This window comes from Bacillus rossius, chromosome 1, assembly GCF_032445375.1.
Source record: "Bacillus rossius redtenbacheri isolate Brsri chromosome 1, Brsri_v3, whole genome shotgun sequence".
Taxonomy (NCBI): Eukaryota; Metazoa; Arthropoda; class Insecta; order Phasmatodea; family Bacillidae; genus Bacillus; species Bacillus rossius.
Window position 1 is genome coordinate 6,686,246 of NC_086330.1, and position 72,089 is coordinate 6,758,334.

The 72,089-nt window shown below is 40.8% G+C and overlaps 1 protein-coding gene across 1 annotated transcript; it reads left to right on the top strand.

Moving 5' to 3' along the window:
- The first annotated feature begins 20,582 nt into the window (after positions 1-20,582).
- Positions 20,583-58,738, top strand: LOC134531608 (acetylcholine receptor subunit alpha-like 1). The gene is made up of 8 exons (XM_063367358.1): positions 20,583-20,771; positions 32,269-32,313; positions 35,801-35,910; positions 38,209-38,389; positions 41,493-41,777; positions 48,887-49,126; positions 55,181-55,579; positions 58,535-58,738. Exons 1-8 carry the CDS (start codon positions 20,583-20,585, stop codon positions 58,736-58,738), a joined length of 1,653 nt encoding a protein of 550 aa, XP_063223428.1.
- The last annotated feature ends 13,351 nt before the right edge of the window (positions 58,739-72,089 follow it).

Below are 72,089 nucleotides of genomic sequence, written 5' to 3' on the forward strand. Positions count from 1 at the left end.
TACATACATACATGTGCTTACCAATGGCTAGAGACCCGGAAATTTCGCGATTTCATTTAGTCGCAAGCTAGAATGCAAACCTTCACACTCTCACACTGTGTTTGTGATTGGCCCACAGTTATTTGGACACGCCCGTCTACGACCGTGAGCCAATGATGCCCAGCTAGGAGAGAAGTAAGCGAATCAGGTCGTGCCAAATAACAAGGATAAAAATCTTCTCACTAATAAATCTACAAATGGGAAAGTAAACATGGGTCGAGCACACCTATAACTTTGAAATCTATCCTCAGGCCAGAAGAATCCGCGAAATTTCCGGGTCTCTAGCAATGGCGTATGTCCAAAAGCCTACATCAAATCATGCACTCCCATTGCACAAATCTTTCAAAGATAAAACACTTTCGAAAAATGAAGTCAATTAAATCTGTCCCCACAATGCAAACACCGTAGGCGCCTAACCCAGATCATTCGCTGAAAATTAAAACACCCGGTTGCATGTGATCATGCAGACGTGGCAACCTTCGAGGAGAAAGTGATCGTTAGAGACCCATGAATTTCGCGGATTCAATGACCTCCAGGATAGACTCCAATATCCTCTACACACTCGGGCAAATGCCACCTGTTCATTGGCTGTTGACTTGTGAGCCGTCTCGACTGGGCAGCCTGTGATTCGACACTTCCACGAGTGAGGGTCTCTAATTGGCCCTCATTACTCCAGATTAACAGTGGACCAATGACAGAAGCAGCACTACGGTATAATTATTTGAATTTTAGCATAACACGAAATGAATCCGCGAAATTCACGGGTCTCTAGTGATCGTTACCACGGAATCGATTGTTCGCAGCTCGAATCGATCAGAATTCTTACGTTTCGATTATTATCAGGACAGGTAATTATTTGCATGCTTAAAGTACCTACATGGGTGTATGTTCTGGGGGCCAGGGGCCCCCTGAAAAAAAAAGCTCCTTTTTTGTGAATGTCAGCTTGCGCTTGAAAAATCCCAACTGTGAGGAACTAAATCCTGTCAGGTACACTTCGGTCCGCTGCAGGAAAGCGTCCTGGCTTTGGTAGGTTACTGCTCAGAGGGATATTCGCACGAACACGAGTTTACTGACAATATCTGCAACCTGCAGTGTGGGCCCATCGTGTCATTAATTAGAGACCTGGAAAATTCTCGGATTCATTTCGTGAAATGCTACACTTCAAATAATTATACCTTAGTGCTGCTTCTGCCGTTTGTTCACTGTTAATCTGGAGTAATGAGGGCCAATTAGAGACCCTCACTCATAGAAGTGTCGAATCACAGGCCGCCCAGTCGAGACGACTCACAAGTCAACAGCCAATGAACAGGTGGCATTTGCCCGAGTGTGTAGAGTATAGTGGAGTCTATCCTGGAGGTCATTGAACCCGCGAATTTTTCCGGTCTATAGTCATTATTTTAAGTTACAAGCTTGTCAAGAATATCCTTCACTTTGAAGCAGTGGCGCATTGCTAGGGACCGGAAAAAATCGAGGGTTCAATGACCTGCAGGATGAACTCCATAGTTCTTCGTACACTCGAACAAATGTCACCCACTCATTGGCTGCTGTCTTGTGAGACGTCCCAACGTAGCAGCCTGTTATTCGATACAGCTTTGGTTGGGTGTTTCTCATTGGCCCAGAGTCATCCAGGTGAGTTGTGAGCCAATAGCAGAGGAAGCACTGAGGTATAACTATTTGTATTTTAGTCTATCGTGTAATGAACTTACGAATTTTTCCGGTCCATACGCATTGCTAATCCTTAGGGCCATGAACATTTCGCGAAAAGATCCCGATAGTAGATGGAAGTTAAAACACTGTAGCATCGTCTGTGTTTCGTGATTGGGTGAGTTACTTTGAGGTGCATGTCGATTGTTACAACAACCAATCACACTAATTCAGTGTGGAAGCAAACTCGTCCTTAGTGGTTCGTGCAAACAAGGCAACGACTTCTCTCGCAGACGGCCGCCAATCACAATGAAGAAACCGCTGGTGTGGGTATACCTTGTTGCAGTCTAATAGGCGTTCAGATTTTTTCGTGAAATTTTCCTGTTCCTACTAATCCATGACGATAAAGTCCAAGCAGCTCTCACGGCAGTCCGCCCCCGGTGAGGGGGGGGGTTGCTACCCAAAAAGTGTGTTCTCCTGCCACGGACGCCCACCATAGCGCTGTCCAACCGCTCCCTCAATGAACAGCATCCACACCGACGACTGTAAATAATGTACACATTCAATATAGTGCTTTTTTGCTATTATAATGCATGTAATATCTAGAGACCGGAAAAATTCGCGTTTTTAAATCCCTAAAGGATAGACTCCATGGTCCTCAATGCACTCGTGCAAATTACATCTGCTGATTGGTTTACCGACTCGTAACACCTGTTGACTGGAATGATCGTGATTCGCTAATTCTTCTGTTAAAAATTTTTCATTGGCCCTGAGTCCTTCAGATAAATTGTGGCCCAATCACTGAAGCAAAATAATGTCAAAAGTATTTGTACTCTATCCTATCGCGAAATGAATCCGCGAATTTTATAGGTCTCTAGTAATATCGAATAAACTTCTACCTAGTGCTTTCTACAATTAGTGTCCAAGCCAACAAAAACATTGAGCCCCGGGCTCCAATTAATGCAAAAGGATTTTTTTTTATTTTCCTTCAAGATTATCCTGTAAAACATGTAAATAATGTAAACGTATGTATATGTGAGAATAGTTAAAATGATTACTAAACATGTTATGAACTTTGGTAAAAGAGCACTGAGTGCTGGAGTACCAACTACTATTGTACAATCCTTGTAAAAAAATGCATAAATAGACTTTTGAATTTGAATATGATTTGCGGCGGGGGGCGTGGTGCAGTTGTCGCCATGGAACGGAACAAAGTCTCACGCCGCACGGTGCAGCTGCGCGGAGTAACGGAATGCGCGGAAACACTTTCCACGAGCTGCGACGTTTTAATTGCTAATTTAAACTTTCTGCTCGGTTAATGAGACGGCTGGTTGCAATCAGTGTGACGGCGCTGGAATCGAGAGGAGACAGATAAACATCTCCCCCTCCCTTACCATCATACTCCCTGCCCATAGCCTTTCAGAACGAACACAGAGTCGAACAACATGGTTGTCTATGTAAAAATGTTTTTAACTTAACGAATTTCAGTCTTAATAATTAATTATATTTTATTATTAATAATTAGAGACCGGAAAAATTTACGGGTTCAACTACCTCCAGGATAGACTCCACTATACTCTAAACACTCGGGCAAATGTCAACTGTTCATTGGCTGTTGACTTGTGAGTCGTCTCGACTGGGCCGCCTGTGATTCGACACTTCTATGAGTGAGGGTCTCTAATTGGCCCTCATTACTCCAGATTAACAGTGAACCAACGGCAAAAGCAGCACTAAGGTATGATTATTTGAAGTGTAGCATTTCACGAAATGAATCTGCGAATTTTTCAGGTCTATATTCATAATACAACTGCGCATGGTCCAAATCTTAACTCAAACAGAGAGCACTGAGTTGATCATGAATGACTGTGCCTAGTATTTTTTTTACTTTTATAATTATTGTCATTAAATAAACCGCGTCTTTTTTTTCCAAAGGAAAGCCACTTTACTAATAACATTATCAGCATTCACATTTTAGTAATCCTTAAAATCTGACCAGGGCAAGGTTCACATTTACAAAACATATTCTCAAATTAAATTAATTGTGGAAAAACTGGTACCTAACTTGTAGATAGCAAGTAAACATCCTAGGCATGTGAAATAAACTTTGATTGGTGTTTCGCTCACCAGCTTACATGCCCTTTTTTGACGTTTTAACGTTTTATAAATCGATGAAAACCGGCTGCACGCACGAAAAAATGTCACGTTCCACCTGAGCCGATCGTGCGAGAACCGGCCAACTACCGTGCGAGAAAATATTCTATAATATCAAACAGGTTAAGGCGGGCTTTTTAACTAATTGTACGTGATTATATTTAAACAAATTATTTAAATTAAATTTGCAAAAACTGTAAATAATATTTGAAAATTAAATGTATGCAATTTTTTCATCAATGTTTTCTTTTGACGTTATCACGTAAAATTATCGTCCGTAGACCGACTTTACAGACCAACCCCCCCCCCCCCTTTTTTTAAATTTGCAGACGTATGTTTGGTTCTCATCTCGGTAATGGGTGTTGCTTACGTTGTTTGTTAGCAGCCCTCACTCATCTTTCTAGGAATAATATTGGACTTAAACATAAAATAATTGACACATATTTTGTTAAACCTGCAGGAAAAAAAATACACATTAACATGTTGAAAATCTTGGTCAGTTAAGCATGTTCCTTTTTGTTTTCATATTTTCACTTCATAACTTTAGCTACACACGGAGGTGAGATAGGAATTGTGCAAACACTTCGACCGAACATAAATTAAAGAGGATATGCTCCAACGTTTTGAATGAAGGCTGGCCGGCTACACCAGGGCAAACAAGATACCTACCAAGAAAACCTTTAAAAGCCGAATACCATTTTCAGGTTCTCATACATATTTATCAATACGCAAACAAAACTTTATTCTCGCCTTGAAAGCGAGCGAATTTATAAAACCATTAAAATTAGTATTTCCATTATCTAGGCCTCTTAAGTGTACTTTAGCTATAGAAAACAAAATTTCCCTGAAAAATACATTAAAAAATTTCGAGCTCATTATAATTTTTGACGCGATAAAAGTTTTGAAAGGGTTTAGAACTTTGCCATTTTTTTCCATAGTCCACCTCATTGACATGCATCTTAAGCATATGAGATTAACTTTTACGTATAGAGATACCCGAGAGTAAGCATATATGTTATAAGGAAAATAATAACGCAAACATTATATTCCACCACAGCATTTCTGATGAACTTCGATGCATGAAAATGTAGTTTTGGTAATCATTTATCTCAAAAGGATACTTAGAGGAAAAAAAAACGTATAGCAGTAAATTATTGAAATTACTTTCATTTTTATACTCATACTTTTTTTAGAAGCGTTTATGGGAGTGAAATTAAAACTTTCCGCTACTTTCGCACATGCGTGAACAGAATTTATACTTCTTTAGGGCATAAATCTCTTAAATATTACGGATTGGCGAGATTAATTCATATATATTGCTCTCTTGAACATCATAGGACATACACAGCCTTTATGTATTAAAAAATAAATCTTTATAATAGTTAAACTATCATTTGATACTTTTGTTATTATTTTTAATTATAAGAATAGATAATGGTAACTTAAAATATATGTTACTAGCTGCAGTACCCAGCGTTGCCCGGGCTGAACACAGGGTGAAGGGGAACTGTTTAGAGATCAGATGTAGTTAGTAATTGTCTTCTTAATTAGAATGTCAAGTGTGCAAAATAATTTATATCACTTTCAGATCCCGACAGACGTTGTTCTGCCAGTTTATAGTTATTTACCTTGTCTGTATGTAATCTAGACTCTATAAAGCAATATAGAAAAAAAACTGAAAAATAAGGGATTACTAATATTGAAAAGATTCCATTATCTAGCTAATGCTCGGCATGCATTGCAATGCCTCATTCAGTTTTGTTTTGTAATATGTTTTAAGTAGTTACACATATACAAATAATCTATCCATGTCTCTAAATAAATATTTATCTGTATCTACATCTATAGTCCTATATATCTATGTATCTCTCTATCTTTATTTATCTCTTTATATCTACATATATACCTCACACTATCTCTATGTATTCTATATGAGGGTACTGATTGCTTCGTGGTTAATATCACACGGGTGTTTTTTTGCTTGTATGGGAAAATTAAGAATGATAAGGCATCTAGTGCGTGGCAACAATGTTAATAGGCAATAGGAAATAAACTTCTAGCGCCTGCGGCATTGTCAACACACACTTCGTACGTGTACTGCATGTTGTATCTAACCCCCTCCAACGCATTTGATTCTAAATTGGACTTTTAGTAAGGATCCCTAATGTTATTGATAATATAATATAGCCTATAGCCTTCCTCGATAAATGTACTATCCAACACTGAAAGAAATTTTCAAATCGGACCAGTGGTTCCTGAGATCAGCGCGTTCAAACAAACAAACAAACAAACAAACTCTTCAGCTTTATAATATTAGTATAGATAATGCTGGCATTCAAATTAAGTTAATCCTGTAGTTCACATTAAAAACAAGAGATAAGGCAGCATTCATCACACTGTAGTGACTCAATAAATTAATTAGCTTTATTAATTCAATGCCATGTTGAATTAAATATATTCGTGATAAATATTTTGTGTTAAATCTTAAATGTTAAATCTGCTCAATAAAGTTAAAGTTTGTTTGTAACAAGTATTTACAGACGCATTTAAGTCGTTTAGTGAAAAAATATACAAACATATGCATAATGTCAAAGTATGTAAGTATTTTTAATGTTTCATTTTAAAAATTTAGTAATGTCATAGAATTATGGTTTCTAATGCGTGTACATCACCCTATTATTTATATTCAATGTCACCAATAAACCTGCCAATTTGCATAGTGCACAGTAAATAGTAATGTTAAAACGTACCCGCAAAGAATAATTCAAATTTTCAGGGTTGAACCCCCCCCCCCCCCCCCCCCCAGTGATGAAATCATGCATCTATAAACGTCTTGGAGCCAGACACGATGGTTTAAGGGTAGAAGTGTCTCCTTAGTCTTTTAAACTTTGCTTTGAGTCGCGCCTGAAGACTTATTATTGCTAGAGACCGGAAAAATTCGCAAATTCACTTCGCGATAGGCTAAAATACAAATAGTTATACCTCAGTGCTGCCGCTGCTATTGGCTCACAACTCACCTGGATGACGCTGGGTCAATGAGAAACACCCAACCAAAGCTTTATCGAATCACAGGCTGCTACGTTGGGACGTCTCAAAAACACAGCAGCCAATGAGTGGGTGACATTTGACCGAGTGTACGCAGAATTATGGAGCTCATCCTGCAGGTCATTGAACCCGCGAAATTTCCGATCCCTACTTATTGCACTCCACCTTCCACGGGCGAGGAATTTTCTGTTGTTTAACTGAAAACCTTTATCTAATCTTTTAAGGTTGATCCTATCTTGCAGTCGTCTGGAACATGTTCTGTGAGCGCTGGGCCTGGCTGGCTGTTGTCCACACGGGCAGTTTTTTCTTCTTCAAGTTTTACTAAAGATTCCTTTAGAAACCACTCGCAAAGAAATAGTTTGGAAAGTATCAAGAAAAGGTAAAGAAAATTTGTACAACGTATTTCTATGGTTACAATTTCATATGGTATTCAATATGATTTTGGGGAAACAAATATTTCTGAATATTTATTGACGCACTTAAGAAAATTGAAGGATTATTTTAAAATTTTCACTTGCGTTTAGTACAGGCATTTACAATTTAAATTATGGAAAAATTAAACAATAAAGTCTAATTATTGAATGTTCAATAGTCATGTTTATTAATGTGCGTAGTTGACACTGGAACGCTATTCTGGGAAATGTTAAAAAAAAAAAAAAAAACTTTAACTAGTGTTGGTACTTTGACAACAAAAAGCATAAATTCCCGGGTAATAACATTTTTTTTTGTGGCGATACAGTTGCTTTCACGTAAATGTGTAAATTTACAAATATATGTAATTTTACGGGATTATTTCAGTTCCAGTTTCAAAAAAAATAGCACTGCAACCATCCCCCCCTTGTGTGACGCAGAGTGCGCCTCGCCGCCATGCCCGTGTGAACACTACTGTGGTGCTGGTGACGGTAGTGACAGTTAGTGACGATAGTGACGTAATTACGGTAGTGACAGTAGTGACGGTAGTGACGTCATTACGGTAGTGACAGTGTTGACAGTAGTGACGGTATTGACGGTAGTGACTGTAGTAACAGTAGTGACAGTAGTGACGGTGGTGACGGTAGTGACGTAATTACGGTAGTGACGTAATTACGGTAGTGACAGTAGTGGCAGTAGTGACGGTGGTGACGGTAGTGATGTAATTACGGTAGTGACAGTAGTGACAGTAGTGACGGTGGTGACAGTAGTGACGTAATTACGGTAGTGACAGTAGTTACTGTAGTGACGTAATTACGGTAGTGACAGTAGTGGCAGTAGTGACGGTGGTAACAGTAGTGACGTTATTACGGTAGTGACAGTAGTGACTGTAGCGACGTAATTACGGTAGTGACAAGAGTGACTGTAGCGACGTAATTACGGTAGTGACAGTAATGACAGTAGTGACGGTATTGACGGTGGTGACTGTAGTGACAGTAGTGACAGTAGTGACTGTGGTGACGGTAGTGACAGTAGTGCAAGTAGTGACTGTAGCGACGTAATTACGGTAGTGATAGTAGTGACAGTAGTGACGGTAGTGACTTTAGTGACGGTATTGACGGTAGTGATGGTGCGGGTGTTGCCTGCAGCCGCCCGCGCTGGGTTAATGAGGCTGGTCGCCATGGCGACGACTGCTCCTCGCTGGAGCTGCTAGCTCGCCCCTCGCTGCTGGCGTCATGACGACCCTGCCCCCTGCCCCTGCTCCTGCCCCTGCCTCAGACAAGCTGCGGCGTGGTCCAGGTCTCTTCTTTGACCTCGCCATACCCACCCTGTCCCACACTGTCCCACACTGTCCCACACTGTGGACGTGCTGCTTGATAACCTCTGACGGTGATTAGCAAGTGTGAATCAGAGTATCCGTCGTTGAACACAGTCACATTTATAAAATACATATGTTATTAAAAACCGGTTTCTTATTTGTTATAAATTCGGTTAAAATAAAAATAAATTTAGAAAAACATGATCTAGCAAAATAACTTCTCAGGATATCAATAATTATTAATTAACAATAAATAATTATTACTAGCTTCTGAATTACTCACACCATAGAGAGAAAACCTGTACGTGTTACTGTTTCTTCAAACAATTATGTCATTTGAACAGAACGAAAGTATGAAATTCATAACAGGTTCCGCTTTCTATGCGTGAAATGAAATGACTGCATCAACAGCTCTCTCTACGCTGCTGGTTGAACAAGTAGGAACGTGAGCGCGCTGGTAGAAAATATAAATTTCATAAAATTCAAGGCACTCACGGCTAACTTTATAGGATACCTATATCTATTTTCTGGAACGAGCGCATGTGCACACGCTCGTTCTTATTCTTCCGTTCAACTATCTCTCTCGGTTCTTTTTTTTTTTTTGGCGGGGTACGAATCATCGCACAAAGAGGAGAACGAAAACATGCTCAGTAACGTATATAGCATAGTGCTCTCTTTATATTTATTTGGCCAGTTACCTATTCCCTGTCTTTTTTCGCGTTTCACAACAATGGTTCACGAAAACTTTGCATTAAAATTCCTTCTTTAACTTTTACTCTCATCTCACCTAAAGATATTTCACTTCACAAATTACGTCAATAATACTGGGCAATATTTATGTTGACGTGTCCTCAGCTAGCATACGTTATTATTAGAGACCGGAAAAATTCGCGGATAAATTTCGTGATAGGCTGAAATCCAAACACGTGTACAATTCTGCTTGTTTTGCTATTGGCTCGCAGTTTAACTGGAACTCTCTAGGCCAATGAGAGACTATCGACCAAAGAATCATCGAATCACAAGCTACCTAGTGGAGACGCCTCACAAGTTAGCACCCAATGAACACACGTGTTTGCTTGAAAAATTCAGAGGATAATGGAGGCTATCCTAGAGGTAATTGAATCCGCGAATTTTTCCGGTCTCTAGTTATTATCTTATTTGACTCCAGATTCTTATTTTTTCCCCTTAGTAACTACATCGGCAGGTGAAGTAGTGTAGTTGTTAGCCAGATCTGGTGTCACGCTTGTCTCGTCCTTCTCTTCACCTCACCCCGCCGCGAGGTGTGACAGGCAAGAGGCCGCCATGTTGGGGACAAGTTGTTTCGGGCCGAAGCCCGGCCTGGCCTCCCCACCTCCTCCTGGGACTGAACCCGTGAGGGTACACCAGGAGCACTACTTTGTCTGTTCGTCCAGATGTCAACCGGTGGTTTGCTGGCGTCTGGACGATTGGCCTCAGTTGTACCATGTGCCAATTTTAGAATGCTATGTACCATTCTTTCGCCTCAACCAGAAACAACTTATCCATTCTGTTTGAGCCGCCGTGCCTGCAGCCAGAACATAGCTTTGTCAGATTATAAGATTTTATTTAGTCCATTTTGCATCCATGCATAAAGTGTACACGACGGCCGATGTTAAAACCACTACGGTCATTCCTTGTGGGATCTCTTGCATGCCATTGCTCCGGGAAAGGTTTCCTGTACCCGGGGCAACGAACATGCAAGGGCACTGATCCCACAGCCTTTCTGGGTGTTTTCCATCTCTGCCTTCTGCGACTTGTCCTTTGCCTTTCCTTTTCCTGTCTGCTGATTCTTCAGCCCCTTTCCTTCTCCTGCTTACTTGTTCCTTGCCTTGCGTTCTTGTTCCACCTTCTGTTGTCATTCCGATAAAATTATGTCCTTTGATGAAATTTTGTCCATTTATTGAATCTGTTATTTTCTAAATATTTCCATTTGTATGTGCTTCCGAAAAAAATATCACAAGGCTTCTGCCCGAAACAACTTGCCAAGTTGGGGACAGCCATCTGCGTGGCCCGGGGGGGGGGGGCGCCGAGTGGCTGGCCTGAGGGTCGTTGGGCGACAACAATGCACCCCCCCCCCCCTTTGCCGGCGACCGAAGAGACCGGGGCAGCTACGCCCAGGTCTCGCTGTGAGCCGCCAGGGACTGCGAGGGCTCGCTTCTCTCAGACACACTGCGTCCGTCTTGAACACACCCCGCTTCCAATTTATTTTGTATCGAAAAAATTAAATTTGATATGTCGATAAGGACCATAGCAATACTGGTATGTAATGGGAACATCGACCTTACGTGCGCGAGCCGGAGCTATGCTGGCGCTCTCTAGGAACGAACAGCAGAAACAAAGGATGTCGGTATCCAAGATGGCGACCTCAAGCAAAAAAAAATCAAGATGGTTGCTGTGACGTTATTAAATATGGCGGACTCCAGATGAGAAAAAAAACTAGCGGACGACAGTCAGAATCGAAAAATTATGGCTGTGATGTCAAATCCAAGTTGGTGGACGTGACGTCATAACTGAATTCTTTATTTATGAATTCATTATTTAAAGAGGGAAGAAAAACCAACGAAAATAATTGCCAACAGCTCAAATTCCAGACACAATGAAAATTTCCGCTGCGTTCGCAGTTGGACCAGAAGTCGTCTGCTTCCAAAGACAGCTGTTACCAAGCCTAGTAACTGTGTGGGTTTCCCTAATCATCGGAGTGATATAGTATACGCTACGTACCAGCACAAGTTTATTCATCAGAATACAGAGGCTATAGTAGGCTACATCACACAATTCATAAAATGAAATTCTTGCTTCACAATTTTCTTATCGTTTCTGCCTTTTTTCCATTTGCTGGTGCACCTATGCTGGCGATACTGTAAAAAAGAATGCAGCATTAACGTATTTGTTATGCTATAACAATTTATCGAAAAATTATATCCCTGCACTTTACTTTATTGTTGTGCAGCAGAATCATCGGCAGGCTTATTTTCAAAACAATGTTCTAACAGCTTGTCATTTTGAGCACACTCAAACTCTGACATAGAAAGTATTTTAACGTAGGCTGTGGGATTTCTTAGTCCAAAAATTCTGAGGGCAATCATTGCTCACTAACTTTTCATCAACACATGAAATTGGAGACAATATACATACTCCGGATATCCGTCGCTCCAGTTTTGCTTGGAAAGCCGCCATTCTGCGCTCGACTTTCTAAAACCCGCCCCAACGGAACTCTTCACAGCACTGTCTGTCTGTCTGTGCCTGAGGACGGGAACACATCTCAGTGTTGTCTCAGGACAACAGGATCTGTGTTAATCTGTGCTGTCGTCGTTGTGTTGTCCCGAATACCTGTTTAATCACAAAACTGTGTTTTCGTTGTGTTTTCCGGGTGGGACGATAGAATTGTATCCCCTCGGAAAGGGTACTTTTTATGCTTTTGGTGGCGGTAGCGTAGCTGGGTAGAAACTGGAAAGGTAACCCTTTCCGATTGCTTAAAATGTTTCGGGTTTAATGCAAATATGCACTGGAAAGGTATCACATGATTTCATGGCATTTTTAATGTAGCTATACAAAGCGAACCAACTATCCACAATATTTTAAAGTATTTTTTTTAATATTGCATGATTCAAAACTACTTCAAATGAAATGTAAAATAAAAATACTTTCTTAATTCTTAAGTTATGACTTTGATTGGACTACGAAAGAGAAAAATTTTGAAAGGGTGCCTTTCCAGTTTATTTTCTGCTGTTTCATTGCACAGAAAATCCTGAAAGGTACCCTTTCCGAGGGGATACTTTTCCAGTGCATATTTGCATTGAAACCAAAACATTTTAAGAAATCAGAAAGGGTATCTTTCCAGTTTATACCCTGGTATACTACCGCCACCAAAAATATGAAAGGTATCCCTTTCCAAGGGGATACAATTTAACAACCCCGTCCGGGTTATTGTTTCTAATATCATCGTTGCGTTTCTCTGGGGACGCACCACAACGCCGAAATACCACAACGCCTTAATGCCAAATTGACCACAACGCCAGGCTAGGTTAAGTTATGTTAGGTTTTATTACGCTAGGTTAGGTTACGTTAGGTAATGTTAGGTTTGATTGTGGTATTTCAGCGTTAAGGTACATGTAAGAAACACACACAAATTCATTCAGTTATTATTTCGGCGTTGTGGTACACAGCAGTTTTCTAACTGTCGGCGTTGTGGTCAATTTTGACATTCGGCGTTATGGTATTTCGGCGTTGTGGTAACGACCCGGTTTCTCAGTCTGTCGCTGCGTTGTCCAAGGTAATTTTCTGCCTTTTTTTTACTGTTTTGTTTGCAACAGCTCACTGTGTTCATCCGTGCTGTGATATTTTTTTCTGACATATTCCATCCACGGACTTATATGTCATGGCTATGTTTTTTTTTTTTTTTTTTTTTTTTTTTACTTTTTGACATGGGTTGATTTTGGCTTGTTTTCTTTTAGCTTGCATATTCATATTGTATTGTCCGTTATTGAGATTTCTCACGGCATAGCTACAGTGCAGCCAGCAATGGCGTGTGTGTTTCTAAAACAAATCTCAAATCAGCCTTCCCCTATTCAAGAACCATTGTGAACCATTCCGGCAAACCCAGCGCCTGTGAGCTCCCGTGACGCAACTTGCCGAGCACCAGCGTAAAGCGGCGCGGCATACAGTCCAAGGAGGGGAAATAAAACCCGCCCAGTGTAGAAACGCAACTGGCCGCCGTAGAGAGCAGCTCTGCTGGTGGGCTCGCCAGGGCGTTACTGTCGGTCGTAACTCCGCTGTTTACAAAGCGAATTGCAGGAGGGGAGGGAAGGAGTGGTGGTCGGGACAAATTTCCCTCGCCATGTATCCTCCCCCCCCCCCCTCATTTTCACAGTCCTGCTGGCGATCGAGCGGGGAGAGGAGTGGAGGCAAGGTCGCCATATTGGCTCGCCGTCTCACGCAGACACAGACGGGCCGCAAGCCCTAAGCGTCCAACCCCTGCATGGTTTATTTTTTCAGCCCCGCCGCCCAACTCTTCTTACCTGAACCTTTTTTCCCCTCTTGACCAGTAGTTTTCTTGCTTGCTTTAATGCATGTTTATTTGAACCCCGCATGACCCGGCCCCAGGATTTTCCCTATTTCTGTGCAGGTTTTTACCCTGGTCACTTTAGTTAGCTTTTGGGATGGACTTTCAAAGGGGTGTCAGCCATGGCTGGTCAATAAACCCCAATTAGCACATGATGCACGCGCCCTTGTCCTGCGTGGTTAATATCCCGCATGGTAGAGTGTATAGGCTTCGGCCTGAGACACACTTAGGTCCTCCCCTAACCTGGACCCTTCCCCATACACACTTAAAATAACTAAGGCTAGGAAAAAAAATTGGTTGTCTGTAAAGTCGGTTTACGGACGATAGTTTAACGTGACAACGTCATTACAAAACATTGACGAAATGATTGCATACTTTTATGAATAAAATTGAATAATTTTTATTGAAATATCACTATTTTGTATGGATACAAAGAAGGAGTGAAATGAAATCTACAATTTAATTGATAAATTTACTTTTATTTGCACTCATTAATTCAAATATGTTTATTACTTTAACGAAAAGATTATTTTAACTATAACTTTTATACATGTTTGCTATTTAACTTCTTCCAATCTGTGTTATTCTGTTAAGGATAATTTGTTATGACGTTGTCACGTTAAACTATCATCCGTAAACCAACTTTACAGACAACCAATTTTTACATGGTCCCGCTACCAGTAGTCTTTGTACAAACTACAAACAACCCATGTCTAATAGTTTATGTGGCTTACTTCATGAGTGTTGCAGTGACGCAGTGATAACTGTCACTACTACAGCTTCACCATGACAGGATGGAGGTTGAGAGCACAACCAATGAGGGGAGGTAGCTACACACACACACACACACACACAAATCCTATTCTTAATAAGCGTTTATTTTAACTTTTATCCTCTTGATATAAACCCCGAGGGGTATGCAAGAAGGAATTTTCTTTTCCAAATTTTGATTTTGTATAACATTATTAGTAGAGACCGGAAAAATTCGCGAATTCAATTCGCGATAGGCTAAAATACAAATAGTTATACCCCAGTGCTGCCTCTGCCTTTGGCTCACAACTCACCTGGATGTCACTGGGCCAATGAGAAACACCCAACCTAAGTCTTTATCGAATCACAGGTTGTTACGTTGGGACGTCTTACAAGACAGCAGCCAATGAGAGGGTCACATTTCACCGAGTGTATGTAGAACTATGGAGTTCATCCTACATTGAACCCGCGATTTTTTCCGGTCCCTAATTATTAGCCACTACATTCTCTTTAATGATTTTATTTTGTTTAAGGACATAATTCCTTTATATATATATATATACATTTATATAATTATTTATATAGGTTATATGATTATATATGATTAAATGCGTTTTTATATATATTACATTTCAGCAACTTATGTTTGCTCATGTAAACATCGGTTAATTTAAATCCATTTTAAAGCCGGTCTGCATATAATCCATTCAAACAACGCATTTATATTTATATAGCTATACAGGGGGTGGGGGAAGATAAGAGATAACAAGGATGATAAGGATGCGCCTCAAGAGTCTAGAGTTGGTCGACTTGAGTCGTCTAATCGCCGAGTGCCCGGCTTGAATCAAGGATAAAGATTACATTCCATGACTGTGTTTGTTTCTGTGTGCGTGACAGTCACCGTGACATTGGTATAAAATAATTACGTTTTTTGAACGAAATTTTTGATAGTGTACAAGAGTACGCGTGGTTTGAACGAAGAAGTACGGATTGTGTAGAGTTCTTTAAAAAAAAAAAAAAAAAAAAAACATGATTTTTATTACTATATTTTTTTTTTTTTGCTTTTCAAATTCGGTTCGATATTCAAAATATTCCTTCACGATACGTAAATATATGCCCGTTCGTATTTTCGTTGGCTCAGATGAGCCCAGCTCTGTAATCAGCAAGTAGTCACAGGGGGTCATTTCCCCCGCCTGAGTATGTCACTCAGACTGTATGTAGGCGCCTTACCACTCGCTGTCATATCGGCAAACACGAGTTTTTACTCTGAAAAAAAAAGGCTTCTTCTATTTTTTTATTATCATTTATCATAATCTTCGCGTTCCCAGGCGCCGCACGGGGCGTGCGCATGACAATTCCCTTATCTCGCTTCCTCTCCGCACAAACACACACACACACACACACACGCCATTCAGCCGCCCCACTGGTTATCCGGTGAAGGGGGGAGTGAGTATCTGAGGGGGGGGAGGGGGTAGATATTTCTACTTTCTCCTCGTTTCGCTCCCTGCAATTTCCCTCGCCAACCCAACGACTCTCATATCTCTCCCTTTTTCCCCCGCGTTTCTGCTGCTGTCTCTCCCCTCCAACCCTCTATCACCCCTTCTACGACGACTCCAGAAGGGTCTCTCAGACGCCGTGTTCCGCTGGTGTCTGCAGGCCTCGTCGGCGCACCCCTGAAGCTGAGGTCCCTTCCCACTCTTACCCTCTCATTGTTTTCCGAACACAACAACCAACTTCACTTCTTCGATTGCCTCCGTACAAACTGTTTCACGCTTCTGAGGGACTGCAGAGAGTTCATGTTTCACACCGGGTTTTGACAGCAAAATTTTTGCATCTTTTAAATGGCACGTACTTTAAATCGGCTTTCGGAATCATCTGGAAAGCTGATGACTAAGAGTGAAATGCGAACTTGCTATAAACCGGGAGAGGAAGTAAAAAAAAAATGAGTGCGTTTACCTATGACAACGCGTTAGAAGTTATACTTACTTGGCGTAATAAAAAAAAAACACTTTAATTTTGCATGCAAATAATTAATAGAAATGAAATAATAAAACGAATGGAGTGATGTTATAAATAAGGTTGTTAAAGTATAAATTCTGTCAGATTAAATTTTTTTAATTAAAAACTCAGTATGCAATATTAATATAAAAACACGTAAAAAATTAATTAATTTAGTAAAATAATCTAGATGAATTTTAATAAAAATGAAAATTCATTAATATGCAGAATGTTTAATCAAATAGGTCAATTTTTGTTATTTATTAAATAATAATGTAATAACATATAATTCAAATAAATTATACATACGGAAAAATATCCTCACTTATATGAATACACTTGAACAGGTTTTTAAAAACAATTTATATAATTTTTTTTTAAATAAAAATGTTATTAATCATATGGACCATTATTCAGTATCAGTCACTGAAGTATATGATTGAAAAGCAGATAGATACTTAATTTTTATTTGTATGTAATCTTTTTTTTTTCATTATGTCAAAAATTTCGTTGCGTGGTGTACGCTCATCTTAAAAATGCACTCGTCACATTGGTCATGAAGTGTCGCAAGAAGTGTAACTTGTGAAAGGTGTGTGTGTGCTAACTCCGTGTGGCTCCAGGCAGACGTGGGAACTCGCCGTGACTCGAGTGTGAGTGGTGTGGTTCCTGAGGCGGACGCACCACAACGCCGAAATACACTAACGCCGAAAAATGTCATTACAGGACTGCCACAAAGGTTAGGTTAGGTTAGACTAGGTTAGGTTAGACTAGGTTAGGTTAGAATAGGTCAGGTTAGGCTAGGATAGGCTAGGTTAGGTTAGGTTAGGTTAGGTAAGGTTAGGTTTGATTGTGGTATTTCGGCGTTAAGGTACATTTAAGAAACACACACAAATTCATTCAGTTGTTATTTCGGCGTTGTGGTACACAGCAGTTTTCTAGCTGTCGGCGTTGTGGTCAGTTTTGACATTCGGCGTTATGGTATTTCGGCGTTGTGGTAACGACCTGTTCCCGAGGCAGGCGGTTGGCATGGGCTTCTGCTCGCTCGCCTGTTCTGTGCCCTGTGTGTGTGTGCGTGTGTGTGTGAGCGGCGAGTGTGCTGCGCTGGGGTGGCATCGACCCGCGCCCCCCCTGCGTCCAGGGCTGTCCGCTCTCCGGAGACAACAGCGCAGACCTGGTGCGGCAATGCTTCACAGGAGACTGCTCAACACATCCTAGTGGCATCCGTTTACCAAGTCATTGAACAACTCGCAGTGTAGAGATTTTGGTTTATTTGAATTTATAGAGGGTCATATTAGTAAATACATAGAATCAAACTATTCAAATTAGAAGTATTTAATTGTTTTGTATCTGTATTTCAATTCGGTGTATTTTATTAGGTAAAAATTATTTTGTTTAATCAATATATAGCTTGTATACAGTTTAATGTTGAAGATATTAAGAAAGGAATTGTTCTTATAAATATGTTAATAATATATTAATGTTATTATGAAATTTTATTTATTAAAAAACCTAAGTGAAAGGTACTTATTGACTTATTTATAATCTTAAGAAACTGATTTTACCACTATGAAAAATTTCTTCAAAAAATAAGTTAATTGGTTTCTAATTTCCAATCTGCAAGTTCTTAAGTTTTTTCTTTTGAGTTTAAAGTCAATTTTTTATTGCCTCACATGGAGTGACAAAACAAAATGACAAGCGACAACACATGTAAATAAAACATACCGGACATAGCAGGACTCAAACCTAGGGATCAATTGAGATATTGACAGGCGAATGGCCATCGTAATTGCAGCGGGTAGCATTAAAACACAAAGAAATCGTTTTAGATTCATAACACACATGTAGTTAGACTATAGATTGTTATAAGTCGGTACAACTTAAATCACTCTCCTGCCAGTCATAGCGTTAGTTCGAGTGTCCTGACATTTGACTGAGTCGTGGATTGGATCGAAGTTCGGGCAAAGTGTATTCATGATTGGTTGGTTTTAAATTTGTTTGTCTAAACTCTTTGGCATGAAGCTGGGAAATTTATATCCGCTAAATAAATTACTCTCCATTTTGAAAACCTATTCATCTTGGAATCATTTTTATTGATGTTTAAAGGTTATTTAATGTACGTTGTGCATAATAGTGCTTGTGAATTCTGGGTTACAGCTACTCAGAAATACTCCTGAAGGCAGGGCCTCATTTGGTGTGAAATGGTGACGCCTGGAAAGTAGGTCGCGTGTCATACATGGCAGCTGAGCGGGTGGCGGCGAAGCAGGCGGGAAGAACCTGTTCAATTCTCACAGTTCCCACCTGTACACTCACGTTACAAGAACATACAGCATTGCAGGAGCATCCAGTTTCGCTTACAGTCGGCTGCGGGCTTGATCAGTCAGTAAAATCATGAGTAGACTATACCTTAATGCTGGTCGGTCCGCAGTCCGTGGAATTTTCAGTGTAAATTCGTAAAATGTACTTTTCCAATAGCAAAGATTCGAATGGTATCGATTGGAGTCAAGTATGCAGGCCAGTTACCTGATTGTAATTAACATGCAGAAAACTAATTATGAATCTACTTTATAAACATTAAAGAGGAAAACATAGTGAATATTTTTGTTGCTGGACGAATGCGAGTAAATTCATTCAAACTATCTTGGAGATATGTAGACATATGTGCAGTCAGACTATTATATGTGGAGCATATTAACCTGTTTTAATGAGTATTAAAATCAATACACGAATTGTTAAAACATTTATCATTAAGTACCTTCAAGAAAAAAAAACCAGATGGATTTTTCATGCATTTACTCCGCTCATGTCTTCGTGCATCATGGGAAAATGCGAACGACATATCACAGTAGCCTCAAGTATGTCTAGTCGACGAAGACGAACCTTGCAGAACCGACACGTATGCTGATGTTGCTCAGTTTTACCAATTCCCGGTGTACTCTTAATCAATCAATCAATCGCTGTTGTAGCGAAACCTTTACTTTCTGCCGCGCAGCAGGGCCTTTCCATGTCTTCGGGTTTCTTTTCAACTTATAATTTCTTGCAAATTGCTTGCAACATGGTTTACAGCGAAAATGTTTCCAAAGTAGATTCTTACACATTCTCTCTTCTTGTATCGTCGAGCATTAATGTTGTTTGAGAAAATATCACAGTAAAGGCATCGATGCTCGCTAGTTGTTGACGAATCACCAAACATTGAAGTCTCTATCGTCAGCGAAAACTCATTCATCGAGGTATCATCAGCAGCCAGCACTGCAGTCATTAAGCTCTCTTCTTCTGGTGGCACCACGACTGTAGAAGACTCCTCTAGTGTTGTCTTTGACTTTGCCAACGAGATCTGTGCCACCATCGTCGACGGTGACGTCAGGGTTCCCGTAGACCGTAGACGATGTTACAACTTTCATCGAGTTCGCCGTTTAATATAAAAAATGTCATCGTCTTCACAAGAACAGGTAATTACGCAACTTATGCACCAGATAAAACAAGCTAAGTGAACCTTACACACACTCGAAACCCAAGGCTCGGACAGGCCAATTTATACTAGTAAGACTATTTTTTAAAAAAGCTTTGTCTCTCTCTGTTAGTCTGTTTGTAGGATTGAAAACGCTAATCTCCAAAACTACCAAACGGATTTTCATGGGATTTTCACAAGATGGTTGTAGCTGAGAGTGTGGTCTCTCCTCGTGCAAGTAGTGGTAGATGGTTGTAGCTGAGTGTGTGTGTGTGTAATCTCTTGATGCAAGTAGTGGCAGATAAGTGTAGCTGAGAGCGTGTGAGTTATTTCTTCATGCAAGTAGTGGCAGATAAGTGTAGCTGAGAGCGTGTGAGTTATTTCTTCGTGCAAGTAGTGGCAGATGCGTGCAGCTGAGAGCGTGTGTGTTCTCTCTTCATGCAAGTAGTGGTAGATGGTTGTAGCTGAGTGTGTGTGTGTGTAATCTCTTGATGCAAGTAGTGGCAGATAAGTGTAGCTGAGAGCGTGTGAGTTATTTCTTCATGCAAGTAGTGGCAGATAAGTGTAGCTGAGAGCGTGTGAGTTATTTCTTCGTGCAAGTAATGGCAGATGCGTGCAGCTGAGAGCGTGTGTGTTCTCTCTTCATGCAAGCAGTGGCAGATGCGCGGTGTGTTCTGCTGCAGCGGCGGAGACGGCCTAAGATGGGGAGCGCGCTGCTGCTGGCCGCGAGCTGCTTGGCGGTGATTGGCGGAGCCGCGGCCAACCCGGACGCCAAGCGCCTGTACGAGGACCTGCTGAGCAACTACAACCGCCTGATCCGCCCCGTGGGCAACAACTCGGACCGCCTCACCGTCAAGATGGGGCTCAAGCTGGCGCAGCTCATCGACGTGGTGAGTCGCTTCCCGCCGTTTTGGCCTTGGTGGAGACCGCGCGGCCAGAAACACAACTTCCCATAACTCGCCTAGAGCAATTTAGTTCAGGTTATTATCTATAACTAGGGATCGGAAAATTTCGCGGGTTCTATGACCTGTAGGATTAACTCCATAGTTCTATGTACACTCGGTCAAATGTCACCCGTTCATTGGCTGCTGTCTTGTGAGACGTCCCAACGTAGCAGCCTGTGATTCGATACAGCTTTGGTCGGGTGTTTCTCATTGGCCCTGAGTCATCAAGGTGAGTTGTGAGCCAATAGCAGAGGCAGCACTGAGGTATAACTATTTGTATTTTAGCCAATCGCGAAATGAACCCGCGAATTTTTCCGGTCTCTATCTATAACTGTATTACCATCTGAAGTTTCGTGATGAAGTATGATTCAGTAAAACTCTGCATATTTGTACTCTGCAATTTTATTACTATTAGCCAAAGACTAGCCTATAATTTGTTTTAAAACATTTCCATTTTTGGCTCGACAACTTGGGTAAATAGAGGGGTTGGTTTTTTTGAGCTCTTAAAAGTTTTTTGGTATTCCATATTTTTAATTGTATTTACCCAGAGTGTGTCGATGACGCAACCTTCTTCCATGTTGGACTGAAGGCGGGTTACAGTGCTCACCACAATTCTTTCAGAATCACTTGCGTGTGTTCTGTGGGATAGGTTTTGGCACACAGACTGTGTGTGCGCTGAGATGTAGTGTGATGCTAGAATAAATTCACGTTTTCGTGTCATCGGCGCTGAAAGGTATCTCCTCTACCAGTTATATAAGTTAACTGTATGACTTGGAGCCATGACTGTGAGCATTGGAGGCTCGTACTTCCATTATCGTTAAGGCGAATCTGCGACATTTATTTAATACACAGAATAAAAAAACATTACTGTACTTTTACAACAGAATCCTTTGGGAACATGGTGTCATATTTTTAAATACTACTGTAAATCAGCCTTATTCTAGTTTAAGGATCGTTGGTAGAATTATATTACACAGCATCTGACCTTTAAAACATGTTTAGAACTATAACTCTTGTTAAACTTTTTTTATGTTTATTATCTTATCTTTCGGTGTACGCAATTTGTTGGGAGAAATTTCGGGAATTGAACGGAAGTTGGACGAACGGAAATGTGTAACCACGGCGCCGAAAAAGGTCAATATGGCGGACCCACGTGTAGCAACATGAACCCGTATATAGTCACGTTCGTGAACATTATGGAGAATAAAAAACGTATTGGTGTGCCAAATGAAACTTGATGATAGTGAAACTACCCTTGAATATATTTGGTAAACTAAAATAGTCATAGTGAAAAGTATTCACAAGTATTAAAATAATTAAGAAAACTGACGTTTCAAAGATTAAAACACAGTCTACTTTCAAAGTTAAACAAATCTCGGTAGCGTGGCCGGTGGGCAATTTTTGACGTGGTTGAAACTTCTTCACTGGAAAACTATTTTTTAATAACATTATAATATAATAATGTTAAATCATTTCAATTAAGTTAAGGTTTGCTTGTAGGAAGTATTTACAGGCTGATTTCAGACGTTTAAGCAAAAACAATTTACAAAAATATACTTAGTGTTGTAATTTGTGTTATAAAATGATTCAGTGTGATTTTTTAGTAATGCCATGAAAGTATAACTTCTTTCGAGTGCGAAAACGTGTTGTTTTTTACTGTTCAATTAATTTAATGCGCAGTATTTCATTAAAATTTCTTATTGAAATCAATCACAAAGCCGGGATGTTTGAGTATTTTCGCTTTTCGCTTTTATCAAAGCCGTTTCATCATATAATTTAACCTTTCTCTCTGCAAATCGAATGATTCTATAGTCCACGGAGTTGCTCCAGCATCGAATTCTAGCGGCGGGTGCGGAAATTACGTGTTATTGGCGTCCAGTAGTTTAGTTAAAAAATTGGTTGTATGTTAAGTCGGTTTACGGACGATAGTTTAACGTGACGTCATAACAAAACATTGATAAATAGATTTCATTCTTTTATGAATAAAATTGAATCATTTTTATTGAATTATCACTATTTTGTGTAGATACAAAGAAGGAGTGAAATGAAATCTACAATTTAATTGATAAATTTACTTTTATTTGCATTCATTAATTCAAATATGTTTATTTCTTTAACGAAGAGATTATTTTAACTATAACTTTTATACATGTTTGCTAATTAACTTCTTCCAACCTGTGTTATTCTGTTAAGGATAGGACGATGATAGGAAAAGTAGGAAACGAATGGGAGTGTTTCAAGTTTAATGTGCCTCGAAAAAGTCAAATCGATGGTTGTTCCAATCTAGTGGAAGAGAGATAGATGCGGCGCTAGCGTACAATGAGCTTAACGGGACACAGCGTAACGGGACAATGTGCATTACGGGACACTTTTTCGTGCGTGCAGCCGGCGTTCATAGATTTATTAGACATTGTCACGTCAAAATACAATTTCCGTACATGGATTTATCACGTTCACATTGTTTAAAAGATTTCTACGTTAAATTTCGTGTCAGAGTTTCGTTTAAATGAGTTTGCTCGTTGCCGAGGTAGATGTTCACACATCACTGGCGAGTGCTGGGAGAGTCGCTCACATTTGTATTTGCACGGCCGCCATGCTTATGTCTTCTGTCTATATTGTACCTTAAATTTTTTGACGTGACAACGTCTAATAAATCGATGAACGCCGGCTGCACGCACGAAAAAGTTTCCCGTAACGCACATTGTCCCGTTACGCTGTGTCCCGTTACGCTGTGTCCCGTTACGCTCATTGTACGCTTGCGCCGCATCTATCTCTCTTCCGCTCGATTGGAACAACCATCGATTTGACTTTTTGAGGCACATTAAACTTGAAACACTCCCATTCGTTTCCTACTTTTCCTATCATCGTCCTATCCTTAACAGAATAACACAGATTGGAAGAAGTTAAATAGCAAACATGTATAAAAGTTATAGTTGAAATAATCTGTTCGTTAAAGTAATAAACATATTTGAATTAATGAGTGCAAATAAAAGTAAATTTATCAATTAAATTGTAGATTTCATTTCACTCCTTTGTATCCATACAAAATAGTGATAATTCAATAAAAATGATTCAATTTTATTCATAAAAGAATGCAATCTATTTATCAATGTTTTGTTATGACGTCACGTTAAACTATCGTCCGTAAACCGACTTTACAGACAACCAATTTTTTTTGTACCGATCACTGGCTGTTGACCCAATTGAATTTTAAAGTGTATACGCCCGTATTTTTTGGCTTTGTTCATAATTGATCTATGTTTTGTAATTTGGTTCATTAGTTTGCACACAGAGCATCGTTACAAGCACCCTCTTTTCTATTGTTCCATACTAGGACGAAACTCATTGGAGAAATCTTTTGAAAAATTAGTCTATTGTCTATCTATGACGATTTAACAGTGTGACAGGGCTTTCACCGAACATTTAAGTCTAACATCCGACAGCTCCAACATTACAGTTGGAAACCTGGCGTTGTTAGATCAGACCTATCGATGGCAGATGGTATGTCCATTATGAAGAAACTACCAACATTATGACACAAAAAATATATTATTTTCTCTCAGAAAATCTTTCTATTCATAGTTATGGAGATAAATAAACCTCAAATTATTTTAATTTCTTCATGCCTGACACTATCTAATTTAAAAAATTCACCTACAAAATATTTCTGCAGTCACACCTTTGCCGCTACGTTACTTTCAGTCTCACGTGTGTCGCTAGTGTAGGGCAGCCTTTTTTTCACAGACGAGAGAGCCAAAACCCGAAGTTCCCCGAAGTTCATGGTTTTTTTCCGTATTTTTAATGTAGCTATCCTAACCAAATCAACCGTCCACAATGTTTTAAATTATTTATAATGTAGCTAACCTAACCTAATTGACCATTAGTATACTTTTTATCAACACCTCCATATTTATTTACAATCAACAAAAAAAACACCCGAAGACGCACGATCGGGCGTTTGGCTCTCTCGTCTGTGAAAAGAAGGCTGCCCGTTAGTGTAGAACTGTCCGGATTAATAAGTCTCCGGTGTGTTTGGTCTTGCCTGACCTGTTTTGGGTCGTAAAGAAAATTGTGCATTTTAACCGTTTTCAAACTCATTTCCGAGCTGTGGGGGCCTTGAAGTGGCAAAAAAAAACAACAGAAAATTCACAAACAGCCGAGTGGGGAGAGAGAAAAAAAGTGGTTCGTTCTGTTCCGCGCGAGCGGTTCCGCTCACTCCCGGTCGGACGGCTGTTCCGGCCCGTGGACGCGTGACGCGGACGGGGGAACGGAATGGAACTAAACGTAGACAGGGAACGCGGGGGAATGGTAGAAGGAATCGCCCAGGCGCGGGAGACACACACACAAGTGTGTGACTCGAGGCAAATGGCGCGGAAAAACTGCAGATATGGAGGAGGGAAATATTTTTTTTCTCTCTCTTTCTTTTCTCAGAGTCTTTCATCGCCTTTTTTTTTTTACGAACCTGGAGGCATGGAAATTTCCCTCGAGAATTTTTTTACGATAGGTTCCCTCCTTATCATACTTCAGCCACTTATCATTGTAACACTGCTGGCGGCTGCCACAATATCGCAACTGCCTGTTTCGAACCAAATTTTTCAGAAGACGTTTCCTCGATTTCCCGCGGCTGCAGGAAATGTAGTGTTTCTGTAATGGTTGTTATTAGGTTAAGGATGGCAGTTAGTGTTTAGGTTGTCTACCAGAAGGCATTTCTTCGTGAAGATAGGTTGCGTCATAAAAAAAATACTCTGAAAGTCGACAGTAAAGCGTTTTCTAATAATTTAATTCCAACCCCGGATACGGCGCAGCAAATGCTGCAGTAAATCGATTTAAAATCGAGAATACTATTTTTTTCTCGGTAATCGAAGTATATATCACGGCCCTCCCTTTTTTGTCTTAAACTATATATTTTTTCGTACTATATATATATATAGCTATATATATAGCTATATATATAGCTATATATATATATATATATATATATATATATATATATATATATATATATATAGTGCACCAGAATGTCTCCTGCTGATATTGTTGAAAGATAACTTTCCTATTACATAAAACCAGAGTACTAACTGATGTCTCGAATGACCAGAGCCGAATAAATAGATATCAAGGTTTAATTTGCAAACGTATTACAGAAGTAACCATTACGTTTTCATGTTTTGAGTCCGTGATACGATTAATTTAAGCGATTAATGCTCTAATGCGATTCTGACCACCAATATAGCATGAGTCACACTGAGTTAGCAGTGTGCATTTTAAATGGAATTTTCTCTCTTTTTTTCCAATGCGCAATATCTCTTATTAGCTCTGTCCTTGTTTCAGTGTGCTTTTTCGCCGAACCAAATATACCCAAATAGCACAAAAGTTTTAGACACAGCTTTATAAAGTAATATAACGTTTTTTAATGTGCTTTTTAAAATGTTACATGTAAAGGTGAATTTGTACTGAGCAATTAGTAAATAAATTTCCTTGTTGTATTTCATCATCAATCGATAATATTCAGTTCTTAATCCTAAGGAATCTTAAATGAAAGACGCCATTTTAGTTTCAAACATTTTCGTCATTAATATTGTTTATATAATTTAATATTAAATATGACCCTGTTTGACCATGTGGAATGCCTTGTTATTAATATTGACCGATTGCTACAATTAGTGTCTCCTGTGAAATAATAATTGGCGTTTAAAATATATTTTTTTTAAGTTGAGAATGTATTCAATTGTAATGGCCTTAGAAAATTGACAAACCGTAAAATTATAAATTATTGTAACTACCTCGCTTCTAGCCAAGCAAAAGAGGAGGGTTGTCTAGACCTAAGTAGTTGCTTAAGGAAAAAGACTAGGTTGCAAGATAAGTTAGAATTAAGGCAACATTTTATTCCACTCAAAAATAAACTTCGGTAAACCAAAGGCGAATCATAGCACAAGGTTATTTAAACTAATTAGAAAATGAAGAAAATCCATGGACTCTGTACACTTCAATTTATTACTTAACACAAAATAATTTAATATAGTAAAGCGGATCTTTACATAATTGCAGAAGCTGTATTACTGGAAAACATCTTTGACTAAGCCAGCATGTATTCCAACACAATATCATCACAGCCACTTACTGTATTATATTATAATTCACATTATATTATAACAATTATTTTGAGAGTAGGCCTGCCAAAGAAAAATTTTATGCCACAACGCAAGTACACTTGTATTTGGTAGTCAATTCAATTATCCAATTAGCATTAGGTTAGCAATATATTAGAATATCATTACAATAGCACATGTATATAAACTCTTGACTACGTATAAGCAAATGTTTTAAGATCTCACGTGTAAATGACCTAATTATTTATAAATATCGATCTCATCATCCAATACAAATAATGCCAATGCAGAATTAATATTTTCTCTACGTCACACTGGCACATTAAAAAAATATATCATATACTTCTTAATATCATTTTTAATTCTATATAAATTTTTTTATTAAAATACTATAATATCAAGCAGCGCAAATTTCCACATACTAAAGGTTAAAGTGAAACAGGTTACTATTTAATTGTGTAGTGTGTGTATATATGTATATATATATATATATATATATATTAATCAACACTCTTTCTAATTGTTTAAGAAGTTTATGTGCCGTTTATCATAATTTATCATAAGTTTATCATAATAAATATGGTATCTCGAATCCTTAAAAAAACTCTCAAAATATTAAGGTGTGAACTTTATTGATGTCCAAGTATCACAGTTTTTTTTCCAAATATCTTAAAACACACCAGCATCACCAAAAATTTAACTTGATCAGTTATGAAATCTCACAATTAGGTACCTTTTATATGGGCTTTAAAAATTTATCACAATCTGTCTAAAGTCTTTGATTACGTTCGCTCACACAATTTTCTCCAAAAGCCCTGAATAATAGTACTTATTGTTACGAATGGGGAGAACTGTTTTCGAGAGGACAGCTGAGTTATTTTATACAGTTTCCATTTGCTACTTACATTTACATTACTAATTAAATCACCACGCTATCTGTCACGTGCACACACACTAATCCTATTCTTAATAGGCAATTTTTGAAACTTTTATCCTCTAGATATAAACCCCGAGGGGTATAAAAGAAGGAAATTTATTTTAAAAATGGAATTCTGCATAACATTATTAGCCACTACATTCTCTTTGATTATTTTATATTGGTTTAAGGGCAAAATTCCTTTATATATTTTTTATAATTATTTATATAGATTATATGATTATGTATGATTAAATGCGATCATGTATATGTATATATACATTTCAGCAACATATATTTGCTTATGTAAATTTCAGTTAATCAAATCCGTTTTAAAGCCGGTCCTCATATAATCCATATTAAACAACATATTCATACTTTCTCCGGTGGTTCGATTACCATGTGTAGGAAGAACCACCAAGAAACCTATGCATGATCTTATGTTTATCTTTATGTAGGATCTTTTCATCTTTCTGCAGGAATTTGGTACTTCCTTATATCCTAAACAGATTCATATTCTTTAATTACAGGAACTTGTGACCGATTCAACTCTTCCCCTTAAATTTACATCGCAAATACAATTACAATTTCTTGCCCCTTCTGCCATCAGATCTACTTTAATTTGATTGATAATAGAGAAATTGAACTGTTAATTTGTTGAATGGACTTGTGATAACAGCTGCTTCATGTTTTGCATAAACTATCGAGTATCACGGTACAGTTAAATTGTGTAACATGTTTTTTTTTTAACTTGCATCATGTAAATATTAATGTCTGCACATTAGAGACCTGAAAAATTCGCGAGTTCATTTTGCGATAGACTGACATCCAAAAAAGTATACTTCGTAGAGCTTCTGCGATTGGCCCACATTTCATCTGGGGAACTTCGGGCCAATGGAAAAACCTAAACCAAGAAAGTGCCGAATCATGGACAAATTGGTTAAGACGTCTCACGAATCAGCAGCCAATGAACAGGTGTCATTTCCCCGAATTTGTTGAGTACTATGGAGTCTGTACTAGAGGTAAATTAACCCGCGAATTTTTCCGGTCCCTACTGCACATACATATTTGTATGTAAAGGGAACAACATGTATAACGTGACATGTTCTATATCCCGGAGCCTTGACTCCATGTGGGATCAAAGGAACAAAAATACAAAATAAAATAAATAAATAATCTTCCAATCACGTCCACAATTCGCACTCCTCACTAGAGCCAATGGTTCGCCTTATACCTCGCGCCTGTCCACACACACAGTTTTGAGCCACTCGGCCACACGCGTCCACTTGTCCATCTTTCTGGGCTGGACTGGACTGGCTGTGACGTGTCAGGCTTCTTCTTAACAAGAGATTATGTTCCGTCTGTTCTGTACGGTTGCTGATAAAAATAAAATACGTAGGAAGTTATGGAATAACGAAAAAAAAGTCTTCTGAAATTTGTTTTTACAAAAAAAAATTGTATTTAGAATAATATTTTTTTTATTTGAAAACGTATGGATTACGTGAGAAGAGATAATAAAAAATTTGAGTGGTTCTGTGAAAATGTAATTCATAACTGTCAGCTGACAACTTATGTATACGTGAATAAAGACAACTTGTACACAATAGCATGGGCGTGGATACGGGGTGGGTTCGGGGGGGGGGGGGAGAAGTGCCAGGCCCTTCTGGAATGAACAAGTCTGTCGGTGGAGTTCGGACTCAGCCTGTATAGTGGAGGAGGAGGTCCATGTGGCGCGGGACTGCAGGCGAGTGTAGTTCCGACTCAGCCTGTATACTGTGGCGTGTCTCCCAGTGCCGGCCGTGCGAGGGGCCCCGGCGAGGCGGGGCGAGGCCCCGGGAGCGAGCGGCGGTCAGCGCTCCAGGGACCTCCAAGCGGGACGTGGCCCGGGTCCCATTCACAGCGCGCTGGCTGCCTTCATCGATCCCGCGGCTACAAGCCCGCGCGCAACAGCGGCGCAAGTCGCCGCCTCTCGCGCGCACACGACACGTGTGCTCGTGCAAGGGCGCTAATGATTTCACACTCACTATTATCAGTTTCCAATTAAAAAATTACAATATTAAGTTTAACCCTAGTCTATAGAGACCTGAAAAATTCGCTGATTCATTTCGTGATAGGCTAGAATCCAAAAACGTGTACCTTTTTACTGCATCAGTGATTGGACCACAGTTAATCTGAATTACTCTGGACCAATGAGAAACCTTTAACAAAAGAAGTATCGAATCACGAGCATCCCAGATAACAGCTGTCACGAGTCAGTAGCCAATGAGCAAATGTAATTTTTCCCGCGTGCATAGAGGATCATGTAGTATATCATACAGGTCATTGATATCACGAATTTTTCCGGTCTCTACCAGTTGAGTTCAAACATTAATTTTTTGTTAACATGCGAATGCGCATTTGTTTTTAATTTTATATAAAGTTGTTGCCGCGTCCAAGGCAAATATAACACCGACGTTTCGGTCAACATTGTAGGTCGCCATCATCAGGGTAGAGTTGCCTGCTGAGGTTATTGCAAGCTCTTCGCCTTTAATACTCTCGCCTGAAAGGAGTGTTTCCCTACTGGCTGCAGGTGTGGTTCGAATCACAGCGCTTCCAATGTATTTTTTTAAATTAATATGGCGATAAGGATCATATTAGCTCTGTTAAGTAATGGATCATCGTCCTTATGTGATGAGACAGAGCGACGCTGACGCTCTCTAGGAGTAAACAGCAGAAACAAATACGTCGGTTTCGAAGATGTCGGGCTCCAGCAGATGAAAACAAGATGGCGACCGTGTCGTTAAACTCGAAAAAAAATGGCTGTGAAATCAAATCCAAGATGGCGGACACGTTATTAGAATTCAATATGGCGGCTGTAACGAAAATTGCAACGTACCTGAATCCAAGATGGCGTCTGTAACGAAAAGTGCAAATATAACGACATATACATCCAATCTGGCGGCCGTAACAAAATGTGCAGCATTAGTGAGTGGAGTGCTCGATTTAAAGATGGTGGATCCAAGATTGCTGCGGGGGTCAAGGTCGAAGGTCTCGGTCATCAAAGATGGCCACCGTGACGTCACAATCCAAGATGGCGGACCTCAGCCCCGGCTCCTCAAGCCGAAGCCTGTCCCCGGAGCCCCATGTGTACTCTACTTGTATTATTTGGGCTGCTGTTTCTATTTGTATTTATTGGTGCCCATTTTGGTAACACAAAATTATTCGTTCTTACAATAAGGAGTATTATGTTGGACATTTAGATTGTAATGATTTAAATATTATGATTTACACTATAAACGGTTTAATTTATTTGGTAATTTTCTGTCAGTTCTATGTCAGCCCGATGCGGAATCGACGTGGTGAGCGACGACACAGCTCCGGTACTAGGCCTCCACCGGACCACGGGTTCACCGGGTGTTTTGAGGGGTCCCAGTGTGATGTGGGAGATCGGGGAGGGCGCCAGCAGTGCTGATGACGTCTCAGAGCTTAGGACGCAGCCAATTGTCTGGTCAGCTGAGTGAGGCAGGGGTTGAAGGTGGTGTCCAAGCTGGGATGGGTAGCATCAGCCTCTGGACATAGCCTGATCTCTAACACCTCTCCTGTTACGTGTATACGGAGTATCCAAATCCACGCCCGTGGGGGCCCCAGGCCGTTAGGGCCCAACGGCTAAGAGGGCTGGGTTAACAAACCAAAAATATGATAAATCCTCTATTCAGTTCATACTGACACGATGGACCTTGAAATGACTATTCCTGGCCACGCTTAGTTTATGAAGAACCTTCATTGAAGGGCAATGACTAGTATTTTTCACGTGTTTGTTAAAAAATACTTCTGATAACTATAAGTTCTCTGTTGTTTTTTTGGGTAGTATCTGATCCGCAGAGCTGTTACTGCTATGACCGTAGACAGGTGTATGTCCACAATCATACTTAATCAAAGTCTTTCATCATTTTGACTCGTTACAGATTTTTACTTCTGGCTCTGGGTCATACATGGCTAGAGACCTGAAAAATGCGCGGATTCAATTCGTGAAATGCTACAATTCAAATAATTATACCTTAGTGCTACTTCTGCCATTGGCTCACTGTTAATCTGGAGTAATTAATGAGGGCCAATTAGAGATCCTCACTCGTAGAAGTGTCAAATCACAAGCTGCCCAGTCGAGATGACTCACAAGTCAACAGCTGCCCGAGAGTGTAGAGGATAGTGGAGTCTATCCTGGAGGTCGTTGAACCCGCGAATTTTTCCGGTTTCTATACATGGCATTTCAACATAAATGTGGTCATATCATTAAAGCATATCAAATGCATATATGCTTCAAATTTAATGATTCATTGAATCCTTGTGTCTCTATTTATGTCTCCATTAGAATATTCATGTTATTTGATCGTTGGAGAAAATGTTTCTCTACTAATCGTTGTTTTGGTTTTTTTTCCAGAACTTGAAAAATCAGATTATGACAACGAACGTGTGGGTGGAACAGGTGAGCATTAATTTCGTGAGGTAGTGCGAGCCATGTTGACGTTTGCAACTTCCGTAAGTGGGAAATGAAAGAAACGTAAAGTATCATCTGTAGAGCTGCCAGCAGAGATACCTCTCACTCAGACATTCGCCGAGAGATGTTGCCGACACGTGGTTGGAATTGTAACTTCGGGACGGAAACCCTGAGTTACACACTGAAGCAGTTGTCTTTGTTCAAGATGGTGAAGACCCTGTCACACTGACAAATGTTCGCTTCCAACGCCTTCCGAGGCTTATGACTACAGACTCGGAAATTTCGCAGATTCGTCTGGCTTCAGAGTAGAATGTAAGGTAATAGGTGTGCTCAACCCATGTTCGCTTTCCCATTGGTTGATTCCTTAGCGAGGGCATGTTTATCCTTGTTAATCGGCACTACCCGATTCGCCTACTTCTCTCCTAGCTTGGCGTCGTTGGCTCACGGTCTCAGAGGGGCGTGTCCAAATAACTGCGGGCCAATCATGAGCACAGTGTGACTAAATGAATGGGCGAAATTTCCGTGTCTCTACTTATGACTAGAGACCTGAAAAATTCGCGGATTCAATTCGTGAAATGCTACAATTCAAATAATTATACCTTAGTGCTGCTTCTGCCATCGGTTCATTGTTAATCTGGAGTAATGAGTGCCAATTAGAGACCCTCACTCGTAGAAGTGTCGAATCACAGGCCGCCCAGTCGAGACGACTCACAAGTCAGCAGCCAATGAACAGTTTGCATTTGCCCGAGTGTGTAGAGGATAGTGGAATCTATCATGGAGGTCGTTGAAGTCGCGAATTTTTCCCGTCTCTACTTATGACGTCACCGAAAACGTCACTAGCGCCACCATGTTTGGTTTACAAGTTGGATTACATACTTGAGTTCCCACCAAAAAATCTGGCACTTAGGACGGGTTATAAAATATGCTGCACGTTGAATGCAATCGGCCAATCAAAACTGTGCTTAGCGAAAACGGAAGTGACATCCATTTTCGTCCCAACGATTCTTTAAAATGGCGAAGGACTCGTGGGTTATTAAAGAGGCTATAAAAGTTAAATAACTAAAATAATGTTTATATATATAGTAGGTAAGTGAAATCATTTTATGTATAAAAATGAAATTTGATTTCTATAACTTAAAAAAATAACTGTATTTTTGTATTATGTAAATAATATTATTGTGGATTAAAATTAGACATGTAGTACAAAAAATTTAAAAATACACAAATATAAAAGTTTTAAAATTCCTTTAAGCACTGTGATGCATTATTGAATTTTAAAATTGAGATTAAAATAAAAATTTTGAGAAAGCACAGGCTAAAAATAAACTTCTATAGTGTGACGTGATTTAAAATATATTTGAGGTTATTTGTCCAAATATATTTGATGGAGGAAATTGTGAGCTGTATCCCCTTCAATACTACTCCTCCAACTATATTTACAAACATATTTGAAACAAATATTTGCCAGTGCGACAGGGCCTTAATAATGCTCATTTCCCCGCGCAGTCAGCTTGTTAAGTCCTCTATGACAATCCGGGACCAATCCTCGGTGGCTACTTCTGCTGCCATGCTGATTCTCATTTAAATACGTTACATTTTATCTTAGTATTTACTGTTGACCTAACCAATGCTTTACTTGCTGATTTTTTAAGTAATGTGCTTCTGCAAAATGAAAATATATGTGTCGATATCATTTAAATTATTAGATGTAAAATGACGAAATTTTTCCTTTTCTAGAACGTATAAATAAGGAGACCTAATTTGATTTTAGAGCTTAATCTTTTCATGTTTAAATTTACTGCAATAAGGTACTAGATTTTATAGTGGGTATTTATTCTAGATGAATTAATTTTTTTTATCTAACTGTTCAAACCCTCAAAAATTACAAACCTAAAGGTTGTGGCAATTTATTTTTACCTTCCATTGCAGTTAATTCATTTAAAAACTCTACAAAATGAAAAGGGTGCCAAACAGGTAAATATTAATTATTTGAAGGTAAAAACACACGTCACCCGCCTGATTCATGTTAAATAAATAAGCATATTCAGGACGCCCAACCTACGAACGTCTGACTACGAGCTATTCTTTTTAGATTGTTACTAAACATTGCCCAGTGCTCACTGGTGTGCACCGACTATGGTATCTTGAAAAAGAACGTGCGATTCTCATTCTTACCGAAAACTTATAGTTGATGATGCGCAGCACAAACAGATAGATACCATCTTGAGTTCAGACACAAAAAGATATTTTTATTATTGATTATTTAACTTTGCTAAGGAATATCGCCAAATTTTATGGAATGCCTGAAAATAATGTTAGTGATTGCCTGCAACAAATAATTTTCCCAGTGAAATCATTTGGGTTCAACAGTTTTTATTTTATTTTAATAAACCACAAACTGTGCGGATATCACAACTTACAGTTTGACAGTGTATGAAAATCTATGAATGTGGCGTCCTAAGCCTTTACGTATTTGAATTTTTCAATGTCGATGCTACCAAAGTTCACTGAGGAGAATAAGCATAGAAAGCACAGCAAAGCAGATGTTTGATAGATAGAGACCGGAAAAATTCGCGGATTAATTTCGTGATAGGCTGAAATCCAAACACGTGAACAACTCTGCTGGTTTTGCTATTGGCTCGAGGTTTAACTTGAGCTCTCTGGGCCAATGAGATTATTATCGACCAAAGAATCATCGAATCACGAGCTACCTAGTGGAGACGCCTCACAAGTTATAACCCAATGAACACACGTGTTTGCTTGAAAAATGCAGAGGATTATGGAGGCTATCCTAGAGGTAATTGAATCCGCGAATTTTTCCGGTCTCAATTGATAGATGAGCGACGGAGCATTGTGCAACCCCTATTACTAGAGACCGGAAAAATTCGCGGTTTCGATGGCCTTCAGGATAGACTGCACATTCCCCTGTACACTCGGGCAAATGCCAACTGTTCATTGGCTGTTGACTTGTGAGTCGTCTCGACTGGGCAGCCTGTGATTCGACACTTCTACGAGTGAGGGTCTCTAATTGGCCCTCATTACTCCAGGTTAACAGTGAACCAATGGCAGACGCAGCACTAAGGTATAATTATTTGAATTGTAGCATTTCACGAATTGAATCCTCAAATTTTTCAGGTCTCTAGTTATAATTAGAGCCTCGTTTATTCAACTTCCACGCTATACTCAACTGCCTATAGGTTATCAAGCATTTTTATAGAGTTATCATTGGTCGATAACTATGTCACAACCTTTGGCAGATCACGTGTGAAAGGGTGACTATGTCTCTTTGTCTATGAACGGTTCAGGGTCGTCTAGAGCACTGTAGTCCAATCTACAGTGTTAAGCAGTTGTATTTGTGCTTTAAGTCTACTCTGACCGATGAAGTTGTAAGAGGTGCCATGTGTGGCTGTCCATACATGCATTATGTGAGTGCTGGGGTATGAGCATGTACTGAGAAACAATGTGTGGGTCGCAGGAGTGGAATGACTACAAACTGAAGTGGAACCCGGACGACTACGGCGGAGTAGACACCCTGCACGTGCCCTCAGAGCACATATGGCTGCCCGACATCGTGCTCTACAACAAGTGAGTAGAGCACACTCCCTCTCTGTAGACCAGTCACTGTAGAGCATGCGGCAGGAGAGGAACCCAGACGACTACGGTGGCGTAGATGTGCCCTCCGAGCACATCTGACTGCCCGAAGTCTGCTCTACAATATGTAAGTAGAGTCTATTAGTTTCTAGAATAGAGTAATGTTTGTAAAGCGCTAAGGGCGTGATAACGTGATGATTACAGTTATTTTCGCTCCCGGGTCGATCACTTATTCCGACATCCTGATACCGAAACACTGCAGGTAAATGCCGAGATGCCAGTAACCCAGTAAACACTGCAGACAGATGTCGGTAAGGCAACACATTTCACAGTCAGTTTGCACAAGGTCTGTTTTGAAATATTTAAAAAATATATATTGTAGTTTGAATTGAGTAGTAAATGTGAGCCTTGTATTTTATTCACTTTTAAGCACCTTCTGGTACGAGAGTGTGTGTGTATGGTTGTCTATACTTATTATGTTATAAGTAAATTAGCGAATTATGCTTATTAAATAATTAATAGTTTTTAGTTTTTAAAGAATACTATGTAGTTTACAGTATTCGTTTTTGTTATGTAATTTTTGGATGTTTTTATTCTTCTTTTTTAATTTTTATTTATATTTTATTCAATTTTTTCTCTGCATGATATCAGACCAACAATTAAGAGCAAAAATTGAAAACAAAATTATTACCTAACTATATGTTTTTTTTCCGTAGTTTAAGTGTTAACTATTTGCTTAGTTTAGTCGTTTTTGAGAGTGGTATTTCTTTTGTTTTTCTATTTAATGTTCACTTTTATTTAAAAAAATAAATATTTTTTATTTATTTTAATCCGTACTTAAGTGTAAGACTTAACTTCGCCACGTGTCAAGATAAGACGAGTAAATAAATATATATTTCTACCGCTTGCCTTGTCAGTTTAGTTTATTACGTCCTCCCTGTCGTCTGAATTGATGACGACTAGTGGATTTGGCTTCCTAAAATAGGCAGGGCCTGAAGAAATCGTTCATTCAACCGTGAACTAACAACATTAGTGCCCTCTTATATTTACAGTAAATATGCTGACTTTTTCCAATGTAAATTTTCTTGAAACAAACAAATTCGTTCTTAAAGTAACTAATTTTTCGTATAAACGACAGCGATCTCGCACTATTCAGTTATGTGATCTGTCGTGAACAAGGTAAACTGACATGTGAAAAGAAAGATAGTGTGTTTGAGTAGGGAGGTACGAACCGATGGATGCCATCTTGGTTATAACTATTATATATTGGCTGTAACTATTATATCGCTGAATTATCAAAATTTGGCTTTTTTGAAGTAAAGTTCATTATTTAATGAAATTCCTGAGGCTAATTGTGACCTGCTGTTAATAATAGATTCCCATATCTGAAGTCATTGTAGTCTATTAGAAAATTCATTTTTTTTTAATAACTTCAATTAAAACATCATTGTTAATAGACACTCCGAATTGGTTCTCGACAATCTCTTAATGTGTGATGTCTGCCCTGACGATATTTTCGATATTGCACAAAACAAAATTGTTATGGAACGAATACTGTTCAAACCAATATTGCATTTTTGGGTTCCTCTTATCCTACTTACCAAGTTTTTTTGGGGTTTTTGGAGTTGCTTGTCTTCTGGGTTGCAGCCGCGTCGAAGTCAAAGACATCACCGACATTTCGGTCGACGTTGCAGTCACCATCATCAGGGAGCAGTTACCTGCTGATGTTCGCGACTGACGACGGCGACTGCGAGGTCGACCGAAACGTCGGTGATATCTTCCGCCATCGACGCGGTTACGATCCAAGCAACTCCAGAAAATGGCCGCGATGTTTATTTTCAAGTGTTTTGTTAACACTCCAAGATTATTCGTGAAATTTCATGTTCTGAGAAAGTTAATTTAGTACCCGTGTGATTATGGATGACTAGAGACCGGAAAAATTCGCGGATTCAATTACATCCTCTGCATTTTTCAAGCAAACACATGTGTTCATTGGGTGCAAACTTGTGAGAGGTGTCTCCACTAGGTAGCTTGTGATTCGATGATACTTTGGTCTATAATCTCTGATGGGCCCAGAGAGCTCAAGTTAAACTTCGAGCCAATAGCAAAACCAGCAGAATTGTACACGTGTTTGGATTTCAGCCTATCACGAAATTTTTCCGGTCTCTATGGATGACTCTCTTGACCTTGCGGGGATGAGCAGATGATTCGCGACCAGAGATCGTCGTGGTGGTAGTGGGATGCTGTCCGTCGAGACTGCTCGAGGACTCTCACGACCTTGTTTCCCGGCAGCGCCGACGGCAACTACGAGGTGACCATCATGACCAAGGCCATCCTGCACCACACGGGCAAGGTGACCTGGAAGCCGCCCGCCATCTACAAGTCCTTCTGCGAGATCGACGTCGAGTACTTCCCGTTCGACGAGCAGACGTGCTTCATGAAGTTCGGCTCGTGGACCTACGACGGATACATGGTGAGTCAGCGCTCTCCACCGCAGTCACGTGGTTGCTCCGACCTGCGTCGAGGGAACACATTCGTACACAACAATGTGCAAAGTGGTACATAGCGTCGGATTACTTCAGATTTTCCCAGTTTTATATTCCGAATGTGTTTGGTATATATTTTTTTTTTCATTTTTTCATAAAGCATATGCTGATAAAACCTCGTAAGTCAACTCTACTTAGTCTCTTTTATATTCACAAATTATAAAACCTCGTATCTTTGCCAGTCGAAACCGTGCTCCAAAATCTCATAAGTTCTCCTGTAAAATTGACAGAAATGAAGTTACGAGGTTTTAGAAGTAAGCCGACGATAGTCAAGTGTTCTTTTATGGATATATTGCCAAGGCATGATGTAAGCTTTTGGACATACGCAGTTGCTAAGCATTTTTTTGAAATATTTAGTATTAAGGATGGACTGAATTCCAAGCTGTGGTGCCGAAATTTCATTGTTCAAATGTGATTTTTTTGACAGTGATATGTTGCAATTCTTTCACTCGGTAGCTTTTGGCTGGCTTTCCGGGTTATTTGTTGAGCCTGTTTGCTGTTGGCCGGGTATTTGACTGTGAGTCCCCTAGGAATGACTCCCTTACTGCGACATTTACAGAGAAAAGTCAAGTTATTGGAACATTGTTATAGACCAATTATTTTCTTTTCCAACTTCCTCATACCATGCCGGTTCCATACCGGGCATAAGCTAGAGTTTCGGGGAAAATTCCAAAATAATTTTTTTAAAAAATCACTCAGAATAATGATTGATTTGATGGCCTGGGTTCGATCCTTGATCAATATACAAAAAATAATAATTTAATCTGAAATACTATAAAAAATTACAGGTTCGACAAATAACCATAGTTAAAATGAAATAGGTGCGTGTTTAACTATTATTTGAATTCTCTACCTCTTGAAATTAAAATTAGGTACATAATTATGATTCCATTAAAGGTAAAATATATACCAACTCTAACATTCAAAAACCTATGTGTAAAAATCAGATACTTAATCCATACTAAGAATTAAAAGGCCTACGCATACCCATTTTAAAAAATATATCATTCTTAGAAGGTTTTGTTATAAAATAAATATTTTATTTACCTGACAAATTTATAGTGTCTTAAAAAGATCGTAGAGTTCTGTATAGACATTCGCGTTTTCAATGTCCGAAGTTAGTTTAAAAATTGACCAACATCGGCTCAAATATTTGAAATTTTAAAAAATTTTAATTGTGAATTATTTTGTACATTTGAGATTTTTCTTTAAATAAAATTCTTAAACTCTTCAAATTACACAAACAACTTCTTCATCAATTTTTACTTTCTATTCATGCACCTAAATATATAAATAACATTTTTTTAAAACATTATAATATATTATATATTATTATATATTATATTGATGTTTCATGTCATAAAAAGTGATTTAGACAGAAATTTTTATGACGAAGGTAATGAATGATAACGTGTTTTTTAAGCATGAGCAGCTAAGCATAGGTCATAAACTACACAACCCTAATCAAGTATTTTTTTACCTGAAATAAAAGTATTTAAAACGGTGTTAAGTAGCTTGGCTTCTGGGTTGTAGCCGCGTCCTTTGGCGAGTAATTTCACCGAAGTTTTGGTCGACATTGCAGTCGCCGTCATCAGGGAGATGATTAGGTAACTGCTCCCTGATGATGGCGACTGCGATTTCGACCAGAAAAACGTCGGTTGAATTATTTGCCAAGGACGCGGCTACAACTCAGACGCCAAGCTACTTAAGACAATGGCCCGTGGAAACTGTTGTTGTTGACAAAAGACGGCGGCGCGGAGCTGAAGAGTTGTCCGTCTGGGGAAGCCTATGATGTACATTCTATATTGCAGAGACCCGAATACTCGCGTTGGCAAGCCTTCATTTCACAGACGAGAGAGCCACACCCGAAGTTCCCCGAAGTTCATGCTCGCTTTTTTTTCGTTCTATCTCCTTGTATAAACCGGTGTGGCATTAAATTTTGCGGTCGATTAGGATAGGTTAGCTACATGATAAATACTTTAAATCATTGTGGAAGGTGTGGAAGGTTGGTTACACTAGATAAGTATAGCTACATTAAAAATACTGTAAAATCATTTTATGGTTGCTTAGCAAATAAGTTTTTAATATGTAGCTATCCAGGGCTAGGAAACCGTTCACATGATTTCACAGTTTATTTTATGTAGCTATCCTAAACAAATCAAGCGTCCACAATGTTTTTAAGTATTTATAATGTAGCCAACCTAACCTAACTTGATGTAGGCTTTTGGACATACGCTATTGCTATGCTCATGTATGTCTGTAGAAGAAAACTACAAAAAACACAAATGACAAAACACAAATTAAGCAAAAAATTGCTGTTGTCAGGATATAAATACCACACAATACTCCACAACAGGAATATGGTCAACAAACAAAACAAAAGAAAAACAAAGAAAAATGGACTAACAAAAACGAAAAAACCCTCACAAATGATGACAGCATAAAAATACCGAACCCAAAAAATTCAGCACAACAGTTGAAACGAGACAAAAACACAGCAAAACGAAAAGACGAAACAAACAAAATAGTTTTCCAAAAACAGAAGAGAACGAAAAAAAACCCACAAATGATGACAGCACAAAAATATTGAACCCAAAAAAATTCAGCACAACAGTCAAAACGAGACAAAAACACGACAAAACGAAAAAGACGAAACAAACACAACAGTTTTCTAAAACAGAAACAAGCGACGTTTCGGTAACTGCTATCTGCTCCCGTCCTCAGGCAGAGACGCGCATGGTACGAAAACACAGGTGCGACTTCTACAGACATACATGAGCATAGAAATGGCGTATGTCCAAAAGCCTACATCAAGTCATGCACTCCCATTGCACAAATCTTTCAAAGATAACCTAACCTAAATGACCATTAGTTATCATGAGTTGTATATTTATTTACAATAAAAAAAGCCGAATATGCACGATCGGGCGTTTGGCTCTCTCGTCTGTGAAATTAGGCTTGCCAACGTGAGTATTCGGGTCTGCGCAATATAGCATGTACGTCATAGGCTTCCCGTCCGTCTGCCGGCAGGTGGACCTCAGGCACATATCCCAGGGCCCCGACTCGGACACCATCGACATGGGCATCGACCTGCAGGACTACTACCTGTCCGTGGAGTGGGACATCATGCGCGTGCCCGCCATCCGCAACGAGAAGTTCTACAGCTGCTGCGAGGAGCCCTACCCGGACATCATCTTCAACATCACGCTGCGCCGCAAGACTCTCTTCTACACCGTCAACCTCATCATCCCGTGCGTCGGCATCTCGTTCCTGTCCGTGCTCGTCTTCTACCTGCCCTCCGACTCGGGCGAGAAGGTGACGCATTGATCCCGTGTCCTCTGTCGCGGTCGGGTCGCGTCATCGTCTTCTACCTGCCCTCCGACTAGGGCGAGAAGGTGACGCATTGATCCCGTGTCCTCTGTCGCGGTCAGGTCGCGTCATTGTCTTCTACCTGCCCTCCGACTCGGGCGAGAAGGTGACGCATTGATCCCGTGTCCTCTGTCGCGGTCGGGTCGCGTCATCGTCTTCTACCTGCCCTCCGACTAGGGCGAGAAGGTGACGCATTGATCCCGTGTCCTCCATCGCGGTCAGGTCGCGTCATTGTCTTCTACCTGCCCTCCGACTCGGGCGAGAAGGTGACGCATTGATCCCGTGTCCTCTGTCGCGGTCGGGTCGCGTCATCGTCTTCTACCTGCCCTCCGACTAGGGCGAGAAGGTGACGCATTGATCCCGTGTCCTCCATCGCGGTCAGGTCGCGTCATTGTCTTCTACCTGCCCTCCGACTCGGGCGAGAAGGTGACGCATTGATCCCGTGTCCTCTGTCGCGGTGAGGACGCGTCATTGTCTTCTACCTGCCCTACGACTCGGGCGAGAAGGTGACGCATTGATCCCGTGTCCTCTGTCGCGGTCGGGTCGCGTCATCGTCTTCTACCTGCCCTCCGACTAGGGCGAGAAGGTGACGCATTGATCCCGTGTCCTCCATCGCGGTCAGGTCGCGTCATTGTCTTCTACCTGCCCTCCGACTCGGGCGAGAAGGTGACGCATTGATCCCGTGTCCTCTGTCGCGGTCGGGTCGCGTCATCGTCTTCTACCTGCCCTCCGACTCGGGCGAGAAGGTGACGCATTGATCCCGTGTCCTCTGTCGCGGTCGGGTCGCGTCATTGTCTTCTACCTGCCCTCCGACTCGGGCGAGAAGGTGACGCATTGATCCCGTGTCCTCTGTCGCGGTCGGGTCGCGTCATCGTCTTCTACCTGCCCTCCGACTCGGGCGAGAAGGTGACGCATTGATCCCGTGTCCTCTGTCGCGGTCGGGTCGCGTCATCGTCTTCTACCTGCCCTCCGACTCGGGCGAGAAGGTGACGCATTGATCCCGTGTCCTCCATCGCGGTCAGGTCGCGTCATCGTCTTCTACCTGCCCTCCGACTAGGGCGAGAAGGTGACGCATTGATCCCGTGTCCTCCATCGCGGTCAGGTCGCGTCATTGTCTTCTACCTGCCCTCCGACTCGGGCGAGAAGGTGACGCATTGATCCCGTGTCCTCTGTCGCGGTGAGGACGCGTCATTGTCTTCTACCTGCCCTACGACTCGGGCGAGAAGGTGACGCATTGATCCCGTGTCCTCTGTCGCGGTCGGGTCGCGTCATCGTCTTCTACCTGCCCTCCGACTAGGGCGAGAAGGTGACGCATTGATCCCGTGTCCTCCATCGCGGTCAGGTCGCGTCATTGTCTTCTACCTGCCCTCCGACTCGGGCGAGAAGGTGACGCATTGATCCCGTGTCCTCTGTCGCGGTCGGGTCGCGTCATCGTCTTCTACCTGCCCTCCGACTCGGGCGAGAAGGTGACGCATTGATCCCGTGTCCTCTGTCGCGGTCGGGTCGCGTCATTGTCTTCTACCTGCCCTCCGACTCGGGCGAGAAGGTGACGCATTGATCCCGTGTCCTCTGTCGCGGTCGGGTCGCGTCATCGTCTTCTACCTGCCCTCCGACTAGGGCGAGAAGGTGACGCATTGATCCCGTGTCCTCCATCGCGGTCAGGTCGCGTCATTGTCTGCTACCTGCCCTCCGACTCGGGCGAGAAGGTGACGCATTGATCCCGTGTCCTCTGTCGCGGTGAGGACGCGTCATTGTCTTCTACCTGCCCTCCGACTCGGGCGAGAAGGTGACGCATTGATCCCGTGTCCTCTGTCGCGGTCGGGTCGCGTCATCGTCTTCTACCTGCCCTCCGACTCGGGCGAGAAGGTGACGCATTGATCCCGTGTCCTCCGTCGCGGTCGGGTCGCGTCATCGTCTTCTACCTGCCCTCCGACTCGGGCGAGAAGGTGACGCATTGATCCCGTGTCCTCTGTCGCGGTGAGGACGCGTCATTGTCTTCTACCTGCCCTCCGACTCGGGCGAGAAGGTGACGCATTGATCCCGTGTCCTCTGTCGCGGTCGGGTCGCGTCATCGTCTTCTACCTGCCCTCCGACTCGGGCGAGAAGGTGACGCATTGATCCCGTGTCCTCTAACGCGGTGAGGACGCGTCATTGTCTTCTACCTGCCCTCCGACTCGGGCGAGAAGGTGACGCATTGTTCCCGTGTCCTCCATCGCGGTCAGGTCGCGTCATTGTCTTCTACCTGCCCTCCGACTCGGGCGAGAAGGTGACGCATTGATCCCGTGTCCTCTATCGTGGGTCAAGTCGCATCATTTTCTTCTACCTGCCCTCCGACTCGGGCGAGAAGGTGACGCGTTGATCCCGTGTCCTCTGTCGCGGTGAGGTCGCGTCATTGTCTTCTACCTGCCCTCCGACTCGGGCGAGAAGGTGACGCATTGATCCCGTGGCCTCTGTCAGGGTCACGTCATTGTCTTCTACCTGCCCTCCAACTCGGGCGAGAAGGTGACGCGTTGATCCCGTGTCCTCTGTCGCGGTGAGGTCGCGTCATTGTCTTCTACCTGCCCTCCAACTCGGGCGAGAAGGTATCCTTTCGCCGCGCGGTCAGCAACCTTCTCCGGGGTTACGCCCGGCACGCGCTGCAATGCCTCGATCTATTTTTCAACGTGAACACGTCTTTTAAAATTGCTTCCGTAGTGGGAGACTATTCAAATAAACGAATGATAACAAAATCGGGGGGGGGGGGGGGAATACAATTCGGTGTTGCAACTACATATCTATCATCTCCATTACATCACTGGATAGCTAAAAGTCAACGAATTCGTCACGCTAAGTGAAGACTGTGACGCATCGCGCGCGGTGGAGGGAGGGGGAAGCGCCGCCATTTTGGTCATTTTGCTTGCGTTTCGAGATTTCCATTTAGTATAACTATTGACTCGGAGAAGCTACGACATTCGTTTGTGTTTCAATCGTCAGCTCTCGTCAAAATCTATCGATTTCATATATAAAACATTAGTGAAAAATAGTTACGGTAAATATATATGGTGTTTGAAAAAAAAAATAACGCTATTTATATTTTGTATAGAAAATATTGCCTGTTACGTACACGTATTCACGTACAACACACGGCCGTGTCCATGACCCAGCCACGCCCCTTTTTTTGTAATTTGTTTGAATTAGGCACATCCATACAAATCATCTATCTTTCTCTAATTCATTATCGTTATATCTACATATACGTGTATATATATACCTCTTTTTAACTCTCTTTATCTATATCTATTCATCTTTCTATATCTATATCTCCCTCTATTGCTCTCTCCCCTCTACATATCTCTACATCTCTATATGTCACTCATTAGAAATCAAACAATTATAAATATAAATTTACTACCCATATTTATATCTATCTTTTCACCTGTCACAGGTGTGACATTATTGGTATATAAAATCACGGGCGTATTCCGGATGCAAAGTTGTGTCGAAATGTCATTGCAATCACGGTGAAGAACTTTCGGAAATTTAAGATTTTGAACGAACTAACATTTACATATTTATTTACATAGACTGCAGGGGAAAAAATCCGCCTTGCCAAATACACAAAAAGGGGTATTGCACCACCTAATCATAACTAGTTTATAAACACATTGGCAAATTACATGGGACTTCATTGTACCCTTCCTGCATTGGTCAGAATTTGACACCAAAAACATTATCTTCTTTAACCTTTCCCATTCTACCTCACAATTCAGAAATGTGCAAATCATATCCAAGATACCTTTAAATTTCTTAGGCTTTCAGTAGCATTTCCACGTACCAGGACGAAATTGCACTCGCATCCACAAGGAACATTACAAAATTGACTTGACTGTGTACGTGAGTATCCATAAAGGTCTAAGTTGTTTAAATTAAATTACAACTAAATTACAAATCCCAGGTGGGAAATGCTAAACAAAGGTCTCTTACAAATTCTTTAGTTCCAAAGAATTTTTTTTTTTCCAATGGCAGAGTGGTCACATCACTCTCCTATTATCAACAATATCCAGATTCGATTCCAAGCCATGTCGATTATTCTCGATCTATACGTGGGCATCGTGGCCAGAGTCACTGACTACAGCTTGGCTTCACTGGTTCAAGCTACAGTCATTGCAGTGTTGAAGTTCCCGATGTATCAGCAGACCTTGTTGCAGGATGAAAATGTGTACAAAAAAAAACAAAAGTCAGTCATGGGGACTGTCGGCAGAAGTGAAAACTTAAAATAGTGTCTTTATTGTTTTTAAATGTGTAATATGAAATAATTTCTACGTGAAATGTACGCAAAAAAATTATTTTGATATTGTATCACTAGCATGTCGGTGACGCTAACCCATAAGTTTTGTACCAAGAATAACTTTAAAACTAGAAGAAATGAAGTTTTTTCATTAAAAAATAAAACATTAATAACTTATATCTAAAAATAATCAACATTATCTCTAATAAATCAATAACCTGGCATTAGAATGAATTCACATCGTAAATAAATAAACAAAAGAAAAAACATAACCTCAACTTAACTACCAACTAGAAAATATCCAATACTCGCAATATGTACCACACGATAACGTTAAAATTTCCTTGGAAAATAAAGATAAAAATTAAAAACTTGTATCTTTTAAAAATAGAATACATTTAGTTTTATCCTTGTAATATAAAAACATTAACACGTCACGTGACCATGTCGATGACGACTTACGAAAATTTACTCCCTATCCAAACCTTCCTATAGAAGTTTTCACTTCAAAAATGCATGCTGAAACGTCATGGACGTAGCGTCGAACCTGAAATAAAGAAGTAATAACAATTTGCGCAGGCTTTCACGACTTTTGTCTGAAATAGCTTGGCTTCTGGGTTGCTGCCGCGTCCTTGGCGAATAATTCACCAACTATTCGGTCGACATTGCAGTAGCCATCATCAGGGAGCAGTTTACCTACTGCTACTACATAGTAGGTAACTTCTCCCTGATGATGGCGACTACAATTTCGACCAAAACGTCGGTGAATTATTCGCCAAGGACGCGGCTACAACCCAGAAACCAAGCTACTTCAAGAAGTAATAATTAGAAACCTGAAAAATTCGCGGATTCATTTAGTGAAATGCTATAATTAAATAATTAAAATTTAGTGCTGCTTATTCCATTGATTCACTGTTAATCTGGAGTAATGAGGGCCAATTAGAGACCCTCACTCGTAGAAGTGTCGAATCACAGGCTGCCCAGTCGAGATGACTCACAAGTCAACAGCCAATGAACAGTTGGCATTTGCCCGAGTGTGTAGAGGATAGTGGAGTCTATCCTGGAGGTCGTTCAACCCGCGAAATTTTTCCAGTCTCTAGTGATAAGTTTAATCATAAGTGCATGACGTCCGCGCCCATGAGCTAGCCGTCTGCTAGGATTGCCAGGATTGTTGGACGTGCCCTTATTATAGAATTCGTGTCATTATTAGAGACCGGAAAAATTCGCAGGTTCAATTACCTCCAGGATAGACTCCACTATCCTCTAAACACTCTGGCAAATGCCAACTGTTCATTGGCTGTTGACTTGTAAGTCGTCTCGCCTGGGTAGCCTGTGTTTCGACACGTCTATGAGTGAGGGTCCCTAATTGGCCCTCATTACTACAGATTAACAGTGAACCAATTGCAGAAGCAGTGCTAAGGTATAATTATTTGAATTGTAGCATATCACCAAATGAATCCGCGAATTTTGCAGGTCTCTAGGAATAACTAACTGTAACATTCGTTTGAATGCGAAATATCTAGAGACCGGTAAAAATTCGCGCATTAATTTCGTGATAGGCTGAAATACAAAAAAAAAAAAGTACAATTCTGCTGGTTTTGTCTATTGGCTCGAAGTTTTAACTTGAGCTCTCTGGGCCAACGAGAGAGATTATCGACCAAAAGAATCATCGAATCACAAGCTACCTAGTGGAGACGCCTCACAAGTTAGCACCCAAATGAACACACGTTTTTGCTTTTAAAAATGCTGAGGATAATGGAGGCTGTCCTAGAGGTAGTTGAATCCGCGAATTTTATTCCGGTCTCTGGAAATATCGAACTATAGCTTAACTCACATACTAAATGTGTATATATATATTAGAGACCCGGAAATTTGGCAGATTCGTCTGGCTTCAGAGTAGAATTTAAGGTAGTGGGTGTGTTCAATTCATGTTTGCTTTCCCATTGGTTGATTTCTTAGTGAGAGCATGTTTATCCCCGTTAATCGGCACTACCCGATTCGCTTACTTCTCTCCTAGCTGGGCATCGTTGGCTCACGGTCATGGAGGGGCGTGTCCAAATAACTGCGGTCCAATCATGAACACAGTGCGACAGTGTGAAGGTTTGCATTCTAACTTGCGACTAAATGAATGCGCGAAATTTCCGTGTCTCTAATAAGTATATAGAGACCTGAAAAATTCGCGCATTCATTTCACGATAGGCTAGAATCCAGAAAAAGTTTGCAATTTTCCTGCTTCGGTGATTGGGCCGCAGTATGTCTGAATGAATTTGGGCCAATGAAAAAATTGTAAACAAAATAAGTGGCGAATGACGAGCATCCCAGTTAACAGGTGTCACGAGTCAGCAGCCAATGAGCAGATGCAATTCGCCCGAGTGCATAGAGGATCACCGAGTCCGTCCTATAGGTAGAGACCCGGAAAATTCGCGGGTCCATTTCGTGTTATGCTAAAATTCAAATAATTATACCTTAGTGCTGCTTCTGCTATTGGTTCATTGTTAATCTGGAGTAATGAGGGCCAATTAGAGACCCTCACTCGTAGAAGTGTCGAATCACAGGCCGCCCAGTCGAGACGACTCACAAGTCAACAGCCAATGAACAGTTGGCATTTGCCCGAGTGTGTAGAGGATAGTGGAGTCTATCCTGGAGGTCGTTGAACCCGCGAATTTTCCGGGTCTCTACCTATAGGTCACTGAAATCGCGAATTTTTCCGGTCTCTACTAACATATAAATATATATATCGACGCGACGTGGGGCGCTGAGAGGTGTGTTTGTGTGGTGTGGTCTGCAGGTGTCGCTGTGCATCTCCATCCTACTGTCGCTGACGGTGTTCTTCCTGCTGCTGGCGGAGATCATCCCGCCCACCTCCCTCACCGTGCCGCTGCTGGGCAAGTACCTGCTCTTCACCATGGTGCTGGTCACGCTGTCCGTGGTCGTCACCATCGCCGTGCTCAACGTCAACTTCCGGTCGCCCGTCACGCACAAGATGCGGCCCTGGGTGCACCGCCTCTTCATCCAGCTGCTGCCCAAGGTGACCACCCATCGTGCTTGTCCACTGATGGCCCGGTCAAGGCGGACATCGACCCTTGCACTAATCCACAACGAGCTGAAAAGGGCGTAAGGGATACCACTTTAATGAAATACTGAGAAGTCCCCATTGATCAACTGATAGCCCGGTCAAGGCAGACATTGTACCTTGCATTCATCCACAACGAGGTGAAAAGGGCGTAAGGGATACCACTCTAATGAAATCCTGAAAAGTCCCTATTGATCCCGTGTGTGCAAAAAAAAATTATTCAATGTTCAATGGTCGTAAAAATGTTTTATTTTTTTATTTTTTGGCCAAACGGTTAGTTTTACGGAAACAATAGCTCAGACTAAAATTGTATATCAGGTCATTATCTACTAAAATTGTTCTTATACTTTTTCTCAAAGATTTATACCATTTCTGAGAAAAAGCCATTAGAAAGTTAGCTGGAGCTGTATTCTCCATAAAATGCACACGTTTCAACGCCACCTATGAGGTAGTGTACGAGGCTTGATTTAATAGATCTCTTTTTTAAAAAAATTATCCTGTTCTCATTCCCTCCAAAGGTTTCGCCAACACATACGTGAACTCAAGTTCTTGCATTTTCAATATGCGGCAACAGGTAGCAACAGGGTCGAAAAATAAATTAACAATTTTTTTTTCTATTGGTGGGATGGGACGATATGAAGTCACTACAATAAATGCGACACGCGAGAAAATGGTTCGTTCGGTTACCTCGAGGAAGTATCTCATGCGGCCGCTGCATTGTTTCTGATGCAACGTCTGGTAAACAGTTACCGGTATTAAAAAAAAAATTACAAGACGAAGCCGTCTGAAATATGAATAAGTTTTGTTTTAAAAAAACTGCTGTTTTTAATAGCGAAAGTAATTTTATGAAATAAAATCTCTTGTTAAAGTTTTTATTTAATAAGTATTTGAAACGCTTAAGATGTATCCCACGAAGCAAGTGGTTGTAATGCTACAAAAAAAAAGATCGTATTTATAATGTTTTTACATATCATGTGAAAATTTTTGTAAATAATTCTCTAATATTTACGCCTGAATAAAATATAAGCCTGCGTTAAGTCCGTTGGTATTCCGGACATGTCCGCTCGCGCTGTGTCCATCAGGACTTGGTGACATGAACAGCCAGGACTGAAGTTTCCAGAGAACTCAATGGTGTAGCAGAAAATATGGTCAAACCTTGATCAGACCAGCTAATGAAACTCCGATGGTGAAACTGGCCATTATCCTACAATTTTTTTTTTTAATTTTAATTTACACTCAATTTTTTTTAATTCGGGATAATTTATTTTAGTATTCAACTATATAGGCATTGAATTTTGTGTATTGTAGCTAATTCTTTAGTCAGATACATGCAACTTGATATCTGCTATTTGTAAATTTCAGACCTATATTTATAATTACAATTTTTTGCCTATAGCTTGATTGCATCGGAGTCATTCAATGGCACTTCATATCCTGGGTTTTCCCAGCGGGGTAACATACACATTGGTCATCACCGTCGTCTAAGGCCTAGGTGCATAGCCGTGAGACGATAATATTCACGTGTTTGATGTGTAAACATCTTAGCTATCGAAACACGGAATTTGGCGGGAGAAATTTGCGTGAACGGAATGGAGGTCGCATAGAACGGAAATGTGTAACCACGGTGCTGCCATTTGTGACGAAATAGCGCCAACCAAAGTTCATACAGCCAAAATAAATCTTTATAGTATTAACTGTTTAGTGAAACTTAACAAAATGGGTAAATTTTTAATAAAATTCCTTGTCTAAAATCAGGTCGAAAGCCGGGGTTTAGACTTTTCTAAAGTCTTTTTTTTTTTCGATATTATCGGAGCAGATTCATTATATAGTTTTAATTTCCTGTCTGCTAATTAAAATGATTCTTTACTCGACGTAGCTGCTCCGGCAACGAATTCTAGCGGCGGTTGGCGGAAACTACGAGTGATTCGCGTCCAGAAATGCAGTTTGAAAACACGATTTGCGTATGCGAGTTATCACGCTAAGCATTATTTTATTTCATGTTTCTTGGCGGTCAAGATCGTAACAAATTTGAAATTTTGAAAAGCCAGGTAAAACTTACTAACATTTTCTGAAAGAAATTCAAACCATTTATTGAAGAAGCCAGTGGCATTTCAGTTAAACCTAAAAAGTTTCAGTTCTGCAATAAATTAAATTCTCCTTATTTCTACAACCCAAAAACGTTTTAAAAGAATGTAACTTTTGGCAGCTAAATTATGAAAAAAGTATGCGCTGGAAAAAATTTTCATTTCGTGAAAATTAAACATTTCAAAAAGTCTAAAAGTATATCAGTGATTAATATAAATAAAAAATCATGACCTGAAATGGGAGGCACTCCCTTAAGGACCAAAACCACACGACTATTTTTTCTGTAAAACTGAAACTTAAAAATTCAGGTTTCTAAGAAAATGTTTTGATATATTTTTTTTTTTTTTGCAATTGGAAATTTGATTTAAATTTTTTTTATGAACGTAAGCCAAATTCTAAATGAACTGACAGCACAGAGAAATATAATCAAGGACAGACGTTTTCAGAATCACTGTGTTCGTCTGTTCTGTGATATTTTTTCTGACTAATTATTCCTTTCACGGAATTATCTATGTTGTCAGTTCATTTAGAATTTTAGAAACCGGAAAAATTCGCAGATTAATTTCGTGATAGGCTGAAACCAAACACGTGTACAATTCTGCTGGTTTTGCTATTGGCTGGAAATTTAACTTGAGCTCACTGGGCCAATGAGAGATTATCGACCAAAGAATCATCGAATCACAAGCTACCTAGTGGAGACGCCTCACAAGTTAGCACCCAATGAACACACGTATTTGCTTGAAGAATGCAGAGGATAATGGAGGCTAACCTAGAGGTAATTGAATCCGCGAATTTTTTTGGTCTCTAAGAATTTGACATCGCATTATAAGTTTTTTTTTTTTTGCAACACGCGAACACACGAGCTTGCTCGTTGTCGAAGTCAGATGTCACACGTCTCCGGCGAGTATTTCGTCGACGGGCGATGTCGTGGCGGAGATGCCGGATCGAGAGCACGGAGCAGACAGCGGTGCTGGCTGGGATGGGCGGTGATTGCCGTAGAGACCTGAAAAAATTCGCGGATTCAATTCGTCAAATGCTACAATTCAAATAATTATAACCTAAGAGCTGCTTCTGCCATTTGGTTCACTGTTAATCTGGAGTAATGAGGGCCAATTAGAAACCCTCACTCGTAGAAGTGTCGAATCACAGGCTGCCCAGTCGAGACGACTCACAAGTCAACAGCCAATGAACAGTTGGCATTTGCCCGAGTGTGTAGAGGATAGTGGAGTTTATCCTGGAGGTCGTTGAACCCGCGAATTTTCCCAGTCTCTACTAATTTAAAGATTTGTAGAAGCCGGAAAAATTCGCGGATTCAATTACCTCTAGGATAGCCTCCACTATCCTCTGCATTTTTCAAGCAAACACGTGTGTTCATTGGGTGCTAACTTGTGAGGCGTATCCACTAGGTAGCTTGTGATTCGATGATTCTTTGGTCGATAATCTCTCATTGGTAGAGACCGGAAAAATTCGCGATTTCAATGACCTGTAGGATACACTCCATGATCCTCTATGCACTTGGGAAAATTACATCTGCTCATTGGCTACTGGTTCGTGATACCTGTTAACTGGGACGCTAGTGATTCGATACTTCTTTTGTTAAACGTTTTTCATTGGCCTAGTGTCATTCAGATGAACTGTGGCCCGGTCACTGATGTAGTAAAAAGGCAAACGTTTTTTGGATTCTAGACTACCACGAAATGAACTCCGCGAATTTTTCAAATCTCTACTCGTTGGCCCAGACAAATGAAGTTGAAACTTCGAGCCAATAGCAGAACCAGCATAATTGTACACGTGTTTGGATTTCAGCCTATGACGAAATTAATCCGCGAATGTTTTCCGGTCTCGGCGGAGACTGACGGTGACTGGCTGTGACTGGCGGGTGACTGGCAGGTGACTGGCGTTGACTGGCGGAGACTGGCGGTGACTGGCGGTGACTGGCAAGGTGACTGGCAGTGACTGGCGGAGACTGGCGGTGACTGGCGGTGACTGGCGGTGACTTTCTGTGACTGGCAGGTGACCGGCAGGTGACTGGCGGTGACTGGCGGTGACTGGCGGAGACTGGCGGTGACTGGCGGTGACTGGCAAGGTGACTGGCAGTGACTGGCGGAGACTGGCGGTGACTGGCGGTGACTGGCGGTGACTGGCGGTGACTTTCTGTGACTGGCAGGTGACCGGCAGGTGACTGGTGGTGACTGGCGGTGACTGGCGGAGACTGGCGGTGACTGGCGGTGACTGGCAAGGTGACTGGCAGTGACTGGCGGAGACTGGCGGTGACTGGCGGTGACTGGCGGTGACTTTCTGTGACTGGCAGGTGACCGGCAGGTGACTGGCGGTGACTGGCAAGGTGACTGGCAGTGACTGGCGGTGACTGGCAAGGTGACTGGCAGTGACTGGCGGTGACTGGCTGTGACTGGCGGTGACTGGCGGAGACTGGCGGTGACTGGCGGTGACTGGCAAGGTGACTGGCAGTGACTGGCGGAGACTGGCGGTGACTGGCGGTGACTGGCGGTGACTTTCTGTGACTGGCAGGTGACCGGCAGGTGACTGGCAGTGACTGGCGGTGACTGGCGGAGACTGGCGGTGACTGGCGTTGACTGGCAAGGTGACTGGCAGTGACTGGCGGAGACTGGCGGTGACTGGCGGTGACTGGCGGTGACTTTCTGTGACTGGCAGGTGACCGGCAGGTGACTGGCGGTGACTGGCGGAGACTGGCGGTGACTGGCTGTGATTGGCTGTGACTGGCAGGTGACTGGCAGGTGACTGGCGGTGACTGGCGGAGACTGGCGGTGACTGGCGGTGACTGGCAAGGTGACTGGCAGTGACTGGCGGAGACTGGCGGTGACTGGCGGTGACTGGCGGTGACTTTCTGTGACTGGCAGGTGACCGGCAGGTGACTGGCGGTGACTGGCGGTGACTGGCGGTGACTGGCGGTGACTGGCAGGTGACTGGCAGGTGACTGGCGGTGACTGGCGGTGACTGGCGGTGACTGGAGGTGACTGGCAAGGTGACTGGCAGTGACTGGCGGAGACTGGCGGTGACTGGCGGTGACTTTCTGTGACTGGCAGGTGACCGGCAGGTGACTGGCGGTGACTGGCGGTGACTGGCGGTGACTGGCGGTGACTGGCAGGTGACTGGCGGTGACTGGCGGTGACTGGCGGTGACTGGCGGTGACTGGCGGTGACTGGCAAGGTGACTGGCAGTGACTGGCGGAGACTGGCGGTGACTGGCGGTGACTGGCAAGGTGACTGGCGGTGACTGGCGGTGACTGGCGGTGACTGGCGGTGACTGGCGGTGACTGGCAAGGTGACTGGCAGTGACTGGCGGAGACTGGCAGTGACTGGCGGAGACTGGCGGTGACTGGCGGTGACTGGCAGGTGACTGGCAGGTGACTGGCGGTGTCTGGCGGTGACTGGCAGGTGACTGGCAGGTGACTGGCGGTGACTGGCGGTGACTGGCGGTGACTGGCAAGGTGACTGGCAGTGACTGGCGGAGACTGGCGGTGACTGGCGGTGACTGGCGGTGACTTTCTGTGACTGGCAGGTGACTGGCAGGTGACTGGCGGTGACTGGCGGTGACTGGCGGTGACTGGCGGTGACTGGCAGGTGACTGGCAGGTGACTGGCGGTGACTGGCAAGGTGACTGGCAGTGACTGGCGGAGACTGGCGGTGACTGGCGGTGACTGGCGGTGACTTTCTGTGACCGGCAGGTGACCGGCAGGTGACCGGCAGGTGACCGGCAGGTGACCGGCAGGTGACCGGCAGGTGACCGGCAGGTGACCGGCAGGTGACCGGCAGGTGACGGGCAGGTGACGGGCAGGTGACGGGCAGGTGACCGGCAGGTGACCGGCAGGTGACCGGCAGGTGACCGGCAGGTGACGGGCAGGTGACCGGCAGGTGACCGGCAGGTGACTGGCGGCTGTGGCAGGTGCTGCTGATCGAGCGGCCCAAGCAGGAGGACTCGGTGGACGACGAGGAGCTCCTGGACGACGAGGACCTGGACGCGGACGGCCTGAAGCCGCCCGACGGCGTGCTCACGGGCGTGTTCGACGCGCCCGCCGAGCTGGGCTACGGCGGCGACTACGACATCCCGGCGCTGCCGCCGTCGCGCTTCGACGTGGCGGCCTCCGGGGGCGTGGGGCCCTGCTTCGGCGAGCCGGCGCCTGTGCCCTTGCCCCTGCCCGGCGGGGACGACGAGCTGTTCGGCCCGCCCCCGGCGCTCGACGCCAGCCCCACCTTCGACCGACCCACGCGCGAGATGGAGAAGACCGTGGAGGACGCGCGCTTCATCGCGCAGCACGCCAAGAACAAGGACAAGTTCGAGAACGTGAGTGGCACGACACGACAGATACGATCATACGTCGTGCATCGTTCCAGCACGACAGAGCTAATAGCGTAGGGTCGCAATATCACGACAACATAACACGACCGACGAGCCACCATCCTTATCTGGAATCACGATGTCACGACGTGCACGACACGACAAATACGATTACACGTCGTGCATCGTTCCAGCACGACAGAGCTAATAGCATAGGGTCACAATACCACGACCACATAATACGACCAATTCTAAAACAGCTGTCGGCGAATCTCCCCATTCCAAATGTGTCCATAAAGTGCAGTATAGAATGTGCTAAAATCAGTGTAGACCCTTTAAGAATTTTTTAAAATCCTGTTGATAACTGATGTGCATAACAACATATAATTTAGTTGTCTCTTGCAAAAAGTGAGATTTAGTATATTTTAGATACAAGGAAGCAAGCTGTAGATATTTTAAAATGGGGCATAAAATAATTCCGCTGTTAGATATTGTTGGGGGCTTTGGGAGGTACCTCTACCACCTGAAGAATACTAGCCGGGGTGTGCGGTGTCAAAGACCGCATCATTTATTTCCAAAAAAAAATTACGGGACATCCAAAGGTTATTTGCACAAACAATTTGTCTTCATGGGTTGGCAACGTTTGTTCGGGCATTTAAACATGGCACACATACGGCACCATAAACAAGAGAATCACATTTTAGTGCATAGTAACATTGAAATTTTACAACCATTAAACTTTGACAACAAATCTAACTTCGTTATGACGTGAAGATTTCAGTGCTCAAAAATGCGCAATCAATACTATAGAAAATTAGCATGCTTAACAACTAGTGGCCACGCGGGAATTTACAATAAAACTCTTTGCCTTAAATCTATTCTGGACACACAATTTACATTTATATCCTTGTAGCATATAACACGTCTAAATTTCTGATATCAGACGTGCACTAACTGGCTATACACACTCTGTGAAATTCCAAGAATCTGAACTATGGGTGCTTTCACAGCTTTGAATCTCCAAACATTTTAGTTGATTCAGTAGATGGATGTGATAATTTCATTTATAACCGAAGACGTATTTTCACAGACTCAACTCCTGGTGTAACGTAAATGTCCCCTTAAACAAAAAATAACTTTGGGTGACTGGAGGATGCGGTCGTCATGCCCGCTCCAGGTTCTTGAACCCTGTCTGTGAACAAACCAAAATCCAACATGATCAGAACTGGTTCACAGACAGTCAGTAAATGGGCAATAATGCCCACCAAAAAAGGCGATGTTTGGGCAAAAAAAGTTGGCAAAATCTCGCCAAACAGGAGGTGTCTCGTAGCGCTCAGGAAGGTAGTCCTCCAGGATGTGAGGTGAAGACAAGCACCGAACACGCGCGGTTGCCGCGGACGTTTCCATAAATTAAGATAATTAGGAATTTAGCAATGTATAACAAATTTCTACTAGGCACACAGACTGACTAATTACTGGTTAAGATAAAAATTAGGGAAAACATCCCTTGACTAGCAGACTACATTTTCGTACGACGACCGACTGAAGTCTTGCTGTGTGCTGGCCGAGGATCCGAGGTGGTCAGTCTGATAGCGCGGCGTGGAGTCTCTGCGTGGCGACAGCGACTCATAATTAAAAAGGCGCTTTTTTTTCGAAATTAAAAGGGAGGGCCTTCAGGTTCCAGACCGAAAGATTCCGAAAATTTCCGAGGGGGTGGTCGAGAAATACTGACATAGATATCGCGACGTTGGTGTTAGGGGCCGATCGCAGCGCGACCTACTGAGGGGGTGTCCGAACCAAGAAAGAATCGACTAGAGCATCTCTCGCCCGAGGCGACTTCGAAAGCATGGGGCTTATGGGGGAGACTTGTGGAGCGCTCTGGTGGCTCGGAAAAGAATTACAGTAAACTTCTTGTGGCGTGTGTCGTCAGGGGGGCAGGCGTTTAGGAGGCGTTCAAACACCCAGGGGAAATAACTCGCAACTCCGCCGCGAGAGGGCAGATGCGGTAGTTTCGAAGACCGATGGCTGTCCTTGGCTTCAGCCCGGGTTAGTGGCCGTTCAGTACTCTAAGCAGTGTTACTAGGAAAGGATGGAGAGGGGGGAGTTGGAATCTGTACGACGGTGGCAAATTAAGTTATACAAAGGCCAGAGACGTGACGATACGTTGGGTAAAACGACTCGCGAGTGTGCCTCTAGTGTTTGCCTCAGGAGAGCTCCGAGAGAAACAGGCCCCTGGGAAAACACAGGGATAAGCAGTCTTGATCACGACTTGGAGGAGAATTACAGGAGATGGGCGTGCATCAAAGCAGGGATAAGACGAAATACAAGCTGACTCGTAAAGACTCGGCAAAAATCAGATCTAGTTCTGGGAACAGATTAGAGAGACTAGCCTGATAAAGAATAAATGGGAGTGTACACAGAGCGGAAAAAGTTTACGTTTTAGCTGCAAAATGACTGGTAAAAATATTGTTCAAAATTAAAATTTTAAATTGTGCCAAAGAAATGCTAATTCGCGGCCCAATATGTATTAAAATACTCCAAAATGTACCAAACAAGTCAGAAAAATTGGTAATCCTTCTAAGCTACCGGTGCCTAGATAGAATTAAAAAATGATCCAATAGCCAACGCTTTGTTGTAAACGCTTGTATACACATAGGACCTTCACGGACTAATCTAAGTCATCCATATACATGTTAGTTGCCTGAGTCCACTTACATTACAAACCTAAGGTTGGCCATATTATTCTCAGCCATCTTACATCATTTTAATGTTGTACATGCATGGACAGACATTTCGCACATATGGCGATAAGTAACAATGGTTCTCGTGTTCATACTATGCTCTGATTATAAATTTGTTGACATAATGTGTTTAGATTCCACTAAATGTTTGTTAAACCCATATGTGCATGTCCTTGGGGTGCAACCAGACGTCTTGCAGCCAGGTGGTGGGTTGTGGCAGGTGGAGGAGGACTGGAAGTACGTGGCCATGGTGCTGGACCGCCTGTTCCTCTGGCTGTTCTCCGTCGCCTGCATCATGGGCACGGCGCTCATCATCCTGCAGGCGCCCTCGCTCTACGACACCACCCGCCCCATTGACATCAAGTACTCCAAGATCGCCAAGAAGAAGATGCGCATCATGATGATGGGTCCAGAGGAGGACTGAGGCCAGCGATGGGACCCGCTAGGCGTGCGCTACCTCGGCGAGGTCACCGCGCGGGTGTTGCTGCTGGTCTTCGGCATCTGAGCACATGTCGTCGTCGTCCCTGGGCCATTCCTGGCACTGCCGTCGTCAGACACTCCAAGGTCTGTAAGATGGTGTCTAATGATGGGTCCAGAGGAGGTCTGAGGCCAGCTATGGGACCCGCTCGGCATGCGCTACCTCAGCGAGGTAACCGCGCGGGTGTTGCTGCTGGTCTTCGGCGTCTGAGCACGCGTCGTCGTCCCTGGGCCATTCCTGGCACCGCTGACATCAGGCAGTCCAAGATCACCAAGATGGTGTGCATTCTGATGGTGGGCCCAGAGGACGGCTAAGACCAGCGATGGTACCTACTCAATGTGTGCTTCCTCAGGGAAATTACCACGCGGGTGTTGCTGCTGGTCTTCGGCGTCTGAGCACGCGTCGTCGTCATCCCTGGGCCATTCCTGGCACCGCCGACGTCAGGCAGTCCAAGATCTCCAAGATGGTGTGCATTCTGATGGTGGGCCCAGAGGACGGCTAAGACCAGCGATGGTACCTACTCAATGTGTGCTTCCTCAGGGAAATTACCACGCGGGTGTTGCTGCTGGTCTTCGGCGTCTGAGCACGCGTCGTCGTCCCTGGGCCATTCCTGGCACCGCTGACATCAGGCAGTCCAAGATCACCAAGATGGTGTGCATTCTGATGGTGGGCCCAGAGAACGGCTAAGACCAGCGATGGTACCTACTCAATGTGTGCTTCCTCAGGGAAATTACCACGCGGGTGTTGCTGCTGGTCTTCGGCGTCTGAGCACGCGTCGTCGTCATCCCTGGGCCATTCCTGGCACCGCCGACGTCAGGCAGTCCAAGATCTCCAAGATGGTGTGCATTCTGATGATGGGCCCAGAGGACGACTAAGACCAGCGATGGGACCTACTCAACGTGCGCTTCCTCGGAGAAATCACCACATGGGTGTTGCTGCCGGTCTTCAAAGACTGAGCACGCATCGTCATTATTCCTGGGCCATGTCTGGCACCGGCGACGACAGGCAGTTCAAGATCTCCAAGATGGTGGGCTTTATTATGATTTGTTCAACTTGGTTGTGTGTAATATGGTAACATATACTCGGATGTACATTTATCACACTGTCACCGCTCGGTTGCTCCTGTTCATGCACGGCAGGAAAGTAATTAAATGTACCCCTCAACATAAAGTTCTCCAAAATATTCAGCAAGACATTATTTTTGTTTATAAGCCGGTGGACATTTGAGAAAGGCACTGGGGCCCGCTTTTGGTGCACTTCATCAACGGCTACTCGGGCTGTTATCTGACGACTGAGCAAGTGTTCGGGCATAGTTTAGACGCTCATAAAGCGCTATAAGATTACTCAAAAGGAAATGCACATGATGAAGATTAGATGTTTGAAGACTGAAGGTGGAGATGAGGCAATGAGACCATCTCGGTGTGTGCCTCTTTGGCGTGGTCAAGGTGTAGCTACACCCTCTGGTGTTTGAAACCCCATGCTAGGCTACCAACATGCTGACTACCTCGCTATGTTACACGAGATCGCGAGCACGAATGTTGCAGAGGAGTTGTCAGATAACTAGAATTTTGACGCATGCACAAAGTTTGACATTGGGGCATAATTTGGATTTCTCTTTAATATTGAAGATTTCTTTTTTTCCCTGTGAAGACAAGTAACACAAATAAGCATGCTTTCCAGCAATAGTACTGATAATAGAATATTATTCGGTAGAAATAATTTGTGGTTTTACATCATTGTGTACTTATGGTTACTTCTGCCTTTATCAGAATGTATACTACAAGATAATGAAACACACAACACAAGTCTGCTATATCGAAGAAATAATTAATCACGAGTTGTGCTAGGATTCATTCCAACTCTTTACTCGGACTGGTTTCTGGAAGCTGGGGGAAAAATATAACTTGAGGTGTTTGTGTTGAGTTTTAGAACTCGGAACTCTATAAAGCGAGGTCACTGAGTCACCTGGCTTACTATGGCTAGGTGGTCCAAAGTTTTATTTTGGCATGGCATGTGTAGCGCACGACATTTTCCGAGTTACCCGCGACCAGGAATAGCACATTTTGGATCCACCAATTGTCTATGCTTATAAGCACAGAAGCAAAATTACTCTTATTTACTGATGTCATACATTTCAGTGTCTTTTAATTATGTAAGGGTATTTACTTGAAACTAGTTTCTCAGTACTTGAAAGCAAATTGAGAATCTAATCTCAACTTACGGTCTCAAGCTTTTAGCAAGCATAAGTTATTCAAAAATCAATGATTTAAGACAAAGAAATATTTTCCTGCGGTACAGTTCCTAGAAACGTTGACCGCTATGTGTGCCAACACATAATGCAAGTACTGTGTGTTATAAGACGTGCTTCCAAAAGATAACTTTGAGCCACTGTGAAAATTTAGCCCCAAATATCAAATTTTGTAGACTAAGTTGTGGACCTCAACTTCATGCTCTATAATGAATTTTATTTGGGCCCACAATCCATGCAACTCGGTTGTACAATCTCTGCAATCCTACGCAACGCTATAAAATGACAAGTGGATGTTGAAATATTTTTGTGCGATAATTTCGGACCATTACAATGTGCTACGGTGTAAGATTTTCTTCGTGTTTCGACTAGGAACCCAACTTTAAGACCGAAAGGCGTTTGAGTAACTTTCAACGAAATTTTATTAAAACATTTTTTTACGTCATTTAGGAATTAGGTATGAAGAATGACATAGCAATATTTGAAACGTTACTGTAAATTCTGTCAAATATTTGTAGATGTAAATACTAGTGTACTTACATTTAAGAGTGCAGCCATCACCACAGATTCTGTTGTTGATATGGGAATTTATCACTGTGTTCCAAATAGGTTGTGCCAAAAAAAAATAACTAAATGGACCTAAGGTCCGTTGATTTTAGTGAAAAGGGAAAATTTTAAATCACTCAGCTTGCGAAACAAGCATTTAGTTGAAGTACGTTGTTTGCAATTTCAAAACAAGTTGATTAGCTGCTGTGACCGGCGTTTCTACGAACGTGTTTGTTAAGTTTGCGTGGACTAACTGCATCATTTACAATAATTATATCTCAACAATTTTATATTTAAGAAAATTTTCTTATTTTGATTTACTCATGCATAAATAATTTCATATCAACAGAATATGATTTAGATTGTTGTATAATTTATCTGCATTTCTTAATTTCTATACTTATACTTAAAATATGTACCAGTTTTACCATAAAACAAATCTTTTTTTGTGATACATCATCTAGAGACCTGCAAATTCGCGGTTTCGATGGCCTTCAGGATAGACTGCACATACCCTTGTACACTCGGGCAAATAACGCAAGTTCATTGGCTGCCGACTTGTAAGTCGTCTCAGCTGGTTCGATCCTTCTTTGGTTGAGGGTTTATAACTGGTTGATATTCGTCCAGATGAACAGTAAGCCAATAGCAAAATTATCTTAGAGTTATATGTGTTTGAATTCTATCCTATCACCGAATGAATTCGCGAATTTTTGCAGGTCTCTAATCAGAACGTTACATAAGTTTGTTTTGGCATATCATGCCACTATTTATGAATGATTTATTTCGTGTGAAGTCGTAACTTTGTTTTTAAAATATCTCAATCATAAACGTTTAAACACTAACTCATTCAAGTTGTGATATTTCAGAGCATAGACATAAAAAAATGTAATATATTACAAGAGAACATGTACGCTCTCATTATGTGGAATCAAGTGAGATTCTAAATTTTGTACATCCTTATTGCATGCCAAGTAAGTTGAAAAAAATGATGTTACTAGTTTTTATAAGTAAATGATTCTATGCTAGTCTTTAACAAAGATCTGCGTTATTATTACATTTTAATGCCTGTATCAAAGTAGGAGTTAATGGCGGTTATTTAGTACTCTTCGGCCTGAAAAAAACCTACAGAACATGTAGTATGCCATTGTTTTTATCATAACTTAAAAAAAACACCTATTTAGTCTGCAAATTTATAGTAAGTAAGGTAAAGTAGATTACTTAGTGGACTTTCCGAATCTAAGAGTGTTATCAAGAAAATGCATTAATTTTTTTTTTTTTAATATTTCATATAGGCTACATCAGTTAAGAATAAATAAGATGATCAACTCTTTGATGGGAATTAAGAAACTGCTCTTAGCATGCAATCCTGTTTAGACGAAAAGATATTGATGAACGTAATTAAAATTACTTGGAATAATCTTCTCATTCTTTGAAAGCGAAATCGCCGAATCAGCACTTGCAGTTTCTCCTAATATAACACGGCGTTAACTCATTTTATTTTTGTGAAACGAACGTGAAAAAAAAAATTCTTTATCAGCAGAATTTAATAAAGTTTTTGTGAGTTTACTAATAACAAATATCTGAGATGATTCACATTGTGAAAACCCAGGTGCAATTGCTTGATTCAAATATAATTTGCATAGGATACCCTACGCCATATCGCATTTTTTGGGGTAATTTCGCTCTGAAAATGCTCTGGAATATGCGCAACATATAGATAGATGTTTTTTTTTCTCTCAACGTCATCCTATCGACTTGAAGAAAAAAAAAGTGTTTTGACATTTCTCTATACTTGTTGAAGTCCTTAAAGCCATCCACACATGATAAAGTAGAAGTTAAATTCGTATTTATAGCCGTGGTTTTAGCTCACTTACGAAAACTTTGAGTGTTGTGACTTTTCATACTCAGAAAAATTGTTTCCTAAAATTTGCGCTTTTTGTCATAAAAAATATTATAGACAGACAATCAGATTATATAAACAGTAGTGGATTTAAATTTGTACTAAATATTAAGGTAGGAGGTAAATTACATAAAAATTTTCAACTCAAATATCCAGGTCAAATTCGATGGTTTTATGGCTGTCACCTTATTACTATTAGAATATTTTTTTATATTTTTTTAAGGAAAGTTGGTTCATAAAGTTAGTCACAAAGTTTTATGTTATAAATTTAGTATCTATTTGTTTCTACAATAGTGAAGAAGAATGTAAAGTTAGTTTCGATTACGAACTGTAAAGCTGTATTTACCTTAAAAATTAGTGAATTAATTATTAAATTGACTGTTTGTTATTATAATTTTTTTATTTTAACAATGCTTAAATACAACTGATTACTTATAACTTGAACAGTTTTATGAACTTAGCAAATAATTTTACAGTCTTTTACAGTTAGATGTCTATGTACTTAACCTTATTCTCAAACTACCGAGTACCTACTATGGAGAATTGTACAGATTATATGTGACTAAGGAATAACAATCAACAATATCACTGTAGATTTATTCAATCTACAAGATGATTTCATTTTTTTCAATAAATTGTAATGATTGAATTTTACGTTGATTAAATTAAACAGACACTTATTAGCCATAAAACTACCGCACGTAGCTAAAATATATATCGACGTCCTTAGAACAAGTACTGACTTACTGGAGATAATTAGTTTTTATCATCAGACATAATGTTCAACTTGCTAATGAAACTCTCTTTTTCATACCAACACTTTCTCTAGTTTCTAGTTGGCTAAAGCAAGAATTTGTCAAAGACTGTCTCGTCCAGGGGCGTAGCCAGGGGGGGGGGTTAGGGGTTCAACCCCCCCCCCCCCTTAGCACCAAATCTTTAATTATTTTCTTATTCATCACTCAAACAAATTTCATATTAAAATTAATAAAAATTTTACCATTACAATATTCAAATTTAAGTACAGAAAACTGCTAAAATAGCACTATTTTACACCTTGAAATCCAAATTTTCTCGGGGGAGGACCCCCGGACCCCCCGCTTTAATACGGGGGGGGGGGGGGCAGGCTTCTTAACACCCCCCATACACAAATCCTGGCTACGCCACTGGTCTCATCTATAGCGAAAATGTTGTTTCTACAGCGCAATGTTATTGATTGCATGATGATACGCCAATGTTATTTTACCTTCGTTTCATAATTACTTTCCATTCTTATAAGACTCAGTGTACTGGAAGCATAAGTCAGGCATTGTTCAACGTTTGAGGAGTTAATAAAATCAGACCAATCAAGAAGTTATATCGATAAAATAAATGATTCCGTTGTAATTCAATAGCGTTGTAATATTCGACTCAGTAGGCAGTAGATTACTGACATCAGCGCTCAGTCTACTGTCTCATCACTGACAATTATGCTTCCGAAATAACTTGGAATAAAGTACTAAAAACTTTAGAAAAATTTTTGCGCTGTTTTTAAATCATCGTCTTCCAATCCCAAAACTCGATATGAGATGCATAGATTGCGATTTTTAACAACACAGGTTTAAAACGATTTATTTAACAGATTGTACTTATACAGTAACAACCATGTTTAAAACAAACAAAAAACATTTAAAAGTAAATATTGATAATACTAAGTTCTAACAGTCAAGTAAAACATTTTAACTGTCATTAACTCTTACCATTGCAACAACAATGGCTAATATATATAAATATATATGTATATATATTTATATAACAGCACTGGTTTATTTTGATGTCACTTGTGTGATGTTATAACTGTTTAAATAGTGTATTTTAGTAAATAATGTTTTTGTAATAATTTAACCAATTTATGTCAACGTTGATCACATTTAATTTACTGTGGTGATGTAAAAAAAATTCATTTGTAACTACATAACACTGATGTTAAAGTTAAATCAAAAAAAAAAGTTTTGAAAACCATTATTATTATCATTTTTATTGTTTGACTGGCAAATTCCCTAACATCTCAAGAAACTTTCTATTATATCTATGATGAGAAAACTGTGTATTTTGGTCTGCTTCAGAGAGCAGCTATCTTTCAAAACAATACTATTGACTTGATTCTTTCTTCTTTCTTTTTCAACTTATTGTTCCTCGGCGTTTTCCTATGAAATTGTGACATTGTGTAAAATAAGTTTCTATGATAAGGGCTTTCTTTAAGATTATTGTGAGTGAAAGTATTATTACTGGTATTATACTTTTACTAGTTTATGAAATAGGAAAATCAGTAATAGTTTGTAAATTTAAAAAAAAAACTTCATACTTAAATTGAAAAAATAATTTTAATCACGCAATAAGTTAAATATAAAATACTTTCTCCACTTAAATTACAGTATCTATACTCATAACTAAAATTAATCTACAAGCAAGCCCTTAGTAATGTTTATCTGTACGTTTTATGTAAAAAAAAATGCCGTCATAACAATCTATTATTAGACAAATAATATGTTTAGCGTTTCTACTGTTATTAAAATTCGTAAGATATAAATAAAAGTAACAGTATTTTTGCTATGAATTGTACTAGTTTCATTTATCAATTAAATTGTGTTTTTCATTGATATAATAATTTTTTTCAAAACGTTTTAAGTATATGACAATGGCAATTGTATGATTTTATTTGGTAAGATCTAACAGTGTTAAAGAGGCATATTAAATGCTTGTTGTTTTGTTTTAATATCTGATTTGGAAAACGGTTTTGGTATTTACTTCAAATGACGCCTTTATTTGTTCATGCTTGTTTTATGTGTTCTTTTCTAATACATATGTTCCCTTTTCATAACATTACCATACGACGATTGTTCCGTTGTTGGTATCGTTGTGAAACTATGGTATTTTCAACAATTTAACCAGGACATCGGCCAATTCGGTGAGCTTGTTTTGAAGCAGTGTCAAAGTAACATCCCTGATAAGGGCGGTGGCGCAAACATAAATGTGAACAAATAGCCGGTTACATGCCGTAGGTGGGTTATGAATGTCTTTGATCTCGGGTTGGGTGACACTTAGGATGGGTATTCGACACCGCTTAGAACTTGTAAACTTTTAAAGCTACGCCGCTTACTTTGCTCGTGTTCGTTACGTATGTCTCACCCGGGTAACGTTTTCAGTGATGATGACATAATGAGCATTGGTGTAAGTCCAAAATAAATACATCGATTTGCGTGATTTAAACTTTACGTTCCTCGTGAGTGAGCATTGAGTTGTGCCAGTTGAGTGTAACACCTATAAAATTACTCGCTTCGGTTTTGGAGCCATTAATCGCAAAATGCTTACGCCAAAAAAAAGGTTAGGTTTCATAAAAGAAAGGAAACAAGCGAAATCGTCCGAGCAGAAGCAATTTAAAATGCAGAGAAGTGTGGTAGGTAACGAATGAGGCACGAAGTAGCCGAGAGAAATGAGCCATGGGTAGGGACCGGAAAAATTCGCGGGTTCAATGACCTCTAGGATTAACTTTATAGTTCTACGTACACTCGGTCAAATTTCACCCACTCATTGGCTGCTGTCTTGTGAGACGTCCCAACGTAGCAGCCTGTGATTCAATATAGCTTTGGTTGGGTGTTTCTCACTGACCCAGAGTCGTCCAGGTGAGTTGTGAGCCAATAGCAGAGGCAGCACTGAATTTCAGGCTGTCGTGAAATGAATCCGCGAATTTTTCCGGTCTCTAGCCAGTGGGGCAAAACGATGCCCCCGAACGAGGCGCGAAATTTGCGCTCGAGCGAGCCTCGGCCGTCCGCCTTGCGAGAAGCGACGGGGAATGGCAGAACATTGTTTGGTGATGGACGTGGATATGCTCTCTGATGGTTCTGGTGTTCGTGTGGAGTGAGTTGAGCCGGTGGTCGTGAACGGGCCGAGTATGTCGCGGTTTGGTGTCGCAGTTTTTCTGGCGTGGCCGCCACAACCGTCAAGTAGGACGTTCATCGAATTCACATAAAATGAAAAGTAACATTAATTTTGTTAAATTACTTCATTTATTCATGCAAAACATTCTCGTTCATCGCGATGGATGTAAATTCACGAAACAAACCCCTTGGTGGCTGTGGTCCAAAATACAACCTGCCCAGAATTCAGAATTCTTTTCTATCGAATCATTGTCTTCTGGCTGTTGTAAAGCAGTCCACACCAATAACTAGAGACCGGAAAAATTCGCGGATTCATTCGGCGATAAGCTAGAATTCATATGCATATACCTCTTAGATGATTTTGCTATTGGCTTACTGTTCATCTCGACGAATCTCAACCAGTTATAAACCCTCGACCGAAGAAGGATCGAATCACAGACAAACCAGATGAGACGACTTACACGTCAGCAGCCAATGAACTTGCGTTATTTTCCCGAGTGTACAGGGGAATGCGTAGACTATCCTGCAGGCCATCGAAACCGCGAATTTTTCCGGTCCCTACCAATAACTCACTCGTAAAAACAGAGGCATCAAACTGGTCGTGCCCAGAGGCGAAGGTGGTGTTGACTTCTCTCAGTGGTGACAACTTTCCAGCAAGCGACCATCGCTTGAGACTGGTGAAGTCTCTGCAGGCCACTCAGTACAGTAATTATAAACTGCAATCACAAGCCCGAAGCAGAAGGAGTTAGTTTTGCGTTGAATTTCTCAGTGCAAAGACCAGGTGCAAATAGATCAGAATGTAATGTCGCGTTATTTTTTTTGGTGGAATGCAGGTATGGTGATATCGCAAAAACGTTCTGCGCCAAGAGATTGTGCAAAAAAATCTGTAATTTCTTTTAACTTGGCGTCGTTACTTTCAAGCGAATCGCAGACACTTCACTGACTCCTCATTGGTCCAGTGAAGTACGCGACCACCTTCGCTCGTCGGCCGGAGCCAATGACAAGGAAGTGTTCAAGAAAGAAAGGAAATGTTCCTAAGTCCAGCAAACAGTATATCTACCCGCCGTAAGTCATTGTATCTAGCGATAGGTTTGATTTATAACAAAAATTAGTAACCTTTTATACTTTGGCATAGCAGCAGACATTCTGATTCAAGACTCGTGATTTCAATGTAATCGAGAAAAATTAAAGAACGGTTTCTCACAAAAAAAAGCATTAAATGACTTGGCCACAGTTATAGATTATGCACAAAACCGTGAGATCTGGCTTCAAGTTTAATTACACTGCAAAATGAAAGAAAATTGGTTAATAAATCAGACTAAGAAAAAAATAAGTGATAGTATGAATAGCATACATAACGTGCGCTGCCAAAGGATTATTCATAACATTCTGCAAATCTTTTAATGTCTTCGTGACTTTTGGGGAATTTACTTTTGACACGGCTTGTAAGAGTCCCTTTCATGGAGTTTAAATAATCAAACAAAAAAATATATATTGACTATCTTACCACTTTTCTGAACGGTACACTTTGAAATGTATAAAATATAAAATAAAAATTAAATGTAGCGTTTCCCACGTGAATTTAAAAACGTAAGTTTTTATTGATATAAAATTTAAAATAAATATTTCCATAACCATAGTATCGCAACTATCCTAAAAAAATACCCTTTTAATTGAGTCGCAAAAGTAATATAATCAAAACTCTAGAAATGAATAATAACAAAATAACTCTAAATGTAAATAACAGTTATTTCAAAAACCTACACCAATGTAATTTTGTAATAAAAGGTTTTGTTTGTAGGCTTATTACCTGAAATATTTTATTCAAGCGAATAGCGTATCTATTTCGCTGCAGTACTTTTTTTATTAAATATTTATAATTTAAACTTATGTCAATAAATAAATCTTAAAAACAATTAAGCGTTTGTTTAGTAAAATTACCTAATACTTACTCTACAAAAGTATTTGCTTGATATGTCTTATTCAAAAATCTGTAACTTAAACAAATTATGTCAAATAATTGATCAAGAACGTCGAGCATTTATATATAGTGCCGTATCTTGAGCCGGTGTTCATATCAAAGTTGTAACTTGCTTAAAGCAAATTAATTCAGCCAGTAAAATAATGCTCCCTGAAATTCTGTTAAACATCTAACTGTTGTGTTCTCTGAACTGCTCTTGCATTGTGGGTTGGTATTTGAACGAATACAATAAAAGGGCTTTGTTTTACCAACAAATGAAACAAGCTTTGATAAATGTATGTGTTAAAACCAATAACAAGATATTATTATAATATATTTTCAAAATTTACAGGTCAAACATATGAAGCTAAAGAAGGCTAAAAAAAAATTATGTGCCGTAGCTTTATATTTACGGAGTAATAATGAAAAATGTAATAATATTTGAGGTCTAACTCAATCCACTAAGTGAAAAATAACTAATGAACGTGTAAAATTAAAATTAAACCTAGAAAATTGCATATAAAACTAAATTCTGTTCATTGATTGAACAACAACTCACATCACTGAAATATTCAGGGTTTTTCGCATCAACTTGTCAGAAAAATGTGTTCTTATATATTTACTCGCTATAGCTGATAGTTTACCATTTTCAGAAAAGTATACGATAAATTCGAAAACATTTTACTAAAGAAATAGACACAATAAATTGTCACGCGTATAAAATATTTAATTTACAACAAACCCGTTTAAGAATATTTTTAGAGTGGTTATGCGAAAAGCATTTTTAATGTTTATTATAAATCAATATCTGATATTATAACTCCCGTTTTAGTGCGTTAGAGGATTTATTTTACCTTGATGAAATCACACCACTTTTTTATTTCATGAGGTAGCCAATATAAAGACTGTCTATTTCATTTTAATGAAGACTGTGCCGTCTTTTACACATATATTTATTTTGTTTGTAGCCATCCTTAAAATAATTCAATATCCCCTTATTGCAGATACCTACATTTGTATAAGGTTTTTGGAACAATCGCATCTTTCTTTGAAATGTAGAGTAAAGGTATAAATTTATTCTTCAACGCATTTTTTGAATCGAAGTTTTGCTTAGTATTGCTTAAAAATCCCAGATATTTCGCCCCTCACCTCTTTTGCCACAGGGATGCCTATGGGGAAAATTCAAAACTATAGATTAAGTAAATATGGCAATATATTAACCAAACACGTAAAACGGAACTCATGCCGTTCTTTTTTACCGCTCTACTTTTACCTTGTTATTGGACTATATCATTTTATTATTACTTTCAAATGAGGTATTGGTGACAATCAATTTTAAACCACATAAAAACATGGGACAATAATGGCAGTAGACAAATAAAAACACACTATGTAGTTATGTTGTTTGGAAAACTGCAAATATTTTTAATAACTTTATCCCTCACTGTTAGACAAATATCCCACATAAATAAATTCAACTTTACTACAAAAGTCAGGCAGTTTGAATTTCATAATAAAAACTGTGGCAGTGATAGATAAGCTTAACAGATCATCCTTAAATTCGTAATTTCCGGAGGTATGTAGGGCACACACATAAACCAAAAGTTTGTTTGTCCTGATAGATTTTATGTCACCAAATATTTTCACCACTTGAAAGTTTTATTTTAACTGCTTAGTCTATTTATAATGCGCCGGCTAGTTAGTTCAGGGTGAGCAGATAACTTTAAAAACAAGACACCTGGGGTTAGACGAGATAATGAAGTTTGTAATAAATTTAAAAAAAATATGTTTATAAAAATTATGTCACGAATTTCTATTAAGTTCCTTAGGGTTCATTTGTCTATAGGGTCATAAAAATCAGATGTGCGTTTTGGGTAGCGGTGACAATTATGGAAATTAACAAGCGCCACAATGGCGTAACTTACGGTATCGGCGACAATCGCAATTTCTATCCACAATAATTAAATAAATTATACATATTTCCCTAAAACATTTTCTACACACGTAGCTTTGCACATCTACTTGTGTCATAAATACACACAATCCTATTTACTTTCAATTGTTATATTTATTTAACAAACTATATTGGCTTTAACTTCGAGCGTCTTTCGGTCTTCAAAAAGTCCCCAACATTCCTTCGATCGTTGCCAGCCCGTTCAAAAACGTCCATATGGCGCATTCCTATTGGCCCGTACGAATCGTAAGATTTAAGCTTTAAGTCCAAAACAATTACACACAATTACAACAATAACCGAAATATTAAATGTTTTTCAAAATAAAACTTAACCAAGGAACAATACGTGTTATTAATGTTGTAATAAAAAAAATAAGTTTTTAAATGTATTGTTGCAAACGACTCGGTCCACAGTCATAGAGAGCATTCACATTGATAGATGTTTTCTGTTTATAATCAAATAATATTGACACTCGATACTGTTTTGTAACGATTCACAATGTTAAATTAAATGTTTGCAAACGTAAATATAAACAAACAATCTGGGCCTATGTTTCGGCACACCGCAGATGTGCAATCCAAAATAATTTTAATAACTTGAATTTATATTGAATTAAATATTATCTTTTCAATACTGATTTAGTGAATCCATAACATTTTTTTAAATTATGTTCACCCCTGTTATAACTTAAGACGTGATACTTCGAAGCACGTTGAATAAGAGAAGGTAGTTTAAGGTATGTTTATTTATCATTGCCAATCTTTGTTTGATTTG

What these genes read in the sequence shown, in the direction of transcription:
- LOC134531608 (XM_063367358.1), top strand. Translation starts at nt 20,583, where the DNA reads ATGGGGAGCGCGCTGCTGCTGGCCGCGAGCTGCTTGGCGGTGATTGGC. An exon ending in GACATCGTGCTCTACAACAA is followed by an intron (nt 35,911 to 38,208) that starts GTGAGTAGAGCA and finishes GTTTCCCGGCAG; the next exon opens with CGCCGACGGCAACTACGAGG. An exon ending in ACAAGGACAAGTTCGAGAAC is followed by an intron (nt 55,580 to 58,534) that starts GTGAGTGGCACG and finishes GGGTTGTGGCAG; the next exon opens with GTGGAGGAGGACTGGAAGTA.